Source organism: Mytilus californianus, unplaced genomic scaffold, assembly GCF_021869535.1.
Source record: "Mytilus californianus isolate M0D057914Y unplaced genomic scaffold, xbMytCali1.0.p SCAF_8, whole genome shotgun sequence".
Lineage (NCBI taxonomy): Eukaryota > Metazoa > Mollusca > Bivalvia > Mytilida > Mytilidae > Mytilus > Mytilus californianus.
Genome location: NW_026262734.1, coordinates 6,990,255 through 7,062,343, shown reverse-complemented (window position 1 = coordinate 7,062,343; position 72,089 = coordinate 6,990,255). Strand labels below are relative to the sequence as shown.

General features: G+C 32.4%; 1 protein-coding gene and 1 pseudogene across 2 annotated transcripts; both read right to left on the bottom strand.

The window, feature by feature from the left end:
- Nucleotides 1-13,203: 13,203 nt before the first annotated feature.
- LOC127711860 (perlucin-like protein) lies at nucleotides 13,204-40,483 on the bottom strand (annotated as a pseudogene).
- Nucleotides 40,484-47,137: 6,654 nt separating this feature from the next.
- On the bottom strand, nucleotides 47,138-70,925 carry LOC127711491 (perlucin-like protein). 2 transcript variants are annotated; one of them, XM_052217563.1, is made up of 7 exons: nucleotides 70,771-70,925; nucleotides 56,477-56,534; nucleotides 52,723-52,749; nucleotides 51,965-52,053; nucleotides 49,868-49,961; nucleotides 47,714-47,930; nucleotides 47,138-47,250 (listed from the first exon to the last, which is right to left on the bottom strand). In XM_052217563.1, the coding sequence occupies exons 2-7, from the start codon at nucleotides 56,517-56,519 to the stop codon at nucleotides 47,232-47,234; spliced, it is 489 nt and encodes a 162-aa protein (XP_052073523.1). In that variant the 5' UTR covers nucleotides 56,520-56,534; nucleotides 70,771-70,925; the 3' UTR covers nucleotides 47,138-47,231. The 2 variants fall into 2 exon arrangements, with proteins under 2 accessions (XP_052073523.1, XP_052073522.1); XM_052217562.1 differs by lacking the exon at nucleotides 70,771-70,925 and adding an exon at nucleotides 63,500-63,654.
- Nucleotides 70,926-72,089: the final 1,164 nt, after the last annotated feature.

The following is a 72,089-nucleotide window of genomic DNA, read 5'->3' as shown; positions in this document are numbered from 1 at the left end:
AATTCACTATGCTCAAAACATATGTATCAAATAAAGACAGTAGGGTCTATGTATCAAAGTAGTCTTCTTGAATTTTACTAAATAAACTGAAAACAGCTTTTTTACTTTGATTTGACAGCATTTTCTGAGTATTAGTAAAAATACCGTTGTAATCTAACAGCAAACCAAGATATATAAATTCATCACATTACTCAATATTCTCTCCATTAATGAACCATATTTCTTCTGGTTTGATAACACCTCTGTTTCTAAACATGCTTAATGCAACAATCAATGTTTTAAACTTTTAAACATATTTATATGCAAATTATACCATTCAGAACATATTTAAACAACATCTATCATATTTTGAAGAGCATTTATATTTTCGCTGAAATAACAGTATAATCTATGGTGGCCGGATGCGGCCATTTCGCGTTTTTGCGTTTTCTCCTTTCACTTTCACGCGAAATCGAGAAATCGGGAAATTGGGAAATCGAGAAATCGAGAAATCAGGAAATCGAGAAATAGAGAAATAGAGAAATCGGGAAATCGGGAAATCGGGAAATCGAGAAATAGAGAAATCGGGAAATCGGGAAATCGAGAAATCGAGAAATCGAAAACGCGAAGGCGAAAACGCAAAAACGGGAAACAGATTTCTCGATTTCGCGTTTTTGCTTTCTCGATTTCTCGATTTCGCTATCTCGATTTCTCTATTTCTCGATTTCATGATTTCTCGATTTCCCGATTTCTCGATTTCCCGATTTCCTGTATTCTCGATTTCCCGATTTCTCGATTTCGCTTTCTCGATTTCTTGATTTCCCGATTTCGCGTTTGCAACGTGAAGGGAGAAAACGCGGAAACGTGAAAAGGCGAAATGGCCGCATCCGGCCACCATAATAATCAGCATATATTAATAAATAAAGATTGAGCAGTCTCATGTCATATGATTGACAACCCTGTTTTATCAATTCTATTTCAATGTCATTGACATACATGGCATATAAAAAAAGGTGATATATATAAGGATTCTACTTGCATTACATTAGACCAATGCCACAGTTAAAAAACTCAGAAAAATTTCCCTCATGTTAATACATGATTTCAAGTTAAAATACATTGATTTTATTAGATTAAACAATTTTCCGGTTATACAACATTTAGGTAATTTCATCCATAATTTAAAAGCTTAACACTGTCAAAAGCTTTTTTATAATCAATAAAAAAAACTATAATCTTTTTCCGTTTCTCAAAGATTTTGATATGATGGGATGAAGAGCAAATATTGCATCATGAGTAACGTGGCAAGGTCTAAATCCGAACTCTGCGTCTGAGATGATACAGTTGTATTCCTCGCTTTATTTCAGCAGTCTGGTATTGATAGTAGCATATGAGACACTAATACTATACCTCGGTAATTTCCAGGGTCATTAACTGGACCTTTTTTAGATAACGGCACTATTATACTTTTCACCCAGAGCATTTAACAGTTAAAAGTTTACACAATAAAGGTAATAATACTGGCTTGCTTTCAAAAATATATACGTTCACGATATTGTCCACTCCTGGAGATTTATTCTTGTTTAATTTTCTTATACTGTCTTCAAGTTCCTTTTCGGTGAAAGGTCTGTCTAATTCTTCAAATATACAAGAATTATCGTCTTTTACCTAGTCCTCAATACTGGTATCATTGTCATCTTTAGACATCAGATTTTTAAAGTGATCAAAAAATTGTTCTATGAAAATGTTACCTGAAAAAGATTTTTTGCGATTTTTAAATTTTCGGTAAAAACGTTTTGGATTCGATTTCTCATTGCGTTAAACATGTTTCCTTGTTTGTTTTCATACTTTCGCTTCAGTTTATTCTACATAACTTTGTATTTTTGTTTATCTAAGTTCAGTTTCAGTCTATTTTCCTCTGAGTGATAACGGTTTAACTTCATATTTGTATGCTTGTAGCTCTTATACTATGGTGGCCGGTTAAGGCCATTTCGTGTTTTCGCGATTTCACCTTTTCGCCTCTCAACTTCTATAGGATGAAAACGCGAAGTCGAAAACGCGAAATCAAGCAGAGAAACCATTTTGCGTTTTCGCGTTTGCGAGTTCGCATTTTCGCATTTTCGACTTCGCGTTTTCGCCCTAATGAATATGAAAGGCGAAAAACGCGAAATGGCCTTAACCGGCCACCATATCATACAGTTATTTACAATCGTCTGTTATCCATGGTTTGTCTCGTTTAAAATTCAAATTTGTACCATGTTTACGACCAGTGCAATTATCACAGCGTATTGTTCGTTCTACTTCTTTATGTGTGTATTTTTTGTTGCAGATCTTCAAACTTATGTGCGTTATATATTAGATCTTCTCTCACTTTATCCCTGAACTCTATTAAATGACCAACTCCGCCAGTCTGTAAAGTGTCGGTCCCAAGCCCGGATAAAGGAGGAGGGAAGTAAATTATTTAGTAGATATATAAGTAAATTTATAACATTGGCGCAATTGTATGATTGTTTTATTGGCGCAAATGAAACTTATAGTTTTTAAAATGAAATGGCGCAGAAGAAGCATCGGCGCAAATAAGTTGTGGCATATGATTTCATTTTTGGCGCAAATAGATATCGGCAGAACCATTTCAGTTTGCATTACAACGCGATGTATTTACTCGAACCAAGACTTTTTTAACATAATTTCATTCTAATAAATTGGTTGCAATTTATAACATAATTATTACGCACTAATTAATTTATGTCAATTGTTAGAGCTCCTTAATTATGTTAGAAATTCTATCACGTCACAAGCGATGAACTATAGTCCTTGTGTAGCATATGTTATTTAGTATAAATAATTATGCGAGTCTGGAAGAGGTTAACAGAAGAGATAATGATGTGGAAAAGTGGCACAGAAAAAGGGAAATAAAGAATAAAGAAAACTAAGCAAAAAAGTAAAATAAGAATAGAGAACAATGGGCAAAATAAAGAATAGAGGAAAATAGCATTGCAAAATTAAATGATAGAGGAAGATGGCCTTACAAAATTAAAGAATACAGAAATCAAGACCCTCAATTATAATTTCACTTCAGTATTCGAAATATATTGCATTTGCCTGATACGCACCTTTTCTGATGAATTTTTAATTAATTATATTTGTTGTAAGAATAATACACTGTTAAGTATCGTACGTAAATCGGTGAGGATTTCTATATAAAGTTGATGAGGCACAGAACGGATAATTGATACTATTTGAAATTTCTCGAATATTTAAATTAAGTTTCATCGAGTGAAAACACATTGATAGGTGAATAATAATATATCTACAATCTAAAAATGATTTGTTTAATTTATGAATATATATCTATAAATTAAAAAATGCTCATTTATACTAGATACATACGTGTATGCTGATAGAGTGTAATATTATTTTTGAAGGGGAATAATTGTGTTGTGTTGGAAGATTTATAATTTTTAAAACGTTGAACTCAATTCTATTTTATTAGCTTTGTTTGAAATTTGAAAAGTGTTTTTCCAATTTTAAAAGTTGACTTAACGCGGATTCAAGGAAAGCATCTGGATTGAAAGTCTTGCAAATGTTCCGACTATTAACATTCATTGGATTATGTAACGCAGACTTCAACGAGAACACCTGGATTGAACAATTTTGTCTAGATCAGCCAATCAAAATTCATTTCAGTATTTGAGGCTGGCGTTCTTTTTTGCAAATGTTTAAACCAATAAAATGTGGACTTTCTACAACTGCTCGGGCTACAAATTTTTCAAAAATAAGGGTGCTCTTTTCGAAGTCCGCTTCTTAAAAAACTTTTAAATCATATTTCCTTATCTTCAATTCGTATGAAATAATGCTGACTGTCAATCTTAAAAAAAATATATATTACAGATTTGTAGCAATACAGATATTGCTAAGCATGGGTATGTCTCGTGTATGCATAAGAACTGCAAAAATGTAACACAATTTCTTATAATTGTAAAAAAATATTCATCTCGATGGTTATTGTTGCTGAGCTGATATACACATGCAATAAAAGAGAATGGAAAAATAATATCATATAACAAAATTGTGGACAACAGGCAAACCATAGGACCTAGAGTATACTCTTGTAAAAAATAATTTGAAATTCTGTCTAAAAAACCTACAAGTACCTCTATTTTGCCTGCACACTATACACGGACCAGTTTTCAAATATGATTATATTTTCGGTTATTTACGGTAATTTTTGTCGATAAACGAGAAAGACTAAGCTATCATTACAATGTTCATGAAATTAACACCAACACATGCCTTATACCGAAAGTTTTAAAACAAATTAAGAACGTTATATATCAAATCATAGAGTGCTGATATTTAAATAGGCCATAGATTTTGTGTTTTTGCATTCAATTCCCTGAAATAAGATTTATATTAACGTCCTGGTATACAGACTATTTCAAAATTCTGACGTCCTAGTATAAATTCATCTCATATTTATTGAATACCAGGAGCATTTGTTGGATACCTTTTTTGTTGTGTAACTCAATATTAAATTGCATATACTATATAGATATAAGAAGATGTGGTATGAGTGCCAATGAGACAACTCTCTATCCAAGTCACAATTTATAAAAGTAAACCATTATAGGTCAAAGTACGGTCTTCAACACGGAGCCTTGGCTCACACCGCACAGCAAGCTATAAAGGGCCCTAAAATTTACTAGTGTAAAACCATTTAAACGGGAAAACCAACAGTCTAATCTATATAAAAAACAAGAAACTGCCTTTATTGATTATCAAATAACGAATACAGACAAACAGAAAAGTAAATACACGGGAATACAGTCTCCAAGGGGTTGAAGGAAAATGAAAAATACAAAAATTTAGACAATGCAAAAAATTATAAACCTACCGATATATGCTAAAGTTTTGATATTTTATATATTTTGCATTGCGTATACATTTGTATTGTTCATATACCTTTAACCTCATATGTGCATGATGCTTTGTTTTATTTGTTTTGTATACAATTTACGTTTTCGTATTCGGTAAAAAAAAAAACTCGAAGCTTATGCTTATATATTTTATACTCTTCCGAATTAAAGTAAAATTTTCAATCTCTCTGTCTAATCATTCAGGGTATATTTGTGTATTTCTTGATAAATAAATAAACGTATGCTCTACGTAGGCACGCTTGTTGAGGCAATTTCTTATGTTCTTTATTGTAGTTTGTTTTGACATTTGTACGATTTATTCCATTGTGTGCCCTCTGTTAGGCCTCTAGGCTGACCAGGTTAAATGCTAGTTAGGCTTTTCATTCTCGTTAATAATTTATGTTCATTCAGGTCACGGAAATGTGTTAATCGTAGTCTATTTTCAGAAAATGTTGACCGAATATCCTTTTGACTGCATTTTACCAGTACATTTACCAAGTACATATTTTCAAGGATAACAAAAATTCATCAAAATGTCCTACATTTACATTGATTTCAGTGTTTTTTGTTGGTTTGTTATTTTTTATGTAAATAATTTTGGATCAAGTTTCAGTTAAATTATGATTATTTGAATAATTACTAAAAAAAAATAATATTCAGCAAATCTAAATGTTATGACTGTGATTACTTATAAACATTTTTGCTTATCCTAACACACCACGATTCATTTTTATATATAAATACCATATATGCTAGACAAAACGATGTACGCTGAAGGATACGATTTACGTTTTACGATTCGATATACTATAAACGAAACGATGTACGCAAAACTATACGATGTACGCAAAACGATAAGATGTACGCAAATCCGTACGATGTACGCGGAGAGAGCTGTATTGTTGTTTCAAAGATGACGCTTGGATTTTTTTGTACATCGTACAGTTTATACGTTTTTCGAAACTGACCTGTTTAACCGAACACTTTTCTTTGTAAGAGTTATCTCCCCGAACACTGTTTTTCTTGTTATGACTACTCCTTGACAGTCGTAAAAGTTAGCGACAAATTTATTTTTCCAAATTGCTCGTTGTATTCTCAGAATGTTACGTTTAAATTTGACCAAAGCGGAACGAAGACTCCGTATGAGAGTTATTCCCACTTATGTATTTGAAGTAAGTGATATGTATTTGTAACTGGTTAACCATAAGTGACAGAGACAGCGTGTTTTGATTTGAGGTCCTTGGTCCACTAAAAGAAAAATGAGGTCAAGGTCAAAGGCCAAGGTCTTGTTCTAAATTTTGATTTTGGCTTGTTATGACTTATTATCAGAAGTCGTATAAGATATTGACAAAATAGTTTTACTAAATTGTTATATGTGACATATCGTAACACATAAATTTTGGTTGAACGGGTTCATTGACATTGAATAGGAGTTTTCTCCCCTCTCATATTTAAAAGTAGCTGCATGGTGATATAACTCATTAACCAAATATAGTAGAGACCTCGGGTCTTTTGATTTGAAGGTCATAGGTAAGTTTGACGTTCTAGATTTTGACCATTGCTTTAACTTTATATTTAGATAGAGCCATGGGACTTCTTGCATTAGGTTGCAAGCCATACGACCTTGAAAAAGCCAACAGAAGTGACCTTGTGTGAACCGGAAGTAGCTATTTTTGTACTTATTTAATGTATAAATGTTATAGAAATATATATATTTTAGAAACAGTGTCAAGTTAACTATCATTTTATACCGGAAGTGACATTTTTTCAAAACGAAAGAAACAAATTATCTCCCTTATTTCAATCAAAAGTGTATTGAAACGATATATTTATGGAATCAGCGCACAGTTAGCTATCATCAGACACCTGAGATGTAATTTTATATAACTCGATTTTAATATTTTCATATCAAAAAACACGTTTTTTTTTTGCTTGATTTGCGTTGTTTAATCTTTAGTTTTCTATGTAAAGTTTTGTTATTATTGTTTTGTTTTCGTCGTTTGTGTGTTGCTTATGGTGTTGATTGTTTTTATTTAAGGTTTTGTTTTATTTGCAACTTTGGCGACTCTTTTTTGTAAACTGGTATATTTAATATTTGATATCTGTGGATTTCTGTCATAAGTGGATATGAGTGTATTTTAATAAAAATTTAATAAAGAATTTGACGGGCCCTTTGCGTACTTTTGAATGTGATATTAAGACCAAATTTGTTCTTGCTGGAACACAGCCAATGTATGCCTTTCATCATTTATTTTCAATGTAAATTTGCAATTGTAGAAAACAACATTCTAGGAGGATCTGTTTCTGCAGTAGAATGAATTCCTCATGAGTTTAACTTTTTGGTAGTACTTGTGTATTTTACAATAAAGTGTTCATGTGGACTATGTTTTGTCTTTTTGTATTACAATGGTGGTTTCTGTTCTTTAATTTTTGTATTTGATACCTTTCAAGGAATTTATTTCGATTGATTGTTGTTGCCGCTGACAAAAAAGGACAGGAAAGATTGATAATATGTAAATCCTACTTTTAAAAAGAAAAGAATATTTTGTATAAAAGTATTTTAAAATTCTTGATACGATCAAAATTTGCTAGGTTTGCTTTTAACAATGATTCGTATAATTACTTTTTTTCAATAGCACCATCACCCTTACAATATTAATGAATTCTCGAACGTTGTATTAGAACAGTACTGGCCTCCGCTCCATTATTTCCAAGGAATGGACAGTTATTTGGAAAAAAGTAAAATCACAAAAATACTGAACTCCGAGGAAAATTCAAAACGGAAATTCCCTTATCAAATGGCAAAATCAAATGATAAAACACATCAAACGAATGGACAACCACTGTCATATTCCTGACTTGGTACAGGCATTTTCAAATGTAGAAAATGGTGGATTGAACCTGGTTTTATAGCGCTAAACCTCTCACTTGTATGACAGTCGCATCAAATTCCGTTATATTTACAACGATGCGTCAACAAAACAGACATAATAGGTAAAATAGTCACAATATGGGTACAGCAGTCATCACTGTGTCATAATCTCAAAACAAACAAATATTTAACAAAAAAGCACAAAAAAAGTAAAATCACAAAATTACTGAACTCCGAGGAAAATTCAAAACGGAAAGTCCCTAATCAAACGGCAAAAACAAATGATAAAACACATCAAACGAATGAATAATAACATCGTTAAGCATCTATAAAATTAAAAACCACATTCATTGCTTCGCGTGTCTGACGTCAGAAAATGTAAACTTCACATAGGAAGAAATTTTGTCGTTCAAAGTATTTAAAAAAAAAAAAAAAAAAAAAAAAAAAAAAATTATAATTTCACATGGGGAATGGTGGTATACAGGGTTAAAAAAGCAAAAGTTGTGTTCGAACTAATTCCAGAAACAGACAGACATTTAAAATTATCCAGAAGTTCTTTAGAATTTAGGAAGTTTAAAAAGACAAATGTTTACATTTTCTTTAAAGCGTTATGTCTGCTTTTCGTCCACATAGAACAGGGAAGGTTTTTGTCAAACAATATTTCTCTGTACATTATAGTCCGTATACATTGTGTACGTGCAGGTTGTATACACATAGCGTTCTCTGACCTTAGCGATCGTGAAGGTTCACCTCATGCTACATGATCCCTTTGGTGAATATGGACTTTCTCTATAAAATATTTTTTTTTTATATGAAATGCATTAGAAAAGAAGCCTTAAAGAAAACTTGACAAACAGAATTATAATTTAAGATGTACTTGTATCATTACTTATATATGTCAACATATTAAACGTTCTGTACTATACTTAGTATCAAAATTATATTATTAGAATATAACACACATATATATGACTTCTGAAATAATACATGCTTTTTGTTTGTAAAAGATATCAAATCTGAATCAAATATTTTCGTAAAAATGATGTGTTTGACCAAAGCTCTGTATAAACATGTCGGACTGACGTCGATGTACAATGAGTTGCTACGACAAATTAGAAAATATCCAATTTAAATCACTTTTTCGATTATTAAGGATTATTGAGAAATTTTGTTATGATCGGGTGTACACAATGGTCTTTTATTAATGTTTGCTTTTATTTGATCCAGAGATGCATAAAATTTGAAGTGTGTGTTTGCGAATCAATTTTGTAAGTGCATGACGTTATCAAGAATGCTTAGGCATTCGAAGGAGATTTCGTTTTATCAAATATGAAAATGTATTTGATAATCATTAGAGAAACAGATTTTTTCCCTTTCGGACTTGTTGTGTCAGTGTAAGATCACCATCAGGCCTCCGGCCAACGGGGTGATCTTACACTGACACACTGCGTCCTCATAGGATAACTGTTACTTAAAACTATCATAGTGCGCTAAGAACACTAACTAAATCAAGGTTAGGAAGTTTAAAAAGACAAATTTACATTTTCTTTAAAACGTTAAGCCTGTTTTTTGTCCACATAGAACAGGGTAGGCTTTTTTCAAACAGTATTTCTCTGTACGTATACATTGTGTACGTGCAGGTTATATACACATAGCGTTCTCTGATCTTAGCGATCGTGAAAGTTCACCTCATGCTACATAATCCTTTTGGTGAATATCAGTGACAAGGCGTTCCAAATACTTATGCTAAGCTATACTAACGTTTTCGTAGAGATTCAACAAAGACTTGATCACGATTTACAAGACTGTGAAAATTACGATGAGAAAAAAGTAAAGAAAGCAGCAATATCTTTACAAGTTGAAACAAAAATTGAAAAATAACTTATATAAGTATTACCTGTAAAAAGTAAGAAGATATGGTTTGTTTGCAAATAAGACAAAATAGTTCAAATGATTTAAGCAACTAACGGTCTCCTTATTGCCTTCAACAATGACCAAATCCCTATCGTATATAGTCAGCTGTCAAAAATTCCCGACATGACAAAATGTGGACTTATTTAAACGAAAAAAAAACAACAACCTGATTTATGACAAAACAATAAACGAAAAACAAATATGACATATATCAACTAACGACAGCCACTAAATAACATTCTCCTGGCTTGGTAAAGGCACATATATAATGTGGCAGGATAAAACATTTTTCTTACGCTCAAGTACCTCTCTTCCTTTTTTATCTGACACAGTGATGCAACAGCACACCATAAGAACAAACATTAGAAATCTATTGGAACTGGCTTGCTTCATTAAATCAGGACGCACAAAAAAATAACTTAAAGACAAACTACACGTAATCCGATCTGAGAGTAAATTAATTGATTTCAACACGGGAAAATACCACGTGAACACCTCTGGTGGAGAGCCGTTCGATTCAGTACAACCATCAAAAGATTAACTGCATTATGTGTATGAAATTCCTTGCCTTCACCAATTTTTGACCGGGTTTAGTTAGACTTTTCCGGAAGGCATATGGATGTTTAGAGCAAAGGCGATGTTTGTTTACAGTACAAAAAGTGACATGTTTGCTCAAGCTCAGTGCCATAGTATCATAGTACCAGCACACGAGGAGTTTGTAAACAGTTGAAAATCACAAATATGTTATCATGACAAAACGCCAGGAACAATAAGAACATGCAGACAATGAATGAGTTTCTCGTGTGATATAATGATAAAGATGTAAAACAAGTCTAAGCTGAAAAGGTACACAAGCAAGTATTTTAAGCAGGGTTGCAGACACAGGATGATTCATATACTCTCAATAAATCGATCTGACATAGAAATATCAGACAACAAGTTATAGTATATGGCATTGATCATAAATCACTAGCCGATTTATCTGGGAGAAAATGATTTTTTTTTTAGTTTCAATTGGCTTTGAACTAGCTCTACAATCATTCTTATATTGGTGCCTTGTGTCTGTCGTTATAATGTAAGTAAGTTTTTTTATGTGCTTCGTCCGATCTTTTGACACATGATTGAGATAAGCCACTGATTTTAATATTTTGGTCTTATATTGTGCTGTTAGACTACTCTCCCAGTTTAGATTGAAGGGTAGCGTTCACAAACATGTTTAACCCTTCCACATTCCTTATGTGTCTGTCCCAAGTCAAGAGACTAGTTAGTTCATAACTGTTATATTGGTTTACCGTAAATTGTATTGTTCAAAATTAGGCAGTTAGTCCTTTTGAATTGTTTCACATTTTCCATGTAGAGCTTTCTATATCTAACTATATGGGTTTATTCTCATTTTTGAAGGACGTACAGTAATAATTGCTCATATCTTGGTTACTTGAACTTATTCGTTCAGTGTATGTTTACTTGTTTTTGTTAATATGTCTTTTTGATTGAGTAAAGCCATTTCAATTGTTATTTTATAGTATGTCTTTCTATGTTGTAATGTTACACTACTATTTCGGGTTAGGGTGAAGGTTGGCGCCTGTTAAAACGTTTAAACAATTGCATTTGTTTGCACCGGTCCTAAGTCAGGAACCTGTTATAGTGAATGTCGTTTGTTGATGTTGTTCTTAAGTGTTTCTCGTTTCTCGTTTTTTATATAGATTAGACTGTTGGTTTTCCTGTTTGAATTGTTATCACTAGTCATTTGGGGCCCTTTATAGCTCGCTGTTCGGTGTGAGCCAAGGCTTCGTGTTTAAGGCCGTACTTTGACCTATAGTTGTTTACTTTTTACACATTGTGAGTTTGGTGGAGAGTTGTCTCATTAGCACTCATACCACATCTTCTTATTTCTAATAGGTGGATTGTAGTCTTTTTTGCAATAAAAACACCCCCTTATGTTTATTTAAGTGGATCTTTCAGTCTAAAAACAATGGATAGAAATACTTTGTTGATGTGTATTGTCTCTTGTCGATATACATTTGGGTCGTTCCATGACAAGGTGTAAAATAAGCCTTCCTTCATATTTTCAATTTGGTCGTCAACCCGTTCGCTGGCAAATAGATATTGGGAAAGAACTATGAACATAGTGTTTTAGAGATCTCAGAGGGACAAGGGCGTTCATTGTTTCACTACACATAATGACAAAACGATTGAAACAGAACTCTGAAAACCAAAATGTGGAAAAACTATACCTTGTGGACAAGGATGACCTGCCAAGACATTTGTCCTGTTACCTGATGGCTCTTATTCTTCCCCTTTAAGAGTCTTGAAAGCATTTGAAAAGAATGATTGAACTCAGTGTGCGGATGCGTTAACCCTGTGTCAGGCTGCATATAACTGTGATGTTCAGGCCATACCGGCTGTGATGTACGGATGTTTTCACCCTGCTAGGCTACTGACAGCCTCTGTTTACATGTTCGCTGGTCACGAGAAAAAGGTTTTGACCAAAGAACGGGTGTTTTCAACCACGGGTGTTTTCATCCCGTGTCAGGCAAGCCTTGCAAACACAAAAATGTTTAACTGCACCGTAGACGGGTCGCCAGTTCCGTTTGAGAAAGAAGGAGCGTTGTGGTTTCGAAGAGGCACCACGTAAAAAAATAAAATATTAACACGAGAGATTGCATCACTGTAGCTAGCTCAGCAGAACTGGGTCCCAAATACAAGTACGGCCATGGCTGTTGAGTTTGCACAAAATAGCAGGCCAGATAACATCGGGAACGGTAGGGTAGAGTGATGGCTTGATTTAATTGTCTATATCTGTTATATTAAGACCTCATATCAGTCGTATCTTTGCTTGATATCGTCCGTTTTACTTTTGCTTGTTCACCCTCCCATATAAAATTGTAACTTAGAGTTTTTTACTCTTGAATAAATTCATGTGGATGTCTTTTTACTGAAGCTAGATAATTGAAGTTTGGTATAATAAGACAGCCAATCTATCAGCAGTTCTGTGTTGTTCGACTTTACGCGTGTTAAAGACTTGTGTAGAAAAAAGGAAAATATCAAGCAGTTTGATGATCTAAGTCTTTTAAGTATGATGCTGTAAAACAATGGCTGAAGATACCAAGAGAACATTCCAGACTAATAGATCGATGAAAAACTGACGACGTCATGGAAAAAAAAACGAAAAACTACGAGAAGACAAAAGTCCACAAAACACTACATAGAAAACAAAGTCTTAGCAACACGAATCCAACTATTAATTCTAAACGTTCAGAAGGTTAAACAAATCTTGCTTTTAGAATATTTACAGAAGTTTTGAGAACATGTACAGATTAATTAAGCTGAATTGTCTATCTTTCAACAACTTAAAAAAACTTAATTATATAGTTTCCCTAAACGACGGCTCTTGTGAGTTTATTCCAGTCTGGAGGTAAACGGTTGGATATGAGTTATCCAGTTTGTTAATAGTGTAATACAAATCGGCATACATGAATATCGAGTTTATATAGCTTGAAAGATATTAAAGCAAAACGAAAGTAACAATATGATTCCCGTTTAATATTAGCAGTAATATATGTAACTGTTATATCAATATTGTTGTCTGTTCTTGCTTTGCTATCTAACTGAAATCAATCTGAAATAAAAACAACACTGACATACGGTTATATTCATGGTAAATTAATTGTGCAATCAAATCAATCTAAACATTGATGTCGTGTCCGTTCGACGGGGGTGCATAAAAAGAACATGATTTGTTTAATCAATATTTTGTGATGTCATAATTTAAAAGAAATATTATTTATGTTTTTTTATGAAAAATTTTCCTCTGCAAAAAACCCCAAAAAAGAAGCCAAAACAATAATTTGGGGGAAAGGACAAGCAACATCACTCATCATTAATGTATGTTCTGCAAAATTATGAATAAAATGATGCAAAGACCGTATACTGGCAACTAAAAATAATATATGAAAACAATTTAAGGGTTCATGATGCACGATTCTACAAGTTTTCAAGTAAACAGTATTGAACATGTCAATTGTGAACAAGTAAACTTTGATAAACAACCCAAAACTGTCTAGACAATTGATAATGAAGGTCGGTCGAGAACAAAACTTTACGACAAAAGAGATGACTTCATCTTCCCAATTGTTAACTTTCCATTTCTATGTAGCAACATTCCAGCATCACCTGCAAATGGTGTATATATATCCCAATTGACACGGTATTCCAGAGTTTATATTTCCTATCATGATTTCCTTGTTAGATTGCTGCTTACAAGTAAACTATTGAACCAAGAGTTCCAAGTGGTGACGTTGAGATCATCCCTTCGCAAATGTTATGGACACCATCACGAGTTGGTTGACTGTTATGAAATCTTTGTTGTTCAGATGACGACGGACATGTTCTAATTGTCGTAACCATAATCCCGTAATATTTTCCTCGACTGTGACCTACCAAGTTTGACTTATCACTGGATTTGTATTTACATGAGCGACACGACGGGTGCCACATGTGGAGCAGGTTCTGCGTACCCTTCCGGAACACCTGAGATCACCCCTGTGTTTTGGTGGGGGTTGTGTTGCTCAGTGTTTACTTTTCTTTGTTGTGTTTTGTGAACTGTTTGTCTTTTCGTCCATTTTCGTTTATTGCCATGGCATTGTCAGTTTGTTTTTGCATTTCTGTGTTATTTGTCTCTTGTAGAGAGTTGTCTCGTTGGCAATCATACCACATCTTCTTATTTTTATATTATGAGTTTGAATATCCCTTTGCTATATTTCGCCTTTCTTGTATGAAAACTTATGGAACTAAAAGTTCGATTAAAATGTAGTTGTAATTACTAGAGAATTTTTTTATTTGTGATTTGGAAAAATATTAGCTAATGTCATTTTAAAAAGTAAAAAAGTACAACAATTAAGAATATACTTACGTTTTTTCGCATATGAAGTAATTTCTACTTAAACAATTATCATCATTCCATTTATAGTCCAAACTGCTATGGATGTTCATACAGTGTTCGTTTCCTTTATCATTGTTTGGTTCTATTGAATGCCAATCAGTCACTGTAAATCTCTCTCCACTAGTTGTCCATACCCATACACCTTCTTTAACTAGATCTGATCCACCAAGCCAATAAGCTGAAAATAATTGTTTTAGAATAATATTTGTATCTAAATCATATAACATATCATCAAATATATCAGGTATATACATGTAGTTTGGTACGCCAGACGAGCGTTTCGTCTACATAATACTCGTAGCGATCGAATCAAAACAATTGCAAAGCAAAATCAAATATTACAATATTGAAGATAAAACATATTCAGATTAATTGTCCACGTCAATTTTGTTCTAGACCATATTTGTGGAATTCAAAAGGAAAAAAAAATGTAAGAAGTTAAAAATAAAAAAGGTCGTTCTAGAACAGTAGAAAATGATCTTACAACATCGGTTGTATTACAGTCGCCTAATATTTTAGCTGAAGTGTGTCATGACTGTACTGAATCACTGGCTACTGGAAAACTTTGGGGACTTACAGTTCATCAGAAGTAGGATCGGAAATGTCTATTCGTCGTATTTTTATTTGATGTCTTATGACACCGATTAGCCATAGAACAATAAACTAATTAATCACCTGAAAATTTAAATGTTTATGATGTCGAAATGCTGGCGTATGAAATGACGGTCCACCAGCAGTAGCACGGACCCTGTGATAGTTGTGTTAATGTTATGACACTAATGATAGTGCGCATGACAAATGTTTCTATAATTGACCTCATTACGTACGCTCTAAATGAAGGTAAGCCTCGGGGGCACGAAATCAATAAAGTGTTATTTTAATGTAATGCAATTGAAAAGTCAAATACATAATACGAAATATATGTTGGGATTTAAGTTTGTGTGATGAAGTTAATATTATTTGGTTCTGTTAAAATTACGAGATATAGAAAGGTAGATGAACCCACTTTTCCTTTTAACTGAACCGCTAAATAATGAGTAATACGTTTATGTAATAGTTTATCTGATCCATCAATATATAAGTACGCAATGTTAGTCCCATTCTTGGATGGGTTTGACATTTTGGAGTCGTCTTTAAATAGTTTTTAGAACTTAAGGTTTTATACCATCTTTTTGACAAGTTTAAGATACACTTATAATATATACTAATATAATTTATGTATTTTGGGTTAGTGGTGACGTGTTCTGTTCTTGTATTTTACATTGCTTGATCCCTACTGATGTAATTTCGACATACATAACTATCAAAAGCATACAATTTTCAATTTAAGGTACTTACTTTTCTTATATATTTTTGCATTTCTCTTGAGAAACCTAATAGTACCTATTGTTTTTGCTTCTGCCAGCTGACTGCTTAACGTTTTACAAACACTCTGAAAATATAATGTGTAATGAATTAAATCAAATAACTATGTAATGGCGGACAACTGTGATAAATTCCTTGCATTTCACAGAAAACTACAGGTTTAAATGGTAACCACAAAAAGACAAACGGACAAACGAAGGCCATGCAATATTCAGAAATTTGACATTTATATGTATGCACTCTCGATACTTAAACGTTTGAACGTCCATCTAGTATCTTTCGCCATTGTCTCGAATGGATAACGAATGAGTGTTATAAACTATTTATAACATACTGATGACTTCTGTACCCAAATTTTGGACACTTTTACCTATAATGTCTGTTTGTTTTGTTCACACATTGTTGTCAATTACTTTTATGCGACTGTCATACCAGTTGGAGGTTTAGCGTCTACAAAACCAGGTCTAATCCATAATTGTCTACATAAGGAAATGCCTATTCCAAGTCAGGAATATGAGTTGTTTTGCATTCGTTTGATGTGTTTGATCTTTTGGTTTTTTCCATTTGACTTTCCGTTTTGAATTTTCCTCGGAGTTGGGTATTTTTGTTATTTATTTTTTTGTTTCTTGGAAATTATTAACAAATCGATAGCTTAATGTATCTTATGGATTCTTAATAATCTTATTGTATTTATTATGGAATCATATTTTTTTTTACTGTTGTTTCCAATTGCAAAATCGGGCTGATATCCAGTTAATATTAAACAAAAGTAATAGAACTAGTACTCTTTAATTGAGAAGGCAAATATGAACAATTTGTTATATTTGAAATGCCCATATCTGTTTCTCATGTTTCTATGGCCTGTAAAAGTTTAGTGCTTGTGCATAATTCAGGATTTTTTAAACTTATATACATGTTTATACTCAGATTTTAGCCTGGAACTTAGAGATATGCGTAAACCTAAATTGAATACAATTTTTATAAAACAGTCAATTATGGTAGATGCAAATACGATCTTTTTTAAATGCATAAGCATACACGTATGTTTTTTTAAATTTAGTTCATTTATATATTTCGGAATTAAGTGTGACGTCCATTTTCACTGAACTAGTACACATTTTTGTTTAGGGGCTAGCTGAAGCCCGCCTCCGGGTGTGGGATCTTCTAGCTGTGTTGAAGACCCATTGGTGGCCTTAGGCTGTTTTCTGCTCTTTGATCGGGTTGTTGTCTCTTTGACAAATTCCCCATTTCCATTCTCAATTTTATTCCATACACACAATAGAATACTGTCTGGATGCTGCGTTGAATTATTGTTTTAAAACGTAAATATTCAAAGTAAACAAATCATTACACAACCTTTGCATCATTCCAAGATCTGCTGGTTTTGCTGAAGCGATAACAATTGTTGACATGCCTCTTCCAACCAATTTGACATGACAGTTGAACTGTAAAATGCAATTGATTAAAAATTAAAAACAATATGAGATTATCAACGGAATGAAGATATGGAAAGTCTTATAAAAAGTCAGAGCACACTAAAAAACTAAACAAAATAGTTATAAATTGCATAACAATTTGATAATACATGCATTTCTATTGACATAACTTGTCATTAATGGCCATTACAAAGTATAAAAAAACTCAAATCATGAACATATGAACACCTATTAGTAAAATTACGGATCTACACGGTATTACTGATACTTGAATACATTGATGAGTCAAATTTTGTAAATAAACGTCATAAAATAGATAAATATACAATGTCTGCTTCCTAACACTAAGACTTCCCTAACTTAAAAAATCTACGAACCTGTAAATATTCTAAAACTTTACCGATTCTGACTGTCAATTACCATGTTAACTCGAAACAATAATATATGAAAGTATGCTTAAAAATGAAATTTTCCTGCAAAATCATCTTGATTCCAAATATTGAATAGTTTGTCATCCACGATTACCGTTTTGGCAGTTAAAATGTATCAACCCTTTGAACATCTAGAACACAACATTGACACGAAGCCAAATTATTTAGGAGGAAAATGACAATAAAAATTACACAATTACACAAAACTTACGGATTTAGTTACGAACATATATCATACAATCATTACATGTCTTCATTTGATACTCATTTGCACAGTATAATGGTACATAACATTGGTAAGTCACTACCTATTGTATTATAAGTATAGTTGAACTTATGATGTTTAAAATGATGTTCATTGCTCTTACCTGCACCACTTTCTAGAACCGTCAAAGCTATAAAACAAACAAAAAATAAAGAATGAAAACGAGGAAAGGTTTATTTCATACAAAACAATTTAAATGAATTGTGTGAGTAGCATGACTCCAAGTAAAAACGCAGAAACGCAAGAATTGAAGTTTTCATTTCTTTGTTTTAATGTGCCTATGCAATATTTTTAAGTTGTTAGACGGAGATTGTTGTTCTAGCGGATAAACATTTTTGTGGTTACATGCAGAAGATTTAAAAAATCGCAAACCTTCTTTCTCTCTTTTCGTGAGTAAAATACAAATCACGATAAACATCTCCCATCTTTAAAAAAGTACTGGATACCTTAACTGTACAAAACTCGTTATAAAGGAACGATGTATTGCCGGATTGTACAAATGTTCAACAAAGCATTTTTCTACAGTGTTAACTTCTACTCTTTCTCAAGTAAACAGGATAGCCTTTCGAAATATTCTCAATCCGATGTGGATTCTTAATATTATGAAAGTTCTACTTTAAACGCTTCAATCACAATCTTACAATTTTGCAATTACATTAACACTTTTGATTTCTATAAGTGTTACATTACTCAATTAAAAAATCGACTGCATCTTCTTATTAAACTGAACGTTTTCTACAAACATGGAAATCGTAGTTATAAATTACTTGTTTAACGCCACAAGAAATCTTTTTTGTGAAGAACCACATTGATTCTAACAAAAAATACACCAAAGATGATATCATGATTAAATTATGAATTTTAAGGTCGAAAGAATTTGTTGAATTGATATGTCAACCGACAGTACAATGGAAAGTAATTTGTATGTGCCTGTTCCAAGTTAAGAGCCTGTAATTCCTTGGATTTCGATGTTTGATGCGTGTTATTATTTGTGTTTCGTCTAATATTTTGTCCTAAAGGCATCCGATACAGTTTCAAGGGAGTTAACTATTAAAAAAAACCGGTTTGAACGTTTTATAGTATAAACGATGCCCCAACTTATGTTTTGTACACACGTCAACTTCTATACCTTTAAGATTAGTGCTTATGATTATAACATTTTGATATATAAAATCATAAGAAATTAAACACTTGTTACTGTTTCTACTGTTCCTCGTCTTGAAGCTTCTGTGAGGTCTTGAACAATGAAGTCAACAAAATCTCGTATAATGAGCAATCTCAAGACGTCTGACTCTTTTGGTGTTAACATCATGCATGCCAATTATCATTTTTTTATTATCATTCATCCCTGATATAATTTTGATTTGGATCCGATTTTCTGACAGCACACAAAAAAATAGTTTTACGGCACATTTTAGTAACAAGCAAAGTCAATGTCAATTTGTGTCAAATTTCATATCGAAAGTTCAGATAGCGCAAAAATCAAGTTTTAATCATTGTAATTCCACATCAACACTTCAAATGAAATAAATTTCCTCACGGAACATTTTATTCGATTTATTTATGTCAAATATGAGAGGACGCAATTATAATGGTATGCCGCAATTATTAGCAATGGTACAACTTTTAAAATAATATATAGTAATTTACTAACAACACTACGCTATAATGAAATTATTCCGATTTTAATCGAAACTTTTACACACAAAAAAACATGAAATACTAGTTATTTAAAGGAGAATGTATGCAATATAATAGTACAAAACCAAAATAGTGAGGGCCAGTTTTCCATAAATTTATTACACTCTGATAGTCTTTTTAAAGGTCTTTAAATCTGTTAAAAAATCATCACAGCTATTCTTTGTGCTTTTTACAACATTATATGGTATTTCTGAACATTTATTAACCAGATTATAAATGCTTTAAGTGACTTTCTTTAAATTGTAATTTCGGACGGTATATGTTGGATATTTAGGAGATGAATAAAAAGGACACAAAAACCAAAACCAAAGTTATGAAGGATGCATGTATAGGTAACATGTCCCGTTTTTCAGATCAAAATTATGAAATATTTCAAAATTATTAACTGTAATCATTTACCCAAATAACAGTTTGACATTATGAATAACTTTGAAATTATTAAAAGCGATTAAAATGTGAATAGAAGAATGTTTTGGGGGTATGTCAATGAAACAGCAGCCCACCAACCAAAACAAAAAATATCTAAAGGTCAACATATGGTCTTCAACAATACACGAGTGTGTACAGTTCCGACATGTCTAGCTTTATATTACAGCGAGTCTTTAAATTAAGCCGTAAAAATTACAACAGTCCGCAATAACTATACCTGAGATGTTTCTCACTTGGAACATGAACAGAATAGAAGAGAGAGGTATCTATGATATACATTTTTTTATTTCCAAAACAATATTATTATATTAAGTTAGCTCTTTATAGGCAATATATAAACACTCGAAAAATGTCGCCGATTGATTGGCAGTAGACGTCGAAATTGTCTACCAGCGACGTCGTGCATTTTCGCGCTAACGTTGAGGGTACCAAAAGGGGTACGCAATTTTTAGGATAAATCGCGATTTATCTTCGAAGCTAACACGGTGATATATATTTGTCATTTGTTATTTGGAGAAAGCATGACAAAAGTCAGTTAATGTAGAAAAATGACATTATAAGAACCGCTCGATTTCCACATTTTAAGAAAAAAAAAAATATCCCACTTTGAGCATCTTATCCGTTATTTTAAGCATATCTTGAATAATTAACTTGTCATTCTTGACGGGATTTATTTTCCCACTGTTTTCACTAATCACAACTTCAAATTGAATCCAATTTTATCAATATATGACGAAGAATATATACTCCAAAATTTTTATAACTTTGCTCCAGTCTTTTTACTAAAGTGCAAAAATCCCCAATGTTCAGCCTCAATTTTCTCGAAAACAAGCACGGTGACCTATGTTTTATTTGGTGATTTCTTTTATAGCTCGTTCAGGGCTACAACATAATTTAAAATTAGAAAAATGACAATATAACGCGAAACTGTATCGGATAGATTACGACATGTCGGAACCTTATATATAAAAATAAGAAGATGTGGTGAGATTGCCAATAAGAAACTTTCAACCAGAGACCAAAATGAACCTATAGGTCACCGTGCGGCCTTCCTAAATGAGCAAAACCCATACTGCAAGGTCAGCTATAAGAGGCCCAGAAATTACAAATGTAAAACAATTAAAACAAGAAAACTGATGGCCTGATTCATTTTCAATACAATGAACGAACAGCAAATATGATACACAGGAACATACAACAACCACTGATTTATAGGCTCCGGACTTGGGACAAGCACATACAGAATGAGGCGGGGTTAATTAAGTTAGCTAGATCCTCCAAACCTGTGCCAGTGGTGTAACAGTAAAACAAACTATAAAAATCAGTTGAAAAGTGCTTGTTTCATAATATTGATACAATGCAGAAAAAACATCTGATAAAAATACAGACCGGACGTGGCAGCTTACTATTCTGATTTGTCATCTAAATTACGGACGACGGTCAATGTGTGTTATGTTTTAGCAAGAGCTCAAATTGGCCTTTAACAAGATGAGCTCAAAATATAGATTATGTGGAATTGAAGTACATGTATACATTTTTTTATACAGTCATGGCATACGTTTATATTGTCCAGTCGAGGGTTAAAGTGATTTAAACACCTTGTATTTCTTATTATGCAACCTGATTGGTACTGCACTATTTTCAGCTGGTTAAACATGTTAAATATATGATGAAACAACAATGAATATATTAAAACATATTTTAAAAGAGATCACATAAGAATTATAATCAACTACATACCGACGATATAAAGCATCAAAACTGCCAACAATAGAAGCCTCATGTCATCGAATTCAATCTAAAAAGAATTCTAAATGATCAGTTGAAATACGTTTCATTTAAAACAAATTTATATTTGGATCAAAAATTCCTGTTTGGTAGTAAACTTAATATTCAAATTATTGCTTCATGTCGTTAAACAAACGGCTTCTTTATTTGTGTACATCTGTTATAGACAGGAACTGTTTCGAGCTTGATATATTGGGTAGACACTTGTCTATTGTTGAGAAATGTATTTTGCATTTTTGGTGTCTTTTTTGTAATTGTTGTTGTTAAACTGCTATCTCTTATTTTACCAATCTTGTTGTGGTGTTATAATTGCAACAAATATCAGAAAAAGAAGATATCAACGGTAAAAAACAAATAAAGTCATTATCACCGCAAATGAAAAAAATAATGTGAAGTAATTGTATTTTATGTATACTTACAGTTTCTTTTACTTGCGAAATCCTTAAGTGACCGACTCGGTAGAGCAGTGTGTATTTTTATACTCGTCTGTTAAAATATTATTACGGATGCACGCATGTTTAATATGATTGGTCATGGCATATGCTAAGTAAGTACCTTAAAAGTTTGCAATGTCAACCGATATGTTACAAAACATTTAAAAATAAAGTTTTATTCAACATGTTACATAATATCAGGCGGATATTGTTTAATAACATAATTACTGACGTGTAATATATAATTTATAATTATTCAAACGGATTTTCCGCAGAACATATCCTAATTATGTATAATATAAGCTAAACATCTTTAATTTTAGTTAAAACGTTGTTGTGAAGGTTCAAAAAGGAAAAAGAGATGCCACAAAAGGGGACTGATAAAAAGTATGCATGTAAGTAACTGAAGACAGACATAACCATGACCAAAATTAAAAAAACAAGCATTCTGAGATTATTGCATGGTAATACATAGTCCCCTACCGGTTAAAAATTAATTGTACTGGAACAAAATGCTAACTTGATCTATAACTTGTCATGGTGTAAACTATATAACAAATATCAAGTCAATATCTTCAAGCATGACGAAAAAAAGTGCGGAAAACTGATAATTTAAATGCATTTTCTAAGTCCAAGGACCATAACTCTGCAAAAAATTATCAAACCGAAACAAAATCCAAACTTGGTCTGTAACTTGTCATGATAAAACTATATACCAATTATCAAATCAATATCTTCAAGCATAATAAAAAAAAAGTGCGGAAAACTGATTATTTGAGTAAATTTTCTAAGTCCAAGGACCATAACTCTGCACAAAATCATCAGACCGGAACAAAATTCGAACTTGATCTGTAACTTGTCATGATAAAACAATGTACCAATTATTAAATCAATATCTTCAAGAATGACGAAAAAAAGTGCGGAAAATTGAATATTTGAGTGAATTTTCCAAGTCCAAGGACCATAACACTGCACAAAATTATCAGACCGAAACAAAATTCGAACTTGATCTGTAACTTGTCATGATAAAACAATATACCAAATATCAAATCAATATCTTTAAGCATGAAGAAAAAAAGTGTGGAAAACTGATTTGCCGGACTGACAGAAGGACAGACAGACAGACAGACAGACAGACGGAGTGCAAACCTAAAGTCCCCTTCGACTTCGTCGGTAGGGGACTAATAAGTAAAAAATAGTCAACAGAAACTAAAATATTGATTATCAGGAAAACCTAAAAGTACAGTGACAGTTTGTACAGCAGTATTGACACCAATAGAGTTTTTAATGAGAAGTAAAATTCTGAAGATACACCACATTGAGTGTATACCTGGTGTCAGTCACAGGTATGACGATATGAATTGTGGCATATCAGTGGACATCTATGATACAATTATTTCATATATAATATTCTACCAATGAATGAGACCTCATCTTTTCATCGACATTGACAGAAAAGAACGACTAAAACCTATGACAAACGTGATGATTTGAACTTCCGAATTGTCGACTTTCCATTTCTCCTCACTAACATACCCTCGCCATTTACATATATCTCAATTATTACTTACACTCGTGTATGTTCATACTTAGGAATGTTCTAATGACACAATAGCTCTTCCAACATAAATATGAGAAACAACGACTGATTATGAAGTTGACGCTGCATACACCTAACAGCCATAAGCACGAATTGGTTGACCAGAACGATCGTTCTGTGTTTCAAATCACTAGCGATATATGTGTTAACAATCTTAGAAATGTGTCATATGCTGTCATTATACTAGTTTGAAATAAAAAGTAGCATATGAAATATAATGAGGGACAGACAACAGGTGGAGTCAATAATTATTCCCAGTTAATTAAATGTTGCATCACCATATTATAGACAGGAACCAAACAACACAGAAAAAAAATGAATAGACATCTTCTTTCATGTGCAAAGAACGTTCACTTGATACTCAATACAATGCATCATCGTTTTGATCCATTCCACATCATTATTATTGCAAAGGATTTTGTTTTTATGACCATCTTGTTCTAATGAGTTATATTTATATTCAACATTTTGCTTGATCTGTTGCAAAATAAAATAAAAAGATATTGATCAACGGATGAGGATGTAACAATTTATAGGTCCACTTATAGAAAAACTCTTACCGTTTAGTAAGCTACAAAATGTCACAGTAAAATGTTAATTTATTCAAAAGAGAAATCTTACTGTTTATGCTAAAAAAAAATTAACGAAAAACAAAGTCGGTTTCATCTAAAATATAAACCTTGTTTTTTAGACTTAAATATCAAACAGTACAGATACAACGGATTACGCTCTATAGATAACACTAGCGTACGGATAATATGGTATCCCGTTTGAAATACGAACTCCACAGGTAAGGTACTGCCAAACTTCCTCACCAATCCTCATCAAGTTGTAAATCATTTATTTGCAAGTGGATGTATATCGAGTTAGAGGGGTATAAGGGATTGTACATGGATAATGGGGGTTCCAAATAGTATGTCGTCGATTTTTACGAAATGTTATAAACCTTTTCAACCAACAAGGCGGACTGAAGGAAGCAATACCCTACAACATTCACTCTATGTCCAATTTTTTGTTCATTTAATTTTCGAAGGTATACTAGTAGGCTTACCGGTTTGATTTGGCACATAGATACGCGTCATTTCATGGCTAAATAATTTGGATGCTTTATTATATTTAAACACCGAAAAACCTGAAATGGTTTCGCTACACATGAAAACCTACAAACAAAGCGACCGCACAACCCATATCTTAAGAAAGATCGGAGTACCTTAATATGTTATCAGCAGTGATAGAAACAATTGATAAGACTGTTTCTCTTTAAATACAAACATCAACTTTTGTGTTTACAACCTGACTAATTTTATTACACACGTGAATGTTTTAAACAACTAATAAACATTATGTCAATACATAACTTTCACATTAACATACATTCACCTTTCAAAGAAAATGTGTATATTATTTACATTCTTAAAAACCCCCTGCGTGCAGTCAGCACGTGCGCAGAATAAACGAAAAAAAGAAAACGACAGCTGTAAGCATTTAACAGATTATCATTGCTTGAACCCACATATCATGTGGAGGAAAAACTGAGAACCCTTTAGGAGCACCTGCGTTCTTCTCAGATTTTTGTGTTTGATTTGCTTTCATCTTCATATTTCTGTGTAAAGTTTTGTTATCCTTAGTTTGTTTTCGTTGTTTGTATGTTGGTTATTGTGCAGACTGTTTTCATTTAAAATTTAGTTTGAATTGCGACCTTGGTGCCTTTTTTCTTTTAAACTAGTATATTTGATATTGAATCTAAATAAAACGAAATTTGTCTGTGATACTTGATATTTCCATAGAACTTAAGATTTTACTTTTGTTTTCAAAATTTGCTTTTACTATGATTTTCTTTCATACGTGAACATGAGTGTTGTTTTAACAATTTATTTAACAGTGCGACCGGGTCCTTTGTTATGTTTCTGTACTTTTAATTTTTTTTTCATTTGTGATATTAAGTCCAGATTTACTCTCGTTGGAACATAGCCAATGTATACTAACGCGGCGTTGAACCGATGACAATACATCAATTTTCTCAGTGTAAACATGCATTTTTAGACAGAAAAATTCTAGGAGGATTTTATTTGAAGTAGATTAAGTTCCACCAAAGTTTTTGGTAGAACTTGTGAACATTGCAATAACATTTTCGTTTGAACTATTGTTTGTCTTTTTCTATTACAGTGCTATGGTCAGTTATTATTTTCATTTGAGAACTTTGAATGAATTTAGTTCGATTTAGTTTTCCTTTCTGTCAAAACTTAGGAACATAAAATATTATTGTAACTCCTGCTTTTAAAAAGAAAATAAAATCATATATAAACGATTTCTTGATTTGATCAAAATTTGATAGTTTTGCTTTCAACAATGATTCGTCTGTCTTCTTTTTTCAATAGCACCATAACTCTTACAATATAGATATAACTGATTTTTTAGAGTATGTTTCAATGTTGTCCTACAAAATCACTGTTCCATTTTAGGGAAATAATTGGCACCCGTAAATGTGCTTTATTTTTATGATAACATCTGTAGTGTATTTTGTTATGGGAATCGGTGAGGTTCATTGGTTGAGTGTGGAAGCACATCGAATTGCACTTTGTTACAAAACTGATGTAACATTAACGCAGAATGAATTAAATTAGAAGGTCTGAGTATATGGTTGCTTTATAGAAATTAGAAATACTGCAAACGGTGAAATATATGACTTATTGAGAGAAATTTGCTTAGCTACAATTGACATGAAGTTAAAAGATTATCTACAAAAAGAGGGTTATGTACAGCATCGATGTATTTTACAAACACTTGTAAACAATATCAATCTAATTAAAATATAAATCTCTGATTTCGTCATCCTCATATGAGCTTATATATATGAACACGCGAGTAACTATGGATCAGAATTTTAATCAGATTGAAATAACATAGAAAAATTGCCGAAACTAGTTTTAGCTATTACGTTTCATTGCCTTCTGTTAAGTTGAAAGCCCAGCGACCAGGTCTAGGTGTGTGAGCTAATGTCAGTTGTTCTTTTTTAACTCGCATTCAACCATTGTGTTACGAAGTTCCCGTCAGAGATATAATAATTGTCCTTGACCTCATATTCATGGATCAGTTACTGCTAAAAAACTGTATAGATTTTTTTTTCGCCATGTGAAATGTGAATGTCCCAGTTATCATGAGTTCTAGGATAAATATATATTAGGTTACTAATGTATGGACCTTGCAAGGTCTACATGTCCGTAAGACATGGTTCACCTGACATCGACCGCATTTCAAGGATCAGTGAACAAGGTTAAGTTTCCATGGTCAAGTTCTTAACTCACATACTAATGTAGTAGGCAAATATATTTGGTGTATGGAATGATAACAAAGTGAACATGTCTTTGTGGCAGAGTTCATATGACCTTACGTCATTTACATGGAACATTGGTAATGTTAACTTTATGTAATACTTGTTGTATAATATAAAAATAAGGAGATGTGGTATGATTGCCAATGAGACAACAGGTCTTCAAAGTTCAAATGAAGTAGAAGTCATCAATTACGGACTTCAACAATTAGAAAAACACTTACCGTATGGTCGGCTATAAAAGGCCCCGATATGAAAACTATGAAACAATTAATTTGAGAAAACTAACGGCCTATTACGAAAAGTAAATATGACAGACATGAACCAACGACATCCACTTGGATAAATACCGGCTCGATCCTGACTTGGAACAGGCATATACAGAATGTATAATCCTTTTCTAAGACCTTCGACATAATCCAGTCAATTAGTATAGTATGCTGTACCTGTAGAATCCAGTATTTTGAAAATGAATAACTTGGTCTGGTATGAACTGAAAATAAATGACTTTCCACAAGACAGGAAGAAATTGAATACTCTGCAACATGAAATGCAGGATAGTTGAGGATATAAATTTGTCCAAAATTAAGCGAAAATAAATTTTCGCGCAGCAAAGCCGCGGAAAAAAATAAGCATGCGTAGCAACAGATGAAAAAAGAAAGAGTCCATCCGGAACAAAAATCTCCTGCCGCCAATACCCCTGGCCCATTTCCCCGAATATAAAATGGTCGTACCCTAAGGACGAGTTTTAGATCGGTACGTTGTGTCTTTTATCTTCATGTTAGATGTTGTTTGTGCTTCATGCCGATTTGACCAGTTATGCCATTTCCACCTGTTTTTTGGCAGATTGTTATATTGTGTTATTATACCATTGTCCAGATAAGGGGGGTCGAAGGATCACAAACATGTTTAACTCCTCTAAGTGTCTGACCAAAATCAATAGCCTGCAATTCAGTGGTTGTCGTTGGTCACTGCCTGTTGTATCTGTTTTTTGTTGTTGAGACCGTTATTTTTCTCGTTTGGATTGTTTCACAATTTGTCACTGGCTTCAGAGATTGATACGATAGTTCTCCACTCGAGATAGATAATTTTTTTAATTTAAAACGCTGTCGAGAGTGGAGATATATCGTATTGCATGAGAAGTTGTGGTAGAATCTGTTTCTCTAATGTATTTTAGACGATACGCAGACAATTCTTATCCTTCTTCTCCAATGATCTGCAAAATATGTGTTGTTTCTATGCAACGTCATAAGGCATCATCGCCTATTTTCGTGATGTCACAATAGGAAATTCATAGAAAAGCAAGACAATTTGACGTCATTGTTAAAATTTGACCACTGAAGAACTGAGATCAAACGAACCACACGTTGATTGAAAAATTATAATCAACAGGTCAGGAAATGTATAAATCGACTCAGAATGAAAGAAAGGGTAATATACAATAGAAATATGTATTTGCACTATGTCAAGCCCCTGACCGTTCAGTGTCTATTAACAATGAATTCATAAATTTAAACACAACCAAAGATGTCCCAATTAAACCTAATTCTCCAAATAACAAGAAACCTTCAGATATGACATAAGATAACTTCTCATGATATTCTGGAATTTGGGACAGACACATGAAAATGTGGCGGGTCAAATTACCTTTTTGAGGTCTTAACACTCATCCTTTTAATGGTGTATGTTTGGATTCACACAACATGTGCATTTTTCTTTTAGTCAGGTCAGTATCGAAATACAGGAAACTGGGAACATACAGTGTAGTACTCACAGTAACTTATTCGGGCTTTCCATGTACATCAATGTTTTTTCTTATGTGAACGAAATGAGCGTAAAAATTTAAGCATGTCATTTTGATGGCATTTAATCCTTTACCATATCAGTTCGGATGTGGAGCAGAAAATGATTTTTTTTTAAATTTCATCACCAACATTAACTTAATACTTAATTTAGAAGTACAGCACCACGTTCGACTATCAAGATATTGCAACAGAAATATGTATCTAGATTAGAGGTTTTACGATTGATTTATTCTTCAAATTATTTTACCAAAAGTTGTCTAATATCGTTAACGTTTGGCTTTCTAACGACGTAATTAAACTCTCTGCAAAGCAGAAATTAGTGGGAAAAAACTGAATCTTTTTAAATAATTTTCAAGCTGATACAACCATTCCATTCACGTCATGAACAATTTCATTCTCTGAAATTCTATTTTTTGTTAATTGTTCTTTAGCTAATACGGTAACTTCTGTAGGCAAATTTTTGCTGTTCTATTTTTGTCCGTTCAGTCAATGCCCTCATCGTTTTGTGAGGTATGTTTTGAGCGCATCTTTGAAGATTGACCAGAAAAGCGTGTTTTGCGCACAAATTGTATGTGCTTTTGTCTTTTTTTGTCTTTTGTTTATTTTTTAGGGGGAAAGGGTGGGGGTTGGTATGTAGTTCTTTGGTTAATCTTAACTTCCTCAATACTTGTCCGTATATGAAAAAAATAAATCCAGATTGAGTCAAATATGTCATGATAGATTATAGGACACATTAGATAAATAGAATATTGGTATATCGATATGATAAAAGGAAATGCAAATTCAATATATCGTTTTGATAAAAGGATATGCAACTCATTCAATATATCGTTAACATAAAAGGAAATGCTATTTAACATATCATTATAAAAAAAAGGATATGCTATCTAATATATCATTAAAATAAAAGGATATACTATTTAATATATCATTTTAATAAAATGATATGCAATTCTCGAATTGCATATCCTTTAATAACAGCGATACCTTCCATTTTTCGAATGTTATTACTTATAGTGCAAAAACAAATCATGAAAATGAAAATAACACTTTAAAAATGTGCTGCGTCCAAAAAATTATAACAAAAATACAGAACTTTAAGGTAAATTCAAAAAAAGGGGAAGTCCATACAAAATGACAAAATCAAACGTTTTCAACCAAAGAAACGAGATGAAAACCTTAATTGATGACCAGATAGTTTACGAAACGAATGTTATAAATCATGTCAATACCGAATTACCAACTACTGAGCTGATCATAACCGTTAAGGGACTAGTAGACCACCAGCATTCATCAGGGTCCACCTTCGTCCAAAGCATTCCTCCGAAAGCCGCTTTATTAGGACTATTTTGGATAGTCGTCCCATTGGCAATCATTCCACATCTCCCAATGTTACCACTAAAGAGAATATCCAAATCCACCTTATTATAACATCAACTTTGTCTGAAAGAGTTGAAATCTTAGTGTCTTAATTGATCTCCACTGGGTACACCCTCATTATGAACGCTGTAACCAATTTTTTAAAAGCCAGGGATGTATAAATTCATGAATAATTGGGCGCTTTAATTTATGAACAACAAAGACAGCAAAAAAAAAAACAAAATCCAACTCCTGTCACTTTGCTTCAGAGAATTTGAATCTTAGTTTCGTAATCCTTTTCAGATATATTAACGGTATTTCATAAGTCATCTCAGTACTTAATCACCACTTACTGAGATTGGAATTAACCTCGGGGACTAGCAGTAAAATAACAGCAGCGTCGAACAATTACTAGAAAGTTCAAATATTACGTTATTATTTTTAATCCGTCTGAAGCTTTTCTCTGAGTCCACCTGATCAGGAACGCTAAAACCTCAAAACAAAACAAAATATATAGTATTTCCCCGTATAATTAAGACATATACATTTTAAATCATGCACTGACTCGTGAGCGGATGACATCATCGGAAACTAACAGCCCAACAGCTGATGTATCGACCTAGTGACAAAAAAAATGAAATAACACATTATAAATGGTTTGCGTCCGAAGCGTTCGTTATGATCCCTCTTCTTTAGCTACTTTATATAGAAAAACGAAAAACATAACGCGGACGCTCCCAGCATGATTTAATTGTTTGTTCTCATACTAAAAATATGAATTATTAGTTGGTAATTATTTGCAATGCTTATTTATTGTGGAAACCTCAATTTTAATAGGTACATGAATTTGTGATGTCACTTTTGAGTATTTTAGTATAATACATTTTGTACTTAAAACAATCAACGATAGGGTTGCCGGCCTTTTTGTCAGACGCACTCCCGTAGTTTCCAATTTGTTTTATGTCTAGGTGTCGCTTTGGTAGAATGAATTTATTTGAAATGAATTTCATTTCGAATTGTTTACGATTATATCCAAAATTCAATAACATTTGTTTATGAAGAAAGAATTAAATAGTTTTTGTTAGGTTCTCTTATAGGATTAAACTTTGACATATTGTAAAGATACCTCTTTAGCGTTGAAGAACTATGCTGTCTTAATTTATTCGGTTGACGTCGTGATGTATATTTTGCCCATCCGATATTTATGGTACAGATAATATTTTCCATTTCACACAAAAACAAGTCAATTGTCCAATTTCACTTAAATGCATATTTATAGAAAATGATTTTTAAATATTTTGTTTGTGAACAATTAACTTCGTACTTTATTTGGCCGTTTTAACTTTGTTGATTCGAGCGTCACTGGTGAGTCTTTTGTAGACAAAACGCGCGCCTGGCGTACAAAATTTTAATCCTTGTATCTATGATAAGTTTATTTACAACCAATTGAGTCGATACCAAATCTGGTTGGGTTTCACCAGCCCAGTAGTCAGCACTACCCCAGGAATAGATATTAGAATATGATTTTTAGATATATTCATTTTATGTAGAACTGTATTTGTTCTATAGTAGATATATATATATATTATGTAGACTGTGTATTTGCTTAACAGGAAATGATTTAAGATATATTCATTTTATGTACACCATGTATTTCTTAAATAGAATAAGCTTTTTAGAAATATACATATGCGTTTGACAAAGTGTTTTTTTTTTCAAAAGAATATGATTTTTATATATATACGTTGTATGCAGACCATGTACATTTATTTGTTCTATAGATTTGTATTTGGTCATTATGTTGGTAACATATCATGTATTTGATCAAAAGATGTTTCTTAAAAACCATGTATTTGGTCAATACGTTGGTAACAAACTATGTATTCGGTCATTAGATGTTACTTATAAACCATGTATTTGACCAATAAATGATTGTAACAGACCATGTATTTGGTCAATAGATATTACTTTTAAATCATTTTATTGGTCAATAAATGTTGGTTATAGACTATGTATTTGGTATGTAAACGTTACTTATAGACTATGTATTTGGTATGTAAATGTTACTTATAGACCGTGTATTTGGTCAATAGATGTTGGTAATAGACTATGTAACTGGTTAGTAAATGTTAATAATAGACCATATATGTGGTCATTAAATGTTTCTTATAGACCATGATGTATCTGGTAAATAGATGTTGATAATAGACCACGAATTTTGTCAATATATGTTACATATATACCAGGTTTTTGGTCAATTGAATTTTATATTTAGATATACCGGGTACATAGTATATAGATCATGTTTTGGCTGGTTGATAACCGTTATTAAAAGCATTCTTATATTTTCTAAAATTTTCCAGAAAGAGTGTCTTTAATCTTAAAATTTTTACTTTTTTATTCACAAGATGGTCATAGCAAAAGGCTATCATGCTAATTTAACCAAACTTAACTGCTTGGTCCGTTAAGTCTTTATTACAAATGCATGCTTAATGTAATCTCTTACCTATACATTTGTCAATATTTCTTGCTCGTCTAGTTCGTTTTATTTATGTGATAGCAGCTTTCTATTGAGGTTAATATTGTTAAAAAGTTGCTGTAAAAATTGTTGACAAGACATGTATTTATGTTTATTTTTGCAGTGTTTGCTTGGGCTGGAATTGTATCACTACTTAGTACTGTTCCAATATTAAATGTCACATTCACTATTGTTACTTTTAGGAACATGTTTTGAGCTTGAACTAATATAGCTAATGTAGCAAATTGTACACTTTGTGTTCGCATAAATCTCTTTTGAACGGCAATTTTACCATATGGGTATGCAATAAACTCACATTTTCTATTTTTTGAAAAGTGCTTGGCCTTTGTGGGGTAGGAACGATTTATTTCATTACATCTTTCCTGGTGGCTTAGTTGACCCCTTCCTAGGCCAAGCTATTGTATTCTGTATTATTATATTACCGTTTCATGTTTTCATTCCTTATCACCTTTTTGTGTAAATGTATATGTAGAATGTAAATGTTGTTTTTATTATATGAGAAACATATTTACTCTGAATAAGTCAACATTTCTCAATTCACCTGCTTGTTTCTATTTTCATTTATGCATTGCCCAATAGAATGTAGAATACATGGGTTACTCGCTGATTCATACAAGTGAATGTTAAACCTCTGATGATGTTTTGGGGTTGTAGGAGGAAAGCATATAAAGCCTTTTTCTGTGATGAAAAATGTAAATATGCTAGATATACTTACTGGAAGTGTGATGATGTGAGTAAAGCTGTAAATCTTATCCTTGACAACATTTATGCACAGTTCGGCAATAAAGTTTAATGACAGGTTGTATGTATTCTTATGTGCATCAATTGCACCCCTTTACCAGCATACTTGTTCTTGTACTGTTATATGGCCAAACTCAGTAAAGATCTGCCTAAATTCCATTTAAATTCAACACCACTTACCGTTGTCTTGATGATATGTGTTCGTTAGATAATTAAGAATTCTCTAAATATACTTTCAAAATTATCCAAAGGAACTTAATTTATATAAATCAAACATAAACAGCAATAATTGTCCTCTCCTAGATTTTGATATTTCAGTTTTACACGGAAAATTATTTTGCATTTAACTTAAATGATTAAAGTTCAATTTCACTTGTATTTGTTTGAATTGTTTATCATGTATACGCTTGTACAATGACTGTATTACGATATATATAAACATCAATTAATGAAAGAATTGGTTTTCATTACAGCTACAATAGCCAAATACCAACAAACATACTAACAACACATATGTTAAGTTTACAAATATGAGACGGCTACATCTGATTAAGATAAAAGTATTAAATAAATATTTAAATATTATTTTTTCTCTTTTTCTAAAAAAGACCAATTAGTTGTGATAAAACAGGGACAGTGTCATTATCACAAAATGTTCAGATGCAGTAACACTTTTAGAATATGTTTTGTAGTCATGGGTTTGGAATGAAATCTTAATTGCGTCTATTTTTTTGTCATCAAATTGAGACCTTGTCACTATTTTTATAATAGATATGAATCGCTGTACTATTTCGTGTTTTTCTGGTTTAATTGCCAGAATTTGATCTTTTTGATAATAATGATTACAATTTAGCCCGATTTAGAATGATAGTTTTCAGTAATTTAGGTAGGTGTCTTTCATTGTTGTGACCATATTTTATTGTACAGCATATTCAACGCAGAGTATCAAATTTCATTTAACAAATCTTAGAGTAAAAGAATTTTACGTCCACACTTAATTTATGTGTAGCACGAGAATGTACTAAGATAGTTTACGATCAGAATATCATATTATTTACTTGATGGGATATTTCGGGTATTTTACACATAATTTTTATTTTCAGTATTATCAGTTATTCGTTTATAATGTATATATGTATCTGTAATAGGAAAATGGTGTTCAGTAGTTGTCGTTTGTTGATGTGGTTCATAAGTGTTTTCTCGTTTCTCGTTTCTCGTTTTTTATATAGATTAGACCGTTGGTTTTCCCGTTTACACTAGTTATTTTTTGGGGCCCTTTATAGCTTGCTGTTCGGTGTGAGCCAAGGCTCCGTGTTGAAGACCGTACTTTGACCTATAATGGTTTACTTTTATAAACTGTGACTTGGATGGAGTGTTGTCTCATTGGCACTCAAACCACATCTTCTTATATCCATTTAATCAATTTAGAAAAGAGTTGTGAAAAATAAGTTAGAATAGAACGCCTGTTATATATTTCTCGCATGAAGAGATATTTCTATTATCACCACAGGCCGTTTCGGGTTCCAAAGGACTTTGGGTAATTTTATTGTTCGTACCCCAAAATGAAAATAACGTCACGTCATTGGTTGGTTATCAATTGTTTACAAATGGTGAAGTTGAAATCATCCCTTCGTAAATTTTACGGACGCCATCACGAGTTGGTTGACCGTTATGCAATAACCGTTTCACAGATGATATCGAATATGTTCCTTATGTCGTTACTACAATATTCTTCCCTTTTCACGAATGTGACCTACCAAATTAGACTTTTTAACATAAGCAACACAACGGGTGCCACATGTGGAGCAGGATCTGTTTACCCTTCCGGAGCACCTGCGATCACCCACAGTTTTTGGTGGGGTTTGTGTTGCCTAGTCTTTAGTTTTCTATGTTGCTTCATCTGTACTATTATTTGTTTGTTTGTCTTTTTTATTTTTGGCCATGGCGTTGTCAGATCTATGAGTTTGACTGTCCCTCTGGTATCTTTCGTCCCTCTTTTAGGACATTTTTAAGCAATCACGACGCTTTGGTGTACACTTTTCAAAATATAACACAGAATGCATTTAGTTTTGAGATGTAGACAAGTTGTCAGTGAGATAGCATCGTAAGCGTCCCGAAAATAAATTGTTATTTAATGAGTATAATACTACTGACAGACGGGTTTTGTGTGCCGTAAATTCAAACTCTTCATATCAAGCAGAATATGTACTTGAACATGTTCCACATGTAGCACCCATCGTGTTCCTAATTTACATGTAAGTACAAACCCAGTGATAAGTCTAAATCGGTAGGTCTCATTCGGAGAAAACATTATTTGAACCCCATCGGGAAAACGTCTAAAGCAAATTTTGACATGCTTAGAACCCAGTCTTAACATTCGGAACTTTTCAGGCTTATTTCGCAGGCAAAAATGTAAGAGACTGATGTGGTGCAGATTAAGGCAACAGTAGTTTACATATTTTTAAATCTCATATATCGATTGACAAGACAAACCAAAGTAACAAACATAAACTGAGGCAATCTAATATTCTCAATAAGAAGAGTTGGTTCGTCGATAGGATAAATGTCCCGTGCTATGAATGTTTCTCCAGCAAAGAGGAGAACAGTTGTTAATTGGCGTTTTTTAGAGCAAGTCTGTGATGTAGAACAGTGGATTTTCCCTACAAGTCATATTTTAGGTACAAAGGATCAATTAGTAAAGGTATTTATGTTTTACGTGTAGTTCTGTTTGTCCGTATCTATAACCAGAATAGAATTCATATGTATGTGAAAGAGAGACAGAAGATACCAGATGTATATTTAAGCATCACTAAAGATACATTTATTGTCGAAATACGGATCAGGGGCAGTAATGTTAAGGTTATTAAACCCATAAATCGAGGACAAACTGACAACGCATGGCAACACAAACATGACCAAAACACAACATAGAACTCTAAAGACTCATAAATAATGCTTCCGTAGCGAGAAGATTTGCTGCTTATATTCCCGTAGTCGTCTTATAAATTTTCTTAAGAACGACTTTAAAAGAGAGGAGAAGGATACCAAAGTGACATATAAACTCATAAGTCGAAAATAAACTGACAACGCCATGGCTAAAAAAGAAAGAGACAAACAGACAAACAACAGTACACCAAACACAATATAGAAAACTAAAGACTGAGCAACACAAACCCAAACAGAAACTAGGGGTGATCTTAGGTGCACCGGAAGGGTCAGCAGATCCTGCTCCACATGTTGCTTATGTTAGTACAAACCCGGTGATAAGTCTTAATAGGTAGGTCACATTCGGGGAAAAGGGGACGGGATTGTAGTTACGACATATCAGTTGTCATCTGTTAAACAGATATTCCATAACGGTCAACCAACTCGTGATGGCGTCCGTAAAATTTACGAAGGGATGATTTCAAATTCCCCACTTGGAAATCTTAGTTTAATAGCTTCCATGTGAGCAGCAACCCTCTATCAAGGAAATCATGATAGGAAATACAAGCCCTGGAATATCGTATCGACAGGGAGATATATACTCCGTATGCAGGCGCTGCTGGAATGTTGCTGCATAGAAATGGAAAGTTCACAATTAGGAAACAAAATTCATCTTGTCGTAACTATGTTTCAACTCATGAGCCACATCTTTCCTCTTTGATTTTTTAGATACCAGAAAGGTTGTCATATCTGTAACTTGTTAGGTACTTTGTTCATTTTGACGTTTCGACTGATTGGCATGTCTGGTGATGCATGCATATCAGATGACACTTACTCGACACGACTGGTACCCTCCTATTAGAACTTTGTTGTAGTCTTTGTAGTTTATAAACTACAAAGCAATGAAGCAATGAATGTGGTTTTTAATTTGATAGATGCTTTTGTGTTTTTTTTTGTAAATAATTGTTTGTTTTGATATTGTAACACAGTGATGACTGCTGTACCCATATTTTGACTATTTTATCTATAATGTCTGTTTTGTTCACGCATCGTTGTAAATATAACGGAATTTGATAAGACTGTCGTACAAGTGAGAGGTTTAGCGCTATAAAACCAGGTTCAATCCACCACTTTCTACATTTGAAAATGCCTGTACCAAGTCAGGAATATGACAGTTGTTGTCCATTCGTTTGATGTGTTTTGTCATTTGATTTTGCCATGTGATTAGGGACTTTCCGATTGAATTTTCCTCGGAGTTCAGTATTTTTGTGATTTTACTTTTTTTTTATATACTATTAATTTTTATTCGATTTTGAATGATCAGGGTTTTCTGCGTTGGTGTTTATATGCATAGTGTTGTATGTCACAAGTCTATTTGTTTACATTGATATAATTACATTAGATGTATGTTTCATTATTATACGTTATTTTGATTGGCTAACAGCAATCTCGCGTCATTCTTCATTTCAAAATGAATTGCATGAATTGAAACATACATGATGACACACGTTTCCACAATAAAGTGCACAGGTTAATTAAAGAAAAACTTGATAGTAATCGTGTTTTCATGATCATAGCGAAAAAATGTTATTATAAGTATTGAATGCTTCTTTTAGTAATTTCATAGGGTTGTAAAAGCTTCCGCGCTTCATACAAAATGTACTTCGGTCAACACTTTTACACCCCAATGAATTTACAAAAAGAAGCATTCAATTCTTCAATAAATGCTGTTTAGGCCAAAATAGAAAATTGTTTTATTAAAAGTCGAGCTTACTATGCATACAAATGTGTCACTCACTAGACATTAAGGAAACAATGATATTTGAATTTATTTCTGTAGAAACAAGAGTGATTTGTACAAAATGGATAACAAAAATCATCCAAGATATGCTTTTAATTCAGTAAAGTGAAATTTGATTGATTGTTCGATTAAAAACAAGAAGCTTTTTAGAAATATACATATGCGTTTGACAAAGTGTTTTTTTTTCAAAAGAATATGATTTTTATATATATACGTTGTATGCAGACCATGTACATTTATTTGTTCTATAGATTTGTATTTGGTCATTATGTTGGTAACATATCATGTATTTGATCAAAAGATGTTTCTTAAAAACCATGTATTTGGTCAATACGTTGGTAACAAACTATGTATTTGGTCATTAGATGTTACTTATAAACCATGTATTTGACCAATAAATGATTGTAACAGACCATGTATTTGGTCAATAGATATTACTTTTAAATCATTTTATTGGTCAATAAATGTTGGTTATAGACTATGTATTTGGTATGTAAACGTTACTTATAGACTATGTATTTGGTATGTAAATGTTACTTATAGACCGTGTATTTGGTCAATAGATGTTGGTAATAGACTATGTAACTGGTTAGTAAATGTTAATAATAGACCATATATGTGGTCATTAAATGTTTCTTATAGACCATGATGTATCTGGTAAATAGATGTTGATAATAGACCACGAATTTTGTCAATATATGTTACATATATACCAGGTTTTTGGTCAATTGAATTTTATATTTAGATATACCGGGTACATAGTATATAGATCATGTTTTGGCTGGTTGATAACCGTTATTAAAAGCATTCTTATATTTTCTAAAATTTTCCAGAAAGAGTGTCTTTAATCTTAAAATTTTTACTTTTTTATTCACAAGATGGTCATAGCAAAAGGCTATCATGCTAATTTAACCAAACTTAACTGCTTGGTCCGTTAAGTCTTTATTACAAATGCATGCTTAATGTAATCTCTTACCTATACATTTGTCAATATTTCTTGCTCTTCTAGTTCGTTTTATTTATGTGATAGCAGCTTTCTATTGAGGTTAATATTGTTAAAAAGTTGCTGTAAAAATTGTTGACAAGACATGTATTTATGTTTATTTTTGCAGTGTTTGCTTGGGCTGGAATTGTATCACTACTTAGTACTGTTCCAATATTAAATGTCACATTCACTATTGTTACTTTTAGGAACATGTTTTGAGCTTGAACTAATATAGCTAATGTAGCAAATTGTACACTTTGTGTTCGCATAAATCTCTTTTGAACGGCAATTTTACCATATGGGTATGCAATAAACTCACATTTTCTATTTTTTGAAAAGTGCTTGGCCTTTGTGGGGTAGGAACGATTTATTTCATTACATCTTTCCTGGTGGCTTAGTTGACCCCTTCCTAGGCCAAGCTATTGTATTCTGTATTATTATATTACCGTTTCATGTTTTCATTCCTTATCACCTTTTTGTGTAAATGTATATGTAGAATGTAAATGTTGTTTTTATTATATGAGAAACATATTTACTCTGAATAAGTCAACATTTCTCAATTCACCTGCTTGTTTCTATTTTCATTTATGCATTGCCCAATAGAATGTAGAATACATGGGTTACTCGCTGATTCATACAAGTGAATGTTAAACCTCTGATGATGTTTTGGGGTTGTAGGAGGAAAGCATATAAAGCCTTTTTCTGTGATGAAAAATGTAAATATGCTAGATATACTTACTGGAAGTGTGATGATGTGAGTAAAGCTGTAAATCTTATCCTTGACAACATTTATGCACAGTTCGGCAATAAAGTTTAATGACAGGTTGTATGTATTCTTATGTGCATCAATTGCACCCCTTTACCAGCATACTTGTTCTTGTACTGTTATATGGCCAAACTCAGTAAAGATCTGCCTAAATTCCATTTAAATTCAACACCACTTACCGTTGTCTTGATGATATGTGTTCGTTAGATAATTAAGAATTCTCTAAATATACTTTCAAAATTATCCAAAGGAACTTAATTTATATAAATCAAACATAAACAGCAATAATTGTCCTCTCCTAGATTTTGATATTTCAGTTTTACACGGAAAATTATTTTGCATTTAACTTAAATGATTAAAGTTCAATTTCACTTGTATTTGTTTGAATTGTTTATCATGTATACGCTTGTACAATGACTGTATTACGATATATATAAACATCAATTAATGAAAGAATTGGTTTTCATTACAGCTACAATAGCCAAATACCAACAAACATACTAACAACACATATGTTAAGTTTACAAATATGAGACGGCTACATCTGATTAAGATAAAAGTATTAAATAAATATTTAAATATTATTTTTTCTCTTTTTCTAAAAAAGACCAATTAGTTGTGATAAAACAGGGACAGTGTCATTATCACAAAATGTTCAGATGCAGTAACACTTTTAGAATATGTTTTGTAGTCATGGGTTTGGAATGAAATCTTAATTGCGTCTATTTTTTTGTCATCAAATTGAGACCTTGTCACTATTTTTATAATAGATATGAATCGCTGTACTATTTCGTGTTTTTCTGGTTTAATTGCCAGAATTTGATCTTTTTGATAATAATGATTACAATTTAGCCCGATTTAGAATGATAGTTTTCAGTAATTTAGGTAGGTGTCTTTCATTGTTGTGACCATATTTTATTGTACAGCATATTCAACGCAGAGTATCAAATTTCATTTAACAAATCTTAGAGTAAAAGAATTTTACGTCCACACTTAATTTATGTGTAGCACGAGAATGTACTAAGATAGTTTACGATCAGAATATCATATTATTTACTTGATGGGATATTTCGGGTATTTTACACATAATTTTTATTTTCAGTATTATCAGTTATTCGTTTATAATGTATATATGTATCTGTAATAGGAAAATGGTGTTCAGTAGTTGTCGTTTGTTGATGTGGTTCATAAGTGTTTTCTCGTTTCTCGTTTCTCGTTTTTTATATAGATTAGACCGTTGGTTTTCCCGTTTACACTAGTTATTTTTTGGGGCCCTTTATAGCTTGCTGTTTGGTGTGAGCCAAGGCTCCGTGTTGAAGACCGTACTTTGACCTATAATGGTTTACTTTTATAAACTGTGACTTGGATGGAGTGTTGTCTCATTGGCACTCAAACCACATCTTCTTATATCCATTTAATCAATTTAGAAAAGAGTTGTGAAAAATAAGTTAGAATAGAACGCCTGTTATATATTTCTCGCATGAAGAGATATTTCTATTATCACCACAGGCCGTTTCGGGTTCCAAAGGACTATGGGTAATTTTATTGTTCGTACCCCAAAATGAAAATAACGTCACGTCATTGGTTGGTTATCAATTGTTTACAAATGGTGAAGTTGAAATCATCCCTTCGTAAATTTTACGGACGCCATCACGAGTTGGTTGACCGTTATGCAATAACCGTTTCACAGATGATATCGAATATGTTCCTTATGTCGTTACTACAATATTCTTCCCTTTTCACGAATGTGACCTACCAAATTAGACTTTTTAACATAAGCAACACAACGGGTGCCACATGTGGAGCAGGATCTGTTTACCCTGCGATCACCCACAGTTTTTGGTGGGGTTTGTGTTGCCTAGTCTTTAGTTTTCTATGTTGCTTCATCTGTACTATTATTTGTTTGTTTGTCTTTTTTATTTTTGGCCATGGCGTTGTCAGATCTATGAGTTTGACTGTCCCTCTGGTATCTTTCGTCCCTCTTTTAGGACATTTTTAAGCAATCACGACGCTTTGGTGTACACTTTTCAAAATATAACACAGAATGCATTTAGTTTTGAGATGTAGACAAGTTGTCAGTGAGATAGCATCGTAAGCGTCCCGAAAATAAATTGTTATTTAATGAGTATAATACTACTGACAGACGGGTTTTGTGTGCCGTAAATTCAAACTCTTCATATCAAGCAGAATATGTACTTGAACATGTTCCACATGTAGCACCCATCGTGTTCCTAATTTACATGTAAGTACAAACCCAGTGATAAGTCTAAATCGGTAGGTCTCATTCGGAGAAAACATTATTTGAACCCCATCGGGAAAACGTCTAAAGCAAATTTTGACATGCTTAGAACCCAGTCTTAACATTCGGAACTTTTCATGCTTATTTCGCAGGCAAAAATGTAAGAGACTGATGTGGTGCAGATTAAGGCAACAGTAGTTTACATATTTTTAAATCTCATATATCGATTGACAAGACAAACCAAAGTAACAAACATAAACTGAGGCAATCTAATATTCTCAATAAGAAGAGTTGGTTCGTCGATAGGATAAATGTCCCGTGCTATGAATGTTTCTCCAGCAAAGAGGAGAACAGTTGTTAATTGGCGTTTTTTAGAGCAAGTCTGTGATGTAGAACAGTGGATTTTCCCTACAAGTCATATTTTAGGTACAAAGGATCAATTAGTAAAGGTATCTATGTTTTACGTGTAGTTCTGTTTGTCCGTATCTATAACCAGAATAGAATTCATATGTATGTGAAAGAGAGACAGAAGATACCAGATGTATATTTAAGCATCACTAAAGATACATTTATTGTCGAAATACGGATCAGGGGCAGTAATGTTAAGGTAATTAAACCCATAAATCGAGGACAAACTGACAACGCATGGCAACAAAAACATGACCAAAACACAACATAGAACTCTAAAGACTCATAAATAATGCTTCCGTAGCGAGAAGATTTGCTGCTTATATTCCCGTAGTCGTCTTATAAATTTTCTTAAGAACGACTTTAAAAGAGAGGAGAAGGATACCAAAGTGACATATAAACTCATAAGTCGAAAATAAACTGACAACGCCATGGCTAAAAAAGAAAGAGACAAACAGACAAACAACAGTACACCAAACACAATATAGAAAACTAAAGACTGAGCAACACAAACCCAAACAGAAACTAGGGGTGATCTTAGGTGCACCGGAAGGGTCAGCAGATCCTGCTCCACATGTTGCTTATGTTAGTACAAACCCGGTGATAAGTCTTAATAGGTAGGTCACATTCGGGGAAAAGGGGACGGGATTGTAGTTACGACATATCAGTTGTCATCTGTTAAACAGATATTCCATAACGGTCAACCAACTCGTGATGGCGTCCGTAAAATTTACGAAGGGATGATTTCAAATTCCCCACTTGGAAATCTTAGTTTAATAGCTTCCATGTGAGCAGCAACCCTCTATCAAGGAAATCATGATAGGAAATACAAGCCCTGGAATATCGTATCGACAGGGAGATATATACTCCGTATGCAGGCGCTGCTGGAATGTTGCTGCATAGAAATGGAAAGTTCACAATTAGGAAACAAAATTCATCTTGTCGTAACTATGTTTCAACTCATGAGCCACATCTTTCCTCTTTGATTTTTTAGATACCAGAAAGGTTGTCATATCTGTAACTTGTTAGGTACTTTGTTCATTTTGACGTTTCGACTGATTGGCATGTCTGGTGATGCATGCATATCAGATGACACTTACTCGACACGACTGGTACCCTCCTATTAGAACTTTGTTGTAGTCTTTGTAGTTTATAAACTACAAAGCAATGAAGCAATGAATGTGGTTTTTAATTTGATAGATGCTTTTGTGTTTTTTTTTTGTAAATAATTGTTTGTTTTGATATTGTAACACAGTGATGACTGCTGTACCCATATTTTGACTATTTTATCTATAATGTCTGTTTTGTTCACGCATCGTTGTAAATATAACGGAATTTGATAAGACTGTCGTACAAGTGAGAGGTTTAGCGCTATAAAACCAGGTTCAATCCACCATTTTCTACATTTGAAAATGCCTGTACCAAGTCAGGAATATGACAGTTGTTGTCCATTCGTTTGATGTGTTTTGTCATTTGATTTTGCCATGTGATTAGGGACTTTCCGATTGAATTTTCCTCGGAGTTCAGTATTTTTGTGATTTTACTTTTTTTTTATATACTATTAATTTTTATTCGATTTTGAATGATCAGGGTTTTCTGCGTTGGTGTTTATATGCATAGTGTTGTATGTCACAAGTCTATTTGTTTACATTGATATAATTACATTAGATGTATGTTTCATTATTATACGTTATTTTGATTGGCTAACAGCAATCTCGCGTCATTCTTCATTTCAAAATGAATTGCATGAATTGAAACATACATGATGACACACGTTTCCACAATAAAGTGCACAGGTTAATTAAAGAAAAACTTGATAGTAATCGTGTTTTCATGATCATAGCGAAAAAATGTTATTATAAGTATTGAATGCTTCTTTTAGTAATTTCATAGGGTTGTAAAAGCTTCCGCGCTTCATACAAAATGTACTTCGGTCAACACTTTTACACCCCAATGAATTTACAAAAAGAAGCATTCAATTCTTCAATAAATGCTGTTTAGGCCAAAATAGAAAATTGTTTTATTAAAAGTCGAGCTTACTATGCATACAAATTTGTCACTCACTAGACATTAAGGAAACAATGATATTTGAATTTATTTCTGTAGAAACAAGAGTGATTTGTACAAAATGGATAACAAAAATCATCCAAGATATGCTTTTAATTCAATAAAGTGAAATTTGATTGATTGTTCGATTAAAAACAAGAAGATGTGGTATGATTGCCAATGAGACAACTCTCCACAAGAGACCAAATGATACAGAAATTAACAACTATAGGTCACCGTACGGCATTACCACCACATTCAGTACTATAAGCTGTTTCGTTGCAGTCAGTTTTTATCGGTGGAGGAAGCTGGAATGCCCGGTTAGAATCATTGACGTTCTGCAGGAAATCTGAAAATCCTCTTAAAATAAGATCGGAGTCTAGCACGTGCGGGGTTCGAACTCACGACATCAGTGTTGACAGGCTGGTGATACAGTAGTTGAACTACTTGGACCCTCGGCCACCGAATCCCCTTAATGAAATTTGAACAACATTGTGCAGAGTAAATGTTTTTTCGGTGGAAATGTTTAGATTTAGTCTGCATTCTTCTAGCACTTATATATAATTCAAAACTTATTTGTCAATAGAAAATAAAAAGATAACACAGAAATTTTGGGATGGGAACAACAGTGAATAAAGAAGAAGGGGACAGCAATTAAAAAGTGCTTGTTCTATGCTTGGTTTTTAATAAATGCCGGTATTTTTTACTATTTAGATGAATTTGGCTTTTTCTTTATTATAAGTTTGTCCTGTTTCTAGAAATTACGGTGCAAAGGGACGCTTTTTGTAGTTGTTGGATGTTTTAATACATTCGGTCGCATTGTACACGTTTTTCGTTTTTACGTACCTTTGCATTATTTCTAATTTCACCTTATAATAACCTTTTTCCAGCGATAAAATTATTTTATCTCTCTATGTTTCTGTCAATTTATTTTCATATCCTAACTAACTGCTTTGATGTTTAATTTGTCGCAGTTTTGAATGAGATATTCAAATTGAAACACACGTAATGTTACATATGTTTTGCAAAAACAAAAACAGTCAATTAATCAACAGTTCTGGATTGTTCGACTTTATACTTGCTTAAAACCCGTGTACAAGTTTATGTAAATATCAATCAGTTTGATCTAATTAACAAGGTTTTTACTAAAGTTATTTTCAGATACATACATGTATTTGTTTAGGGGCCAGCTGAAGGACGCCTCCGGGTGCGGGAGTTTCTCGCTGCATTGAAGACCCATTGGTGGCCTTCGGCTGTTGTCTGCTCTATGGTCGGGTTGTTGTCTTTTTGACACATTCCCCATTTCCATTCTCAATTTTATGTAATGGAATTTATAACATATCAGAGCACAGCAGTGATAAAACCTATTTTAAACAAAACGCAAACCCAATATTTAAGTCATTAAAGAATGATTCTACAAAACAATGGCAAAAGATACCAAGGGGACATTCAAAACTATTAGGTAGAAAAAGCTGACAACGTTAGGGCAAAAAACGAAAAACGAAGATAAGTCCACAAAAACACTAAAAATAAAAAAGTAAAGACTAAGCAACACAAATCCCATTATTAAACTGAGAGGATCAAATGTGCATCAGAAGAGTAAACAGATCCTGCTTGAATGATATTTACAGAAGTCTGGAAAACCTAGACAGAGTTATTAAGCTGTTGACATGAATTATCATTGATATGGTCATAAATATAAATTAACTGTTTATAAAACTTTGAATTTTTCGAAATACTAAGGATTTTCTACCCAGGAATACATTACAATTGATGTAACAAAACTTTTTGGAATTTTTGAAACCTCAATGCTCTGCAACATCGTACTTTATTTGGCCTTTTTAAATTTTTTGATTCGAGCGCAACTGGTGAGTCTTTTGATGACGAAACTCGTGTCTGGTGTAGAAAATTTTAATTCTGGTCTTTATGATGAGTTTATTTATCAACAACTACAGAATAATAATTATATGGTTTCCTTAAAAAATGAAATGTGGGATTATAATTGTCCGAAGGCAAAAGGTTGTAGATGAGTAGTCCAATCTATAAATAGTGTTATACAAAATTTGCATACATGAATATCGAGCTGATATAGCTTGGTAGGGATTAAAGCAAAAAGATAATAACAATTTAACTTCCTGTTTTATATTTACAGTAATATGCATAAGTGTAATAATAAATCAAACTCGTTGTCTGTTCTTGGTTTTTCTATAGAACTCACATGACGGTCCTCAATCTGAAATAAAAATAATACTGAAATAGGCGTGCATTCATAGTAAATTTATTGTGCAATCAAATGAATGTTCTCGTCTTCGTTCGTAGGTGGTGCATAAAAAGAATAATTGCTTGTTATGTCATAATTATAGTGAAATATTATGTATGGTCTTTTAGAACTTCTTCTCCCCACTCATCATTTTTTTTCCTGCAAAGATATGAATATGAAAGGACCGTATTCTTGCGACTCAAATTAATTAAGATAAACGTTCGTGATGTTTAAACATGTCAGTTGTGAACAAGTATGCGGGGATAGACAATCTCAAACTGTATATCATATATGCATCTAACGTAACTAAAAAATTGATTTCAAAGTAGATGTAATGACTTTAGATTTATTTGATTTGTGAATTGGATTCTTCATCAGAAAAATATACGATATATTTTGTCAAAATATAAAGTACAACAATTTAGAATATACTAACGATTTTTCGCATATGTAAGAATAACTATCATAACAGTTATCATCATTCCATTCATAGTTTAATCCATCAGATATGGTCAGACAATGCTCTATTTCATCCTGATTATTTGGTTCACGTATAGTACGTGTATGCCAATCAGTCTCAGCAAACCTCTCTCCACTAGTTATCCATATCCATTCACCTTCTTGAACCAGATCTGTACCACCAAGCCAAAAAGCTGAAAATATGTGTTTTAGAATAATATTTGTACTTAAATGATATATAAAATTTCATCAAAGATACCAGGCTTATAATTTTGTTAGCCAGACGAGCATTTTGTCTACAGAAGACTCATTAGTGGGCTTATATCAAAACAGTTGCAACGCTAGATTAAACATATACAGAATAATTGCACACGTCAAGTTCGTTAGCGTTATAGACCATATTTTGGTAAAGTAAATAATGTATGAGTTTAAAACAAAGAAAGTCTTGAAAATGACTCAAAACCCTGAAAATCACCAAAATATTATCTTATAACCTCAGTTTAATTACAGTTGCGTAATATTCTGAATGACATTTGTCTGCTTTGAATCATGACGGTACCGAAGCAAGGGCTACTGGCGAATGGAGAATGCTACCCTTTTTGGATTAACAGTTCAACAGTAACAGTATCCGCAATTGCTATTCGTCGTACGTTTATTATCAAAGAACTAAATAAAAGATATGATACACATTAGCTGTAGAACATTAAACTAATTAATCATCTGAACATTTGAATATTGATGGTACCGAAATGATTGCATATGGAATGATGGTCCACCAGCAGTGGCATCGACCATGTGATAATGTTATAAGGGTATGGTACTGATGTCAATGCGCACGACAAATGTTTCTAGAATTAACTTCATGACGTACGTTTTAACTGAAAGTAAATCCAGGAAAGCACTTCAGACACACAAAATCAATAAAGAGTTATTGTCATTTAATGAAATGTTTGAAATGTCAAATAAATAATACAAGATATATGCTACAATTTAAGTTTCTTTCGTGAGGTAATTGTTACTGCGATCTGTTAAAATATGGAGAAGTATCAAGTTGTCCAGTAACTCTCCATGTTTCATGTCTTTAGTTCCGGTTTACCCTCTTTGCAGAAGCTACCTGTTGGATTTATTTATAATTTGTGTTCGTATTTTATAGCATGAAATGTTTTCAAGTTTGCGTTGAACAAAAACCAACAATCCGTTAATCCAAAAGTGCACCCCCAACTGGGCAGATCGTTTCATTTTTTTATCATTTTATCTATATTTTGTTTTGATAAGTTTTCGTCAAGGACACATGAAGAATGTGCATGCAATATTTGCCGCTAGAATCTAATCAATCGACAATAAATCAAAAACTGTTTAATGATGGACTTATTAGAACGCAAATTGTTTAGAAAAGTTCAACCTAGCATGTATAGAAGGAAGCACATGTTCTGAAAGTTAAGGTATAACTTGTTTGCCAATTCACAGTAAAGTATTACATGCATCTTTAATTTAATATTCATTTCGAAATTTGAGAGCACTCCTAATATAAATATGTTCCGTCTTTCTTGGAAGATAATTTGAGTCATATCCATTTAACTTATAATAATTATTGTATGCACCCAGAATACTTGCGTTTTCCTGATCATCAATTAAAAGATAAAGATATTGCCATTTCTAACACAATGGCTTAAATCAAGGGAACGGCTACAAAAAAAGGAATACATTTGCAAATACTAGTGTACGCCATTGAACTCACTTGTCTACCAGGAGCAAATTAAATCCATAAAGAGGCTTTCGAGCTATAGGCCTTTTAACAGAACCTTGTAACAGATCATTAAAACAATGAGGTATACAATGTTTATATAAGAGCTCATCTGATCAATCAATATAGTAGTACCTACTCTTAGTGCCATTCTTGATTAAGTTTGTCTTTTTGGAGTCTTCATTAAAAAATCTTTAGAACGCAAGATGTTGGACCCCATTTTAGACAAGTTCACGATAACAAATAATATGCACTTATATCATTTCTGTGTCTTGGGTAAATATGTATATGTTCTATTCTTGTAGTTTGTATATTTGTTCCTTACGAGTGTAATTTTGCAATACATAATTATAAAGTTCGTGCTGTTTTCCATTTTAAGGTACATACTTTGCTTATTTCTTTTCGCATTTGTCTTTAGAAACGTTATCACATTTCTTGTTGTCGCTTCTGCAAGCTGACCTTTCAGCAATTTGCATTTCCTCTGAAAAATACAATTTGTAATGAACATGCTGAATTGAACGAAATATTCACAACTCAACGTAATGGCGGACATCTGTGTAAATTGAATTCATTTCACAGACAACTATAAGATAAATGGCAACCACAAAAAGACAAACGGACAAACAAAGACCATACAATGTTCAGGATTTCGACATTTGAATTTAAGATTGATCACAGAATTATGCACTCCTTAAAATTATCTCAGTGTCAATGGCGGTTTCTTGAATGTGACAGAACTAAACCTTGATCCTGCATCAAGGAAAACAAATTGTTTTAATACCGTTATCATATTTATCAATGCTATATATGTTTATTCTCGGAAACGTTGCCTTTTATTGAATTCAATAAAATATTCGTATTCTTCTTATTCTTAATTTTTAACAATTCAACATTTCGGAGATTTTAATAGGCTCATTATTTAAAAAAGCTTCAAAAGTTTTTGAGTTATCTTCCCTTATTTGGTAAGTAATGAAATCGGTTCTGACTAGTTACATATATTTAGATAAACCATTCGCTGATTGAGTTTCTCTTGTATAATTTCCCGCCATGTCAATTCGAAAATTGCACTTAAAATTTCCGTTATATTATCATACGAAAAGCAGAATCTATCAGTTTTACCCGTTGATAATTATATTTGTCTACTCTCGAAAGGTAAGCTTTTGAATGTCAATTTGGAATCTTTCGCCTCAAAATAAATATGATAACGATTTCGAATGATTAGCGGTTGCGTGGAAGAATTGATTTGTATCTTGACATACTTATATTAGCAAATCCATAGTTTACTGTATCTTATGTATTTATAATAGATTCCGAAAATTGTTTACTGTTGTTTTCAACTGCAGGATCAGGTTGATATACAGTTGTAATTAAACAAAAGAAAACTTTTATTTGAGAAGGTAAACATGGATAATTTGTTATATTTGAATTGTTGACATCTGTTTCTAGGGCCTGTGAAAGTTTAATGTAGGTGCATAATTTAGGATTTTTTGCATCTTATCTGAATGTTTGTACTCAAATCATAATATGGAGCTTAGAGATATATGTATAAACTGAAACTAAACACAAATTTTCACAAAACAGTCGATTGTGGAGGTGCAAATACTTTTGGATTTCTCATATGCAGAAGTATAAGTTTCATACAAAGAAATTCCCCAGAAAAATAATAGATTGATTTTTTCAAAGCAGTCCTCGGCAACTGCTTGTATACATATAATCCTGAAAATGGTCAATAATCTAACAAACAAAAAAAGTCGGGTACACCTTTTTACTTTCAGGTGTGTTTGAGTTGACTGTTTTGTGCTGAAGACGAATAAAGCAAAAATTTGGATAGGCCATCTTGCTTCCGATTCAATTATTGTAATATATTATGGCTACATTCTGGTAAAATTACATTTAAAATTCACAGTACTGAAAAATTAAAAATATGGTTCAAGTGAAATATTTTTCTATTGAGTGATAACAATAGAGTCGGAGTGTTTGGATGAAAATAATCTTCGTATATATTAATTCATGTTTTCGTTTTTCTTTTTCGTTTATTTTTCTTAAGATAAAAATTGAAGCATTATAATTATTTTATTCATGAAATGTACTAAAAAAAAAAGACGGTCACATCGCTCACAAGCACCCCCTTAAAATTTTACTATAAGCACATGACGACAGACTCTTAATAATGCATAATTAAAAAAAAAATCTTTTGTGTGTTTTATCTAGTGTAATTAGTCTTCAACTTCTGAAAATAGTTTGTCTGTCCTACAAATAAATATTCAAATAGATGTTTTTTTTTGTGTTTTTCAATTTTCATTTTCGGTTTTCAAGAGTTATATTGACAGTGCGTCATCCGTATAAATGGCTTTCATTTTTACGATTGAAAAACACAGGGTGGGGTAATGTGAGATAATTTCGACGAAATAGATTCTTAACTGGATAATGGCTTAAATTATTGTTTTCAAACGTATAATTGTAAAGTAAACAAATCATTACAACCTTGGCATCTCCCCAAGATGTTCTGGAAATGCTGAAGTAATAACAGTTGTTGCCATGCTTCTTCCAACCAATTTGACATAAAGGTTGAGCTGTTTAAAAATGCAATTCATTAAGAATTAAGAACAATATGTTATTGTCGACGGAACATGAAAATTGAACAGTCTTTTCCACAATCAGAGCACACTAAATAAAGGAATCTTAATAAAGAAATAAAATAGTAAGATATATGTGTGTTCATTAATTGCATAATGATATTTTTTCATAAGTTTTTGCTTGTCTCTAAAAACACATGCATTCGTATTGCCATTGTTTGTCATTATTACATTTAATGGCCATTACAAAGTAAAACATGTATAAGAAAACCTAGAAAAAGCACATTTTTATAGAACACTTAAAAACCTTGATTTGTCAAAAGATATCACATCGTGTGGGTTTATATATGTTATATGAGCCACTAAAATAGAAAAAAAAACTTAGAAAAATGCACGAGGGAGATACATTCCTTAATTCAAAATGATTTTCAAAATTTTAATAGAATTTTAATTTCAAGTGTGTATAAAACATTATCCGTTCCATATTTTCATAACAGTACCGACGCACTTGCTACTGGGCTTATAATACCCTTTGGATCTACAAAATGTAACAGTTACATTTAACCACCATTACTTTTGATATCGACTAGTTGGTAGTTATAACATGTATAACATAAACATTGAACTATTAATGTTTAAAATGATAAACATGTTCATTGCTCTTACCTGCATCTCTCCCTGGAATGGTCAATGCTATAACAAATAAAGAATAAAAACGAGGAATGGTATATTTATACAAATAAATTTTAAGGAATAGTGTGAATAGAATTAAAACAGGAAGTTAAGAATTGAAGCAAGCGTTTGTTTGTTTGTTTTCAATAGAACTTGTGAATGCATTATTGTTTTTGTCATATGTTGCACTTGACTACGGATATTGTTGTTCCAGCAGATAAACACTTACACACTATCATGGTTGCATGCTAAACTCATTGTTTGGTGTAACTAAACAACTTGAAATTCACAGTCAAATTGGAAACCCACATAATAGCTGCATCATTCACAAAAGAGGAGATTTTAGAAAAACACAGCTCAGTCCTTCTTTCCTTTGGTATATACATTAAAAAGGACGATATAATCTCCCGTCTTTAAATTGGATACCTAAACTTCAAAAAATTCCTTCTTAAGAACGATATATAGCCGAATTGTAAAGATATTGAACAAGACAGTATTCTTAAGTCTGAATCCCCAACCTTTCCGAACAAATAAAGAAAGACATATTGGGATGTGGTATATTCAACAGCGGTGTCATACTGATGTGAAATCTTAATTACAGTTGTTTTTAAGAACCAAGGCAGTGTGCGATAAATGAATGTTTCACCTTTTTTCTATAAATTGCATATGGCGAAGCAGAAGTTGAATAATGCTCAAAAACAAATGTGAGTGGAAAATATGAGTGGTTTTTCGTAACGGATACTCTAATTTATGTAGTTAAGTTTGGTAAAATCATTCAAAAACAGCTCAATCACTACAATTCAGAGCCTGATTATGAAAGGAATCAAATTTTTTCAAAAATGACCATAAATAGGATTGATATAACTCGGTTTAAATTTCGTTCTTGTTAAGATTGCAGTTGCAATTGAACCGTAAATTTAAAAAAAAAATATACTAAAAATGCATATTTTCAATTTTTCTGAATCATGGAATTTTGTGAAATTATCAATTTTTCTAGTCTGCAAATGTGCAGCACAGTAAGCATTGTAGTAATAAAGTGTAAGTTATACTTCTCCGCCCAATCATAAAAAAAAATGCGTGGGACTTGATTTTATCACCATAGCAAATAATTTTTCTGGTTTATTGCTTTATTTTTTAGCTTTATTTTTAATTCTGCAGTATAAGAGTATTAGTGTCCTAAATTGTTTCGAAACCATTTCGAAAATACATCAAAGCATACTCTAATTCTAGGTTACCATTGTAAATTTTTATTGAAAGCTACTGTTACCATGGAAACAAACATAACCCATAGCAACATCAATTCAAAGATATATTAATGGAATTTTAAATAAAATAAATACATTTGAAGATAATGTTTAATTTTCGAATGAAATGCTATGCTCTGTTTAACTCACTGTCTAGTATGTGCTTTGTTAGAAGGTGCAATAACATTGAAAAAAACAATTTGGCATGGAGATGGGGTGGGGTGGGGGGTTAAATCTTTCACAGATCCTTGCAAGAAAACTTGCTGCAACAGTTGGTCAGATATTTTTCAGTGTTCTCAATCAAATACTAGTAACCAATTTATGAAAGGTTAACAGATGATTGATTTAAAGGGATTGCAATAGCCCATCATGGCTTTTGGCAAGGTCCAGATAAATATTGAAATTATTGCTATAGCAATACAATGTCCTTTATGTTGTAAAAAAAAAGAAATTTTGGCAACATTCGCTATTTCATAAGGCAATAACTCTCTTAAACTTAATCACATCAGCAAGAAACTCAAATTTGAACTGTGACTTGTAATTATACGCTTACATACTAAAATAAGAAACATTTGGTAAAAGCATTCCCAAACTAAAACTGACGGACATACAGACAGACGGACATACAGACTAGTTGAAAACCTATAAAGTCGGCGGGGATCAAACAAAACAACAAATAATTCTTTTAACGAAAAAATGTTGGATTAAACCTGGTTTTATAGCTAGCTAAACCTCTCACTTGTATGACAGTTGCGTAAAATTCAATCATATTGACAACAATGTTTAAACAAAATAAACAGACATAAAAGGTAAAAAAAGTCCCTAAAAGGGGTACAGCAGTAAAATTAAAGTTTCTTATTATTGTATTTAAGGTAATTATATTCCTTTTAAGCAAAGAGATGCTTACACCAAACCCAGCTCCTCGTGTCTTTTTTTATGTTCTTGTGAGACTTTGTTTTGCCTCTGCTCTGTTTGTTTGGGTTTTTCTTTATGTATCATTACTACTTAATTTGTGATGTTTTTGTGTTTTGAAGTTCAGAACACTAGTTAAATTATATTTAATGCATTTAATGAGTGGAAATATGTCTGAATTGGTTATAAATATTTCAATACATTGGCTTTGAATCGATTTCAATCAAACCATTTACGTACAAATGATATGAAAGAAGCAAACCAGATATGATATTAAGTAACACACAAAATAAGTTACAGATCATCAAGTAGTGTTTTGCACTGCACTAGAATCTAGGTTTTCAACGTTATTTGTTCATCTTACCTTACTCTCCTCAAACGGATAAATGACTAAATTGGACGATATGATATTTTTGGGGGTGAATTTGAATCCGAAAAAAAAATACAAAATCACATTTTTCCCTTCCAAAAATATCATTTCAAATTTAGTCACTTATCCGTTTTAGGAGAGTAGGCTAACTATACAAATAAATTCATTGTTTATGAGCCTTTAATCACAGTTTATGTCGATTCATGAGAGGAATATAATCGATAACATTTCGGAAAATCGTTAAAAATCATCATTTAACAACCATAACTATTCTAAGGAGTCATTTGATAATTTTGATACAGTTGAGAGCATGTTAATCTGAACGTTGGGATTATTTTTTCTGTCAAATTTTCTGTATCTTTAATGGTTTTGAAGATATCATACAATAAGTGTTTAGGAAGTACAGCACTAATTCATGGCCTCATTGCGTTCTTTGTTAAATTCCTCAATTTCAAGCAGGCACAGATCTTTGTATTAGGTTCAACTCAAGTGACAGTCATTGCATGTCAAAGTGACACCTTATGGTGTCTTTTACTGAAACAATCAGGAACTATCTTGTGTTAAATATGTACTACTTTCTGCTATGTGCGTTCTGACCGGGCCCGAATTAGTGGTGTTACACCTTTAGAACTTTAAGACATGTCGATCATGCTTGTTTATGAAGCAGAATAAAATAAAAACACTTAATAAAATTGAGAATGGAAATGGGGAATGTGTCAAAGAGACAACAACCCAACCATAGAGCAGACAACAGCCGAAGGCCACCAATGGGTATTCAATGCAGCGAGAAACTCCCGCACCCGGAGGCGTCCTTCAGCTGGCCCCTAAACAAATATGTATACTAGTTATACACACCTTTGGAATCAATCATGTTAAGTTCGTATAAATTAAGTCAAATAGTTAAGAAGGGAAATTTTGAAACGAAATTACAGACGACGGTCAATGGGCCTTACGACATAGCTAGAGCTGCTGAAATTGGCCTTTTGTCAAATGAAATCAATACTCTACATTAGGAGGACTTGAAACATAAAGTCGTTGATACAGGCATGAAATATATTTTTAATTGTTTGTCACGGGTTAACAGTTATCTAAACACCCTGGATTTATTATTTTGCAACCTGATTTCAAATGCACTATTTTGCACTTGTTAAATATAATTCAATAATGCCAACACTAAATATATGTTAAAAGAGATCAGATAAAAGTAATAATCGAAACATACCAACGATAGAAAGCACCAAAGCTGTCAACAGTAGAAGCCTCATGTCTTCGAATGCAACCTAAACAAAATCATTTACTGATCAGTTGAAATGCGTTTCCTGTAATAATCATATTTAATAAACATATAAACCTAATTCATGTTTAGTAGTAAAGCGGAATATTCTCATTATTGTGTCATTTCTATAAACAGCGGTTTCTGTATTTATTCACAACTGTATATGAATTTAACTGTTTAGAGCTTGACATATTGTGTATACACCTGTCTATTGTTGAGAAATGTAGTTTTAACTCTGAGTGTTTTTGGTTATTTTTGTTGTTGGACTGCTGTTCCTTCTTTTTCTCATCTTGATGTCCTTATTATAATGAATATTAAAAACAGAAAAATATCAACCGTCAATAAACTATAAATAAACAAATAAAAGACGACATCACTGCCAATGGAAAAATAAGTAAATCAACTAAACATACTCATATTAACGTTTACTTGACATGAACCCACTAAAAACATGGCTTGTACAGTTTTAGTAGCATTGCCCTCACTATTTTATTGTTCGTCAAAAGACAAATTAAGAAAAGTGAAACCTACAATCAAGAGCGTGATTGCATTTTTTACTCTCAATGCACTCAAATTTTAGTTCTATTTATATAATTATGGAAAAAGACCTTATATTGGTACCAATGAATTATCGCTGACGAATTTAAAGTTTGATACAACTTTTGGCTATGTCTATTGTATAAATTCAATTGCACTTTCCAATTGTGAGTTTTCAATTTATATTGCATTATTTCAGTAGCACATACATATGGAATATATATCAATAAGATACGCAAATAAACAAACATATTTTTTTTAGTTTTTTCGTGAAAGGAATTTAAACACTTAGATACAGTGGCAAGGGTTCTGCATGGTTACAGCAAAGGGATTGCTGCTTAAGTTTAAACTGTATTATAATAGTATCCATTTAATTTGGTTTTGATTTATGTAGCAGTTGGCCTTGTATATATTGTATTCGTCCAGCCAATAAATTCGCAACTTATAATTGTGTGTGAATTTTTACCGAATGCATCTTGTAAAAGGTTTATTCTTATTGGAGCAGAAATATCTTAGCCTTCCGATGAACATGAGTTTACAATAATCGCTTTTCAAAGATATAAAATGTGGAGAAACAGAAAAGAACGATAAAATATGCAAAAACATGTATGCCAACTTACGGTACTCAACAATTACAATATACCAAGCTCTAAATTTGTCCCTCGTCCAGAAAAGTTCTACATATTTTTTAAATATACAAACAATATTAACTCATAACTCAGTACAATTTTTGATAAATACATTACTTTAGACAATACTTTGAAAAGCTAACGATGTTAAAACTATTGTTTACGTCATTGACCTTATCCCATCTCATTTGTCTTATATCGGACTTTTTGAATTAAGTGAAGAACGAACAATAAAAAAATCACTTTACGCAAGTTATTTACTTCTATAATACTGGAGAAATAGTCAACTAAAACACGGATATAAGAGGATGTTAACACAGTAAAAATATCCTTTCGGTTTCCTCGAATTTTTGGATTCCTGTGTTATTAACGTTTACCGTTGTGCAGTTTTCAAATGATTTCATTTTGTACTACAAAAATTAAGACAAGTTTATTTTAAATCTGTCCTGTACCGTTAATTGTTCAGTTACATAAGTTTTCCAAGACAACATGCAATATTGTTTCATACCCAGCTGTAAAACGGGTAGTATACTCCTTACTGATACCCTTTTCAAAGTAAATTGATCACCAAATGATATAATACACGTAATCATGAGGGAGGATCTGAATCTCACTATTCGTTATTTTGTACACATTATTGTGTATACTCTTTGACTGATTTTTGTCGCTGAAACACGGCAAAGATCTAAAGAACGACTGAATCATCAGCGGTCAAATGTTAATAACCCTAAGAACAATACATTTCTCTAAAAACACTTCCATCAACCAAACCATTCCATGTTGTCTACGAAAATCAGGATTATAAAGGAGATATTAAACACATGATCCCATATCGCTTACAGTCATTTCTGGGTTCGATACTCCTTATGGATGCACCGTTATACGTAGTTTATCAATTGTGTTGTTGTGCAATGGAAAATTTTTGTATTCTTGTCTTTCGTTTTTGTTAATGTGCTTTGTCTATATGCCTTTTTGTTTGTCTTTGTTGACATCTGTTATTCTCATCGGATTTTGTCAAATGTCTTATCGTTTTTAGTTGTAAATTTTATTTTTTTCTGTTCTATTCGTGTGTTACGGTAAAGATAATTAATCACCCAGTTCATTATAAGATTTTAGTTTGGGTCAACTTAATTTTTACGATGTATTTGGTTTACAGTTTGATTTAGAAGAAATACCGACATAGCTTGATAATACAATTAATTATCTAATTACTACCACAATTTTATATTAATACGTATTGTAATTTTCGTTGTTATTAATACATGTTATATCAGTATTACAAACCTAATCTTGAACTCTATCCTATTTTTTGGAAATTTATAGAAATTTAAATGTGACGTCACATTATGCATCGATTTCTTCGGCTAACATATAATACGTTGTTCGGCTGTGCCTTTTTTATGTGCTGATTTATTCTGTAGTTAGTCACCACATCGGTGTTAACATGTATATCTATTATATAGTCATTTTTATAAATTTACTGTTTGCAAAAGTATGAATCATTCTAAATACTAAGAATTTTCTTAACCCAGGCATATAACCTTAGCCGTATTTGGCACAACTTTTTGAAAATTTTGGTCCTCAATGCTCTTCAACTTTGTACTTGTTTAGCTTTCGAACTGTTTTGATCTGAGCGTCATTGAAGGGTCGTATGAAGATGAAACGCGCGTCTGGCGTATTAGATTATAAGCCTGGTACCTTTTGATAGCTTTTATTTGTGTGTGTCTCTGTCCTGCATGTTCTCCCATTTATTTGTATTGTAGTCCTGTCATGTAATCTTGTCATTTTAATGTTACATTTAACATTGCCATAAAAGCGGGAGGTTCGGCTAGCCACAAAACCAGGTTCAACCCACCATTTGTTCTTAAAATGTCCTGTACCAAGTCAGGACAATGGCCATTGTTATTTTATAGTTCGTTTCTGTGTGTGTTGCATTTTAGTGTTGAGTTTCTGTTGTGTCGTTGTTCTCCTCTTATATTTGATGTGTTTCCCTCAGTTTTAGTTTGTAACCCGGATTTGTTTTTTTCTAAATCGATTTATGAAATTCGAATAGCGGTATACTACTGTTGCCTTTATTTGACAGATTTGCTTGTTTTTGTAGTGATTAGGATTATAACACAATGTTGACTGCTGTACCCCTATTATTGACAATTTTACCTATTATGTCTGTTTGTTTTGTTCACATATCGTTGTCAATATAATGGAATTTTATGCGACTGTCATACAAGTGAGAGGTTTAGCTAGCTATAAAACCAGGTTTAATCCACCATTTTCTACATAAGAAAATACCTGTACCAAGTCAAGAATATGACAGTTGTTATCCATTCGTGTGATATGTTTGAGCTTTTGAGTTTGTCATTTGCTTAGGGACTTTCCGTTTAGAATTTTCCTCGGAGTTGGTATATTTGTTATTTTACTTTTTCCTATGTGTACAGAGTGATATCAACAAATTTAAATTATTTTTCACCTCTGTTCGACACCATAGAAGTCACTTTCATCGAACATATACGCCAACTGCAGATTGTTTGTACTCCTCTGTTCATGTTTCACCTTTTTGGAATTCACATTTAGATATGAGAAAGGATTAAGCTTCAATTGTACACTATATTAGTTTATATCAACGATATAGTTCCTAAAAAAATGTAACGGATAATAAAAAATGATTAATTTTTTAGAAATTTGCCTCCTTTTTCAACTTTTTTATGATACCATATCTGGCGCAATCCTCTCCAATTGACAAGTAGGTTGATAAGTAAAGAATATGGTATATAACGAATATTTCAGCTAGAATAATTGTGGGCGAGGGGCGATGCCAATGTTAATTTTTGGCCATCTGTCATAGATTTACCAATTTATGCAAAAATCAGGTTATCTAAATCACATAATGTATGGCGTCACAAATACATTACTAATGACACAATTGGTGAAAGTTTTGTTTTTGCATTTTAAAATTGTAACATATATTTTTATCAAATTTTCAAAACCTTATCGCTGTTAAAAACTAGCAGGTGTTTAGTGCAAAAATTATGAGCTAGTGTAAATGGATTAACTCAAATGATATATGGAACAATGTTCGAAGACTTTCGAAAAAAAAATAAGGAATCCCTTAGCAGCAATCTCATAAACTACAACTGTGTTATATATTTGCAAATTATAAACAGCAATTTTGTTAACAAAATGAAAACAAAAGAGAAATGTATACCAACTTAATTATTTATTGATGTGCTACCTATGTTTCAACAGGGATTATAAAATTATTAAAATATCACGTTATAAACTGTATGCTTCCAAAGCGCTTTTCTTGATTTTCTTGATTAACCTTCATCAGGAACGTTCGTAGCCAAATATAAGTACCGAGCTATATGACCAAAATGGATATGAAAATAACTGCTAAATCCATCTAACATGTCTAATATCATCTTAGTTTAAGAGAATTGGAACCATAGTTTCTTAATCATTTTTGGATTTATGAATAGGCAATAATAGAAAGGTATGTTAGCACTAAGTACTGAGCTGACGATACCATTGGCGACTAATAGTCCACGACCCAGTACTAGAACAAATGAAGAAAAAACACTTTATTAATTGCAAAATGTATGTGTCCGAATTTTTTTCCATAAATAAGTATTGTAGTTTATTTCAAACAATAAATAAATAAAATAGGTTTGATAGTAAATTATGACAATGATACATGTACACAAACAATAAAGTATAAAAAAATCAACTTGTAGGAAGCAATAATCGACCAATTGGAAATATAAAGTAGTCAGACACATTTCAGTACTTTCAACTGTAATGAATTATATATATTTAATTACACTTTCAGACAAAGATATCCGTTTAATTGGTATATAACACAAAATGTTCAACTTTACTAGTGGAACGGCTTTCCGTTTTCACTTTGATATTTATTCTTTCACGTTCATTGTTTTTGCATGTTAAATCAAATAGAATTCCATTATATTAACAACAATGTGTGAGCAAAACAAACAGACATAATAGGTACACATGTAAACATAGGGGTACAGCAGTCAACATTGTGTTATAAACATAATAACTATAAAAACAAACAAATATACCAAAAAGAAAAACAAAAAGGCATATAGACAAAGCACATAAGCAAAATTGAAAAACAGGAATACAAAAAATGACGACAGCACAACAACACATTGGCGGGATGCATAAGTACCGAGCCACCCCAAAAGGATATTACCAAAAATGGACTAAACAGTAAAGGTTAATAATTTACAAAGACAAACAAAAGAACACTTTAATACGTATATAAGATGATAATCAGAGTCAGTACTTAGAATCTATACTTCAAGACCATCATGTTTTATTTGTGAATTTTACACTGGATATTTATCAACAAGGTCTTGGTATCTTCCGATGAACTTTGTAGAAAATGACGAGACGTTCTTTGATATAACCAATTAAACTTTGATTAACTTTTCGGGCAGTCATTTAAACAGGCAAAGGACCGAGTTTTCTTTTTAAATTAGCATTGATTATATTATGTCCTAGGACCGGTCGGAGCTATCATAAATCCTGTTCCAAGTTAACTTTCACGAGTCATAAAAACTGGTCATCAAGTTGACTAGCTGTACAGGTCAGGACTGCACCCATCTGTATCTGTCGTATCCTATATTGCAAGTTCTATGGGATATATGCGTTCAACATAGTCACCAAATTTAGAAAAATATTGTGAGAGAACAACATCTATATAGCGGAACGTGAAGTTCAACGATAATTCTAGCTTCTTTTCATTCTTCATAAGAAGCTCTTGTAAGATGTCAGCTTATATGAACATAGGAACAAGTCGACAAGAAGATGAGCACGTTTGGTACCCATGTAAACTAGAAAAAGAAATATATCTTCTTCATGCCAAGTTCTGATTCCTTGGTCGTCTTTGACTATATTTTATGTCTTTTTTTTTGGTTTAAAAGCTCCACATTTTTTAGATATATTTTGGTTTTTCAAAAATGTTGGTCCCAGAGAACCATTGAAGAGACATTTTTTGTCGAAATCCGCATCTGGTGCAGACATGTTGGTTTTGTTAATGTTATCACTAGCACTAGGTATATACATCTGCTGGTGAACTATTATTACCCGAGCGAATCACCAGCCTATTAGCTATGACTACGGTACTGGCATACAACATACAAATATTGTGTTATTAAAATTTGCTGTTACCCAATTTTGGAAATTACTTTAATTAAGGATATATATTCTTCATGCAAAGCTTTGATTTCTTGGCCTGCTTTCGCTATATATTTTGTCGTTTTCGGTTTATAAGATCTTTCATTTTAATAAAATCAAGATTTTTAAGTATAATAACCGAGAGCATCCCTAAAGAGACATTTATTGTCGAAATGCGCATCTGGGGCAGAAACATTGGTACTGTTAATGGTATTATAATAAGTTAAAGACACGATTCTTTGTATTTAGCGCACATTTTAGCATTCGGTTTGATTATCCTTCAAAATGACTTCACAAGTTACAAAGATATCGGTGAAAGAAGCTACGGTTTGTACCAAACACAAGCTGAGGTCAGGTGTACGCCGATCAACAAACACATACCAACATCAATATATATATAGGAGGCGAACGTAAAAAACCATCTAAAGATTTCTAAACAACAAAGGTGTATTAGTATTGTACTGCTGCAATAACAAGATTTGTTTATGGACAATTGCAAAGCTGATGATTTAGACATGGATAACACAAAACGTGATTATTTTTACAAGTGAATATGCTGACACTCAATGAACGTTTAAAGCTTATTGTAATATGCGATACTTACAGTTTCTTTGAAACGGGTTTAACTTTAAATCTTTAAGTGTCTGACTGGATAGAGCAGTATGTATATACTGGTATGTTATATCATCATCACGGATGCACAACAGTTTAATTTGATTTGTAATTTCATATGTAAAGTTTTTACCTCAAAAGTTCGCAATGTCGACCGTTATGTAACAAAACATTTAAAATTAGAATTATAGTCAACATGTTACATAATATCAAACGGACATTGTTTAATAAAATAATTACTCAAGTGTAAAACATAATTCATAATTATTCAAACGGAATTTCCCCACAACAGATCCTAAGTATGTATATTCTAAGCAAAACATCTTTAATTTTAGTTAAAACGTTGAAGTTAAGGTTTAAAAATAGAAAGGAGATCCCAGAAGGGGGGATTGATAAAAAAATTAAATTGCGGAAGACAGACATCACCATGACCAAAATGGGCGGTAAATAAGTAATGAACAGTCAGTAGAAAAATAAAATATTGAGTATCAACGAACCCTTAAAACACGGGGATAGTTCTTGCAGCAGTATTGACACCAATAGAGTTGATAATGAGGAGTAAAATTTGGAAGATATATCACATTAAGTATTGTCATTCAACCATATGCCGATATAAAATGTGGCATATCAGTTGTAATCTATGCTACAAATACTCAATAAATCATATTCTACGAATTCACGAACCTCAACCAGAAGTTGTTGTTCATATCTTGATATTTTCATCGACATTTACAGAAATAGACGACTTCAAAATAGAATTTATGACAAACATGATGATTTAAACTTATCGCTAACATACCCATGGCGTTTATATATATCTCAATTAATGCTAACGAGCATGCATGTGTGTTAACACTATATGGACTTCATTAATAGATGGTGTTCTCCTGACATAATAGCTATTTCAATATAACTACGAGGAAGAACGACTGATAATGAAATCGACGTTGGTTTTTTATGTTTCAATAACTTCACATTTTTCATGTCTGGCTCTTTTAAAGCCGACTCTACGGCATGGGTTTTCTCGGTGTTGAAGGCCGTACTGTTGCCTATATCAGCTTTCATCCATTCATTTAAGTCTTGTGGATAGTTGTCGCATTAGCGTTCATACCACACAATATCTCCTTAATTTTATACTGAATCAACTTAACGGTCACAAGCAAGAACTAGCTATAGTTGACCAGAACAATGTTTGTGTGTTCCAAATCAGTAGCAATATGTTCGAGCAATTCTAAATATTTAGAAACATGTCATATGCTGTCATTATACCAGTGTGTTAAAAATATTGACATATTATGGACAGGAACTTAACAACACAGAACAAAATGATCACATCTTCTTAACTGTGCAAAGAGCGTACGTTCGAATTATCTACAAGGCATCGTGTTCATTCCAAATCATTATAATTCCTAAGGAATATGTTTTTATGACAATCTGGATATTAGGAGTTATATCTATATCCGTCAATAGATATTAACCAACGGATAAGGATGTAAAATTTAAAGGTGTCCGTGCCGCCTTCAACAATGAATAACCCTTACTGTTCAGTAAGATGCAGGAAGTCGCGGCAAAATGTGAATCAATTCAAACGAGAAAACTTACTTTAAGGAATAAAGAAATAAACGAAAAACATGTCAGACAACAAACAACGACAACGACTGAATTAAAGGCTCTTTATTTAGGACAGACACGAAGCAAGACCATAATAAGACGGGGTAAAACCTGTCTCGAACGTTCGTCTCCCTCCCAAACATGAGACAGCTATGTAACTGTTAAATATAAGAGCACAGTACATTATATTGACACGAAAGTAACAAAAACACAAAGGACACAAAGTATTTTCTTAGAAAACTCAAATTCACCGAAAACAATTTCAAAGTCAATTTCATCTGAATTATAAACGGTGTTTTCTAGATTTGAATATCAATCACTACTTATTCAACGGATAACATTTGAATGCATTCCAAGAAAATCCTGTACAATGCCATAATATAAAAAGATGTGGGACGGCAAATGCTCCTAACTTTATGGCAAATTCATCTTTCGAATTTTGTTTATCTATGAAAAACAAAATCAAAGATAGTGCCGATAAAGACAATCGTCAAAGATCTTAATATAATGTTAAGTTTATAAAATTTTAGAATAAGTTAATTGAAATAATCAATACGATCAAATGACTCGTATCTAAATTTAAATGTATGCTCTATAGACAACACTATCGTGCAAATACAAATGTTGAATGCCGTTTGAAATAGGAATTCCACAGATAGGGTACTGCCAGACCAATCCTCATCAAGTTGTTAATCATTCATTTCCAAAATGATTTACATGTACATCATTTACTTCAAAGATAGTGGGGCATACGTGATTGTACCTGTGTAAGAGAAGTTCCACATTTAATGTCGTTGATTTTTTACAAAATGATATAATAAAATTGTGTAAGACTGTTTCAAGTACATGTACTAATATCAACTTTTGTCTGAACAACCCAGCTAATCTATTACACATGTGGTTGTTTTAAACACTTAACATATAGTATGTCAATATGATAAACATATATTCATCTCTTTCCAGGAAAATGTTTATATTATTTAGATTTCTAAAATCCCCCTTCGTGCAGACAGCACGTGAGTAGACTAATACGTGTAAACATTGATAAGATAAATATATATTCTCGAAACCTGAGGCAAACTTCTTACATTTATCAAGTTGTTTTCATTTAAGGTTTTGTTTTAATTGCAACCTAGGAGATTTTTTTTTTTAATTGGTATACTTAATATTTGATATTTGTGGTGTTCTGTCATACGTGAATATGAGTGTATTAAGTAACAAATTGGTAATTAATGCAACCGGTACTTTGAGCAATTTTGAATGTGATATTCAAACCAAACTTGTTCTTGCTGGAACATAGCCAATGTATGCCTTTGATAAATTTTTTCAATGTAAACTTGCAGTTTTAGATATCAATATTCTAGACGGATCTATGGATGGAATGAGTTCCTCCTAAGTTTTTGGTAGAACTTTCGAATATTAAGAGTAAGGTTTCTGTCCTTTATCATTTAATTTGATACCTTTCAAGGAATTTATTTCGATTGATTCTTGTTGCGTCTAGCAACAGATAAGGACCGAAGTGATTTTTGATATGTGAATCCTACTTTTAAAAAGAAAGGAATATTATATATAAAAGTATTTTAATTTCTTCATTTGACCAACATGTGATAAGTTTATATTTTATTTCAATAGCACCATCACCCATACAATACCAATGAATTCTCGAACGTTGTATTAGTACATTACGGGCCTTCGCTCCATTACTTCCATGGAATGGATGATTATTTTGACTTTCTCTATAACGTAATTTGTTTGTGCCTTTTTATTTGTGTTTACATGAAATGCATAAGAAAAGAAGCATTAAAGAAAGCATGACAACAGAATTTAAGGTGTATCATTACATATATATGTAAACATATTCTGTAAATATTTTACGGATGTAATTTGATATATTTGAAACGTATTGTTTTAATAAATGTATTGAACGTTCTGTACTACACTTAGTATCAAAATTATATTATTAGAAAATAAGACGCTGCCTTCTGACATTATACATGCTTTTTGTTTAAAATATGACTACTGAATTCGATGTCAAATGAGTTGTTGCGACAAGTTTGAAAAAAATCCAATTTAAATCACCGATTATTAGAAACACAACTTCAAAATACTAATGTATTCAGTCGCGGATAATGCCAGGCATAAGAAAATGAATGGGTCTATCAATACCTATGCTACATCAATCGTTAAAGACCCAAAACACTTGTCATACATCCAAGACAAATATGTTGTTGTCCCCGCAGAAAAAGTCCCAAACAACATCGTTTTTGTGTGTAAATTACATTACATAAACTGCTTAATAAATGCATGAGGTATTGACACATCACTTGGAAACTCAACATATACCCCCTAAACACGTACCAAAGAGGAAATCCTGGAGAATCATACGTCTCTTCTATTTCCCTTTGGAATTTCAACCAAAGATGAAGAATATGATCTTCCATCACTGTATTAGATACCAAACTACATACGTTTCTATACAAACAACGTTATATTGCTTGGTCTTTCAAGTGCTCCACGAAACCTCTTTCTAAATCAATTTTATCAGCAATCAAAATAAACCTACCTATTCTAGAGGTGGCGTGAATCAGATGTTGATACTAAACAATTCCAAAGTTCTTTTAGAGTACTTACAATCTAAGACTTTTTCATCTTGCAATAGTATTAAACGATTTTACTTTTTTACATTTCACACAAGTATTCCCCATTCCGACCTAAAAGAGAAGACAAATTGAAAGAGTTGGTCCTAATTTTTTACACAAACAAGAACGACCATCGTAGATACAATTATCTTGTCTAAGGGTGGGATGAATCCTACTTTGTAAAATATTAATCTGATTCAAACAAAAAATTCTCTAAAATTGACATTGTTTTTCAACAAACAATCGGCATTCCCATGGGAACCAACTATGCCCCTTTTCTTTCTGACTTGTTCCTTTATTCATGTGCGGCTGATTTCATACGGGAACTTCTTAGTAAGAAAGAAAGAAGTTAGCAGTATTTTTTAACTTTACTTTCCGCTATATAGATGATGTTCGCTCACTAAATCATTCAACATTTGGTGACTATGTTGAACGCATATATCCCATCGAACTTGAGATAAAGGATACAACAGATACAGTTAAGCCTGCCTCATATCTTGACTTACATTTAGAAATTGACAATGAGGGTCGGTCGAAAGCATAAATTTACGACAATGGAGATGATTTCTGCTTCCTAATTGTGAACTTTCGATTTCTCTGTAGCAAAATTCCCGCAGAGCCTCCATACGGAGTATATATATCCCAGTTGATACGATATTCCTGGACTTGTAGGTGTAATACCACATTTGATTTTCCCGTATTAGTCTTTGTTAAATTTGCACTTTTCAAAAAATTGTGCAGAATTTATCTTTGTTTCAAATAAAGAAATACTTGGCATGAGTTAAGTTTAATCTTGTCCAGTACTATAGACAAAATTTAACATAACATTTCAATGCATATAAGAAAATAACCATCACTAGAAGTTAACCAATCAAATTTTCACCCCTTTTTTCCTGTATACAAGCTTTAGTAACCATGTAACCTCACGTTTCCAAAATATTCCATAGAAACACCAATTAAAAAGAATAGTGCTTTGAAACACCCAAGATATATGTTTATGACTCAGAAACTTTTTACTGTAATGAAATGTAGGATTAACTTCCTACAACTGTCAAATTCAAGGGAATATTTTTTTTCCCCTTTTCCCCGATTTAAACTTATTACCGGGTTTGTACTAACATTAGCAACACGACGGGGGCCACACGTGGAGTAGGATATGCTTACCTTTCCGAAACATCTTATATCACCCCTCATTTTGTGAGGGTTCGTGTTTGCCAATTTGTTAGTTTTCTATGTTGTGTTTTGTGTACTGTTGTTAGTCTGTTTCTATTTTTGTCTTTTTAGCCATGGCGTTGTAAGTTTATTTTCGACTTATGAGTTTGAATGTACCTTTGGTATCTTTCGCCTCTCTGTTAATGAACATCTATAAATTTTGTTATAATTGGGTGACTGTACATGTCCACAGTGGTCTTTTATTTATGTTCGCCTCCATTTAATCCAGTAAAGGTTAATAATTTACAAAGACAAACAAAAGAACACTTTAATACGTATATAAGATGATAATCAGAGTCAGTACTTAGAATCTATACTTCAAGACCATCATGTTTTATTTGTGAATTTTACACTGGATATTTATCAACAAGGTCTTGGTATCTTCCGATGAACTTTGTAGAAAATGACGAGACGTTCTTTGATATAACCAATTAAACTTTGATTAACTTTTCGGGCAGTCATTTAAACAGGCAAAGGACCGAGTTTTCTTTTTAAATTAGCATTGATTATATTATGTCCTAGGACCGGTCGGAGCTATCATAAATCCTGTTCCAAGTTAACTTTCACGAGTCATAAAAACTGGTCATCAAGTTGACTAGCTGTACAGGTCAGGACTGCACCCATCTGTATCTGTCGTATCCTATATTGCAAGTTCTATGGGATATATGCGTTCAACATAGTCACCAAATTTAGAAAAATATTGTGAGAGAACAACATCTATATAGCGGAACGTGAAGTTCAACGATAATTCTAGCTTCTTTTCATTCTTCATAAGAAGCTCTTGTAAGATGTCAGCTTATATGAACATAGGAACAAGTCGACAAGAAGATGAGCACGTTTGGTACCCATGTAAACTAGAAAAAGAAATATATCTTCTTCATGCCAAGTTCTGATTCCTTGGTCGTCTTTGACTATATTTTATGTCTTTTTTTTTGGTTTAAAAGCTCCACATTTTTTAGATATATTTTGGTTTTTCAAAAATGTTGGTCCCAGAGAACCATTGAAGAGACATTTTTTGTCGAAATCCGCATCTGGTGCAGACATGTTGGTTTTGTTAATGTTATCACTAGCACTAGGTATATACATCTGCTGGTGAACTATTATTACCCGAGCGAATCACCAGCCTATTAGCTATGACTACGGTACTGGCATACAACATACAAATATTGTGTTATTAAAATTTGCTGTTACCCAATTTTGGAAATTACTTTAATTAAGGATATATATTCTTCATGCAAAGCTTTGATTTCTTGGCCTGCTTTCGCTATATATTTTGTCGTTTTCGGTTTATAAGATCTTTCATTTTAATAAAATCAAGATTTTTAAGTATAATAACCGAGAGCATCCCTAAAGAGACATTTATTGTCGAAATGCGCATCTGGGGCAGAAACATTGGTACTGTTAATGGTATTATAATAAGTTAAAGACACGATTCTTTGTATTTAGCGCACATTTTAGCATTCGGTTTGATTATCCTTCAAAATGACTTCACAAGTTACAAAGATATCGGTGAAAGAAGCTACGGTTTGTACCAAACACAAGCTGAGGTCAGGTGTACGCCGATCAACAAACACATACCAACATCAATATATATATAGGAGGCGAACGTAAAAAACCATCTAAAGATTTCTAAACAACAAAGGTGTATTAGTATTGTACTGCTGCAATAACAAGATTTGTTTATGGACAATTGCAAAGCTGATGATTTAGACATGGATAACACAAAACGTGATTATTTTTACAAGTGAATATGCTGACACTCAATGAACGTTTAAAGCTTATTGTAATATGCGATACTTACAGTTTCTTTGAAACGGGTTTAACTTTAAATCTTTAAGTGTCTGACTGGATAGAGCAGTATGTATATACTGGTATGTTATATCATCATCACGGATGCACAACAGTTTAATTTGATTTGTAATTTCATATGTAAAGTTTTTACCTCAAAAGTTCGCAATGTCGACCGTTATGTAACAAAACATTTAAAATTAGAATTATAGTCAACATGTTACATAATATCAAACGGACATTGTTTAATAAAATAATTACTCAAGTGTAAAACATAATTCATAATTATTCAAACGGAATTTCCCCACAACAGATCCTAAGTATGTATATTCTAAGCAAAACATCTTTAATTTTAGTTAAAACGTTGAAGTTAAGGTTTAAAAATAGAAAGGAGATCCCAGAAGGGGGGATTGATAAAAAAAATAAATTGCGGAAGACAGACATCACCATGACCAAAATGGGCGGAAAATAAGTAATGAACAGTCAGTAGAAAAATAAAATATTGAGTATCAACGAACCCTTAAAACACGGGGATAGTTCTTGCAGCAGTATTGACACCAATAGAGTTGATAATGAGGAGTAAAATTTGGAAGATATATCACATTAAGTATTGTCATTCAACCATATGCCGATATAAAATGTGGCATATCAGTTGTAATCTATGCTACAAATACTCAATAAATCATATTCTACGAATTCACGAACCTCAACCAGAAGTTGTTGTTCATATCTTGATATTTTCATCGACATTTACAGAAATAGACGACTTCAAAATAGAATTTATGACAAACATGATGATTTAAACTTATCGCTAACATACCCATGGCGTTTATATATATATCAATTAATGCTAACGAGCATGCATGTGTGTTAACACTATATGGACTTCATTAATAGATGGTGTTCTCCTGACATAATAGCTATTTCAATATAACTACGAGGAAGAACGACTGATAATGAAATCGACGTTGGTTTTTTATGTTTCAATAATTTCACATTTTTCATGTCTGGCCCTTTTAAAGCCGACTCTACGGCATGGGTTTTCTCGGTGTTGAAGGCCGTACTGTTGCCTATATCAGCTTTCATCCATTCATTTAAGTCTTGTGGATAGTTGTCGCATTAGCGTTCATACCACACAATATCTCCTTAATTTTATACTGAATCAACTTAACGGTCACAAGCAAGAACTAGCTATAGTTGACCAGAACAATGTTTGTGTGTTCCAAATCAGTAGCAATATGTTCGAGCAATTCTAAATATTTAGAAACATGTCATATGCTGTTATTATACCAGTGTGTTAAAAATATTGACATATTATGGACAGGAACTTAA

Bases quoted from the DNA above. Each gene is read 5' to 3' on its own strand.
- LOC127711491 (XM_052217563.1), bottom strand. From the start codon at position 56,519: ATGAGGCTTCTACTGTTGACAGCTTTGGTGCTTTCTATCGTTG. The intron at 52,054-52,722 runs GTAAGAGCAATG...ATTTTTAAACAG, and splicing joins CATTCCAGGGAGAGATGCAG to CTCAACCTTTATGTCAAATT. The intron at 49,962-51,964 runs GTTGTAATGATT...TGTATTTTTCAG, and splicing joins CATCTTGGGGAGATGCCAAG to AGGAAATGCAAATTGCTGAA.